Below are 72089 nucleotides of genomic sequence, written 5' to 3' on the forward strand. Positions count from 1 at the left end.
TGTCACTGTCCAGTTTTTCCAACATCATCTGCTGAAAAGACTGCCTTTTTCCCATTGGATACTCTTTACTGCTTTGTCAAATATTAGTTGGCCAGATATTCGTGGATCCATTCTGGGTTCTCTGTCCTACTCCATTGATCTGTGTGTGTGTGTGTGTGTGTGTGTGTGTGTGTGTGTGTGTATGCCAGTACCATACTGTCTTTGATGATTACAGCTTTGTAATACAGCTTAAAGTCTGGAATTGTGATGCCTCCAGCTTTGGTTTTCTTTTTTGACATTGTTTTGTCTACTTATGGTCTTTTGGGTTCCATACAAATTTTAGGACTGCTTTGATCACAGACTCTAAAGTCAGAATTACCAGATTTAAACTTTAAACCTCCATCTTTTTCTAGGTGACTCAATTTCTTAATCAATAAAATGGGCCTAACCATGACTTTCTCATAGAGCTCTTTTGGATCTCAGTGAGATACTGCACGTCTATTAATATTCTGATTCCATCTTTATTTATGTCTTTGTTTCCACCTAGACAATCTCAGGGCAGGAAAAGTTTCTGAAGTGTCATCCTCCATTTTCTCCTTAGTTACACCAACAACATGAAACCAGGAAACCACACATTGAGTGCTTCTGAATTCCTCCTCCTGGGCTTGTGTGAGCAGCAGGAACAGCAGCCTCTCGTCTTTGGCATTTTCCTGAGCATGTACCTGCTCACTGTGCTGGGGAACACTGTCATCATATTGGCCATTGTCTCTGATCCACACCTCCACACCCCCATGTACTTCTTCCTGGCCAACTTCTCCCTCACTGATCTGTGTTTAGCATCTACCACAGTCCCCAGGATGCTGGTGAACATCCAGGCCCATAGGAATACCATCACCTATGCTGGATGCCTATCTCAGATCTACTTCTTCCTATGGTTCATCGGTCTAGATGTTTTCCTCCTGGCAGTGATGGCATATGACCGGCTTGTGGCTATCTGTCATCCCCTTCGCTACACCTTGGTCATGACTCCCAGATATTGTACTGGTCTGTTGGTCATGTCCCTAACCCTCACTCAGTCATACTCTCTGACCCACACCAGTCTCCTGACTCAGTTATCCTTCTGCACTGACAACATCATTCCCCACTTCTTTTGTGAACTTCTCCCCCTGATGAAGCTCTCTTGTTCCAATACTTACGCCAACCAGTGTGTGCTGATGTACTGGGGAGGGGCATTGACCATCTTGATCCCCTTGCTAATTATCATCTCTTATGTCCGCATTGTGGCTGCTATTGTGAGAGTCCCATCAGCTAGTGGGAAGTGGAAGGCCTTCTCCACCTGTGGCTCTCACCTCTCAGCAGTTTGCTTGTTCTATGTGTCTGCTATTGGGGTGTACTTCATTCCCTCCTCTGCTGATTCAGCCAGCAAGGACAGGGTTGCAGCAGTGATGTATGCTGTGGTGACCCCCATGCTGAACCCATTCATCTATAGCCTGAGAAACAAAGACATGAAGAGTGCCTTGGGGAGACTCCTGAGCGGAAGGGCACTGCAATCTCCATGAGGCCAAGGATGTCATTCTGGGAATGCAGGGGAGATCAACTTAGAGAGTTATCCAAATCCTGCATCGGCCTCTTGCTAATTTTTCAACCTATGGCAAATTAAGTAACCTCAGTGAGCCACAGTTTGCCTGCTCATAAAAGGAGGTAATTAAATATTCTCTATCATGTTAACTACACTAAAATAAAAAATAATTTAAAATATATTCTCTATCATGCAGTGTTTCTGGAAGAATTAGGAGAAAAATATGTAAATTTTCTCATTCTGGGTCTTATGCTTAGATTTTTATTACTTTTAATAATATTCAACATATTCCCTTGAGGTAAATATTTGCATTTTACAGAAAAGAAAACAAAGGCTCAAAAACAGTGTGTGTGTGTGTGTGGGGGGGGGGGTTAAGTTAAATTACTTATCTGAAGTTACACAGCTAATATATGGCAGAGCCAGAATTTGAACCCAGATATCTGATTCCAAAATGCATACCTTAATGGTTACATGATGGCTAAATGGACATGAAATCCACATATTTCTCTCAATTACTAGTTTGCTTTCTTTTCTTGCTTCCCTCACATCATTCACATACACAGTTCCAATCAACAACTTCTCTCTATACTAGCAAATGACTTGAGGTTGGGGCAAGGCAAATCAGAAACTAGGATGGAAGAATGAACACTCTCAGAGATCCTGATACTTCGCCAAGGGAGCACACCCCCTGCTGGAGCATAAGTCTCTAGTTAGATATTCTGAAATAATCTATGAATAAAGCCACATGATCAGAGAGAAGGGTACTTGGACCACATTATGTGGGGCTGTCACCGAGTTTCTTTTATGGGGCCATTATTCTTCTGCACAGTGCCAACAATCTATGTTCAGATCTATTTTAAAATATATCAGTTTTATTATTGTATCTCCCTTAGGGATGCTGCTAAGGATTTATCCTCACAAGGGGATAAAGATTTTTCAATAATCCACAGGATAAATTTTGGAAACTTCAATACATTCAATCCATTTCTTCCATGCATAATTGGAACTCTGAGATCCCACTGACAAACTCAGATTTTTAAAATAATTTTTAAGTGAAAATAAGACTTACACTAGAATCAGAAATACCTGGTTTATGTATCAGTTCCACTATTCACTGCTTGTATGTCTTCTAGATAGTTACCAACGCCCCTCTGTCTCAGTTTCCAAACATAAACAAGTGAGTAGTAATAGTAACTATAGTAACTATCATCTAAGGCTGTTGTGAGAAATCAAAAAGATAACACATGTAAACTGCTTAGCACAGTGCTTGACACATATGCTACAATCTTCAAGTTCTGCTTAAAACACAGCTCAAATGCAATTTTCTCTTCTCCCTCTGGATAGGTGAATCTAGAGGACTTCACTGAGGACGTAACATTTGTGATGGGTCTTAAAGTATGGGTATGTCATTGCAAAATAGAAAAGAGAAGTTTTTCAAGGCAGGAGGAACAGAATACAGAAAGGTATAAATTTATGTAAAGAAAGGAAAATGAGAAGCTATAGCTCTGTAGGTGAGTTGAGATGGGGATGTAATGTTCCCAATCTTGGGATGTCCAATCATTTCCTGATGTAGTCAACTTTACAATGTATGCAGACTGGGTACTGCCACCTAAAATGGTCTCTGGCCATTAGTTCATTGGTCCGTGTATGCTTATGATTCAACTGATCTTCAAACACTAGAAGGCAAGAAGGATGGTGACATCAATATCTGGCTAGACTTCAGGTAGCAGGAAAAGTCAGGGATTTGCTGCTGGTATTGTAACCCTAGTTGGCATCACTAGAATGCATGGGTAGTAGCAGAGAATTGCAGGAGCATACCTCATTTAAGGAGAAGGTGGTCCAGAGCCATGAGATAGCCTTATTACTGAGACATATCTCCAATATCTTTTTAAAGCTGGAGGCTATTTTTCCTGTACCAGAAATTCACTCACTACGACTAGCTGCCAATCTCCTGAAGTTGCCTCACCCAGTTGATGGGTTGCTGACTACAGACACATTAGTGAGCCTACCCAAAACCACTAAAAGTATTAGCCAGCTGAGCCAAATCTGAAGTGTTAACCCAAAGAAATGTAAACAAAGTAAATGGTTGTTGCTCTAAACACTAAGTCTGGGGAGCCTTTGTTACGTAGCACTTGGTAATTGATAAAGCTCTGCTTGAGGAAGATGATATACAAGATGGAAGTTGCTTTCTTTAGAATGTCTGCCTCCCTCATTTTCTCTAGACTAATAACTTGGAACAGATTTCAGCACAGCCCCAACATGAAATAACAGTCCCGGTTACAGGAACATTTACTTGATTCATCAAAAGGGGAGTAGGATTTAGCAACACATACCACTCATAAGTGGAGGGATACAAATCGCTGGACAAGAAAGTTATGAAACATTTTCCTGGGAGGGGTCAAAGTGCACAATGCATGAGCACTCTCCTATGACCCAAAAGACAGGAACACCTCGAACAAGTTCTCACAGGCTGTTGGGATCATTGATAGGCTTGGACATGATGGCACTTACAGCAAATGGAATGTAGATGCTAGTACACCTTGTTAAAGTACTGAAGGAGAGGTCCGAATCTCAAAGATATGGCCATGTTAGAATGTATTTATAAGACCAGAGAACACACCAGGCAACTATGTGCCCAAGACAGGACAGGAGATACTCCTTTCACTAAAGCAAGAAAGAACACACTAGTGAGGAGGACAACAGAATCACTGAGAAGTTGATTGGGGGCTCTTTCTCTTGGGACAGAATGAATAGAAAATGCTAACATGGAGCTTGGCTCCCTGGTATCAACAGGTCCAGGTGGCAGCACTTAACCATAAGAAGTAATATGAATGAAAATACCAAATATCAAAATCCATGGAAGGCCAGATCTCCTATAGGGATTTGTTGAAGTAGCTAATAAATGGCTCTGTTTTTAGGGCTGAAGTAGAGGGGAAGCCAAAGAGGGTATTGCTTAAATTATAAATAAATAAATAAATAAATAAATAAATAAATAAATAAATAAATAAATAAAATAAAACTATGTAGACACTGATGGTAGCTTTTACAATAAAGAATCATAGTCCCTCACCCAGTTATAAGACTTAAGACAGGGTGCAAGGGAGGGTCCAGCAGCAAGCCATCACACACGGGAAATGCTCTATTTGGGATTAGGGGCAAGCAGGTCCAGAAAGCACAAGCAAACAGGGATGGTCAGCACAGATCCCCATGTTCTCCACCTTTTTTTCAGTTTCTTTTCACTCCACACACATCATTAGTCACTGGGGTGGAAAACACTTGAACCTGGTTCATGGACAAAATCATAATACATTGTAATGAGCTGAAAATGGATGGATGTATACTGCCTGGAATGTACACTGTCACAGACAACCCCACCCAGGAGTGACTCTAAGGAAGGGAGGCAAGGAAAAATCCAGTGGGCACAGCATCCACTTGCTTATCATTTTTGCACAAGAATAGAAGCCAAAGATAAGAATATAAACAGCCTCTTTGGAAGTGATGAATCCCTTACTCTGATAATATTGTTAGTATAATTTAAAATCACGTGTCAAAGTAAACTAAACATTATTCAGAGATAGAACTATACATAGTACGTAGCAGGTCCAGAAGGACTTTTATGGAAAGGTAGCAAATTACAGCAAAGAATAAAAAAAATGAATAAGGTATACAAGGATTCAACCAGGGATAAGTATTCAGGAACTTCTTGCTGCTGTCAATATGCTCGATACCCCAATGATTTTTACCTTGATAGGGTAAATAATGAACTAAGTATTTTTATACCTTATTTTATCTGTCCTTTTGCTGCCATGAAGGATGTTCCACAATGGTATTCGCAAATTCGGTTGCACTAGGATCACCTGTTTTGTTTTGTTTTGTGTCGTGTTGTTTTGTTTTTACAAAAAATATGAGGGTCCCTTCTCTAGAGAGTTCTAAAGCTCCAGGAAATACTAATTTGCAGCTAGAATTCAAAAGCACTGACAATGACAGAAAGCTACAAAGAGTAGAAGTGAGCAAGAGATGTTATGGAAACAGAACTGGGAAAGAAAAGTCAAGACCCATATTTAGAGAGACCACTACGAAACATTACCAAGGTTGGGCTGGCTTGGTTCCAACAACTTGCATGACCTCTATTCTAAATAGCCTATCCCTGTAGAATCTTCACTTTTCTTTCTCCACCAGTTCAAGTGAGCTCACACATTAAGGCTCAATAAAATGTCATATGATGGGTAAAACTACCTGACCACCATTGTGCAGATTATTTTTCTTCCTTCTGTGGTCCAACATTTGTCATGGCAGCTATCACCATCTTATTTGATTAACGCTAACTTGAACACATGACTCTACCATGTATAGACAATATGGACAATATCTTATTTATTTTTACATTTTACCAATAGTGCATAGCACAGTACCTGGCACATGGTAGGTATCAACATATACATTCTAGCTTAATGTGACCATGTTTCTTGCCACAACCATTAGCATTGAAATCAGGATACGAAAGCATGCAACAGTTTGGACTCCAGAGTCAGACTAGAAATAAATTTCAATCCTTCTTTCCCCACTTACTAGCTATAGTCTCAATCTGTAAAAGGTGATAATTATAGTATTTAACCCAAGATCTTTACAATTGGAGAACTAAATGGCATAATACATTTAGAGAGTTAAGAACATGGAATAAAATAGATATTAAGCTTTATGGAGAAATCATGATGACTGGACCTGTGTTACAGTTAATTGCATATATGTGCAACTACATACCATATGGAATTCTCTAAGATGAATTCCATAAAGGCATGGAATCAGTACCTCCTCTCCCTCACACAGTATCTGGCAAATGGGAGATTAATGAATTTGGTTGAATTGTAGGTTAAAAAAAGATTCACACCTTAGAATGACAGCAAACAAAAGAAGTTCTAATTGACCTTGCCCCTGTGTGGCTTAGCATCACCCTACACAAACACCAGGGAAATATTCACATTTATAGGACAGGACAACTTCTTTATGAAATACACCAACCACATACATTGTTAGATCTAAAGCTTAAGAGAATGATTCTGGGTCATTTTTTTAAAACCTAAGCAAATATGATAAGGGATGATATTTCTTCATAAACACATGGGTTCTCCAGGGCGTAACTTCAAAATATGAATATAGGATCAAATTCTCTGAGAAGAGAATGTATGAATTCCAAAAATCTTACTGAGTGCAGTCTTCATATCATTGTTCCTGAGGCTGTATATGAAGGGGTTCAACATAGGAGTCACAACAGTGTAAAATACAGCTGCAATCCTGTCCTTAACCCCAGAGTGTGATGAAGGGGGAAACAGATAGACACCAATAGCTGTGCCGTAAAACAAGAAGACAATGGTGAGATGGGAGCCACAAGTGGAGAAGGCCTTCTGCCTGCCAGGGGCAGATGAGACTCCAAGGATGGTGGAGATGATGTATGCATATGACAAAATGATCAGGGAGAGAGGACCAGTGAGTATCATGGAGCCCACAGTGAACAGGGCTACCTGGTTGGTGCTGGTGTCTGAGCATGACAGCTGCAGCAGAGGGACCACATCACAGAAGAAGTGATGGATGCTGTTGCCTGCACAGAAAGAAAGTCTAGCCATAAGCAAGGTATGTAGGAGGGCAGCAAGGTTGGTGAGGACCCAGCATGCTGCCAGAAGGACCACACAGACAAGAGGACTCATGAGCTTGGAGTAGTGAAGAGGCCTGCAGATGGCCACATAGCGGTCATAGGCCATCACCCCCAAGAGGAAGTCATCCAGTGCTCCAAACGTCATGAAGAAATGCATCTGGGCCAAACACCCTTCATACGGTATGGTGTGACTATGTGTCTGGATGTTCACCAACATCTTGGGGACTGTAGTGGAAGAAAAGCAGGCATCAGCAAAAGAGAGGTTGGCCAGGAAGAAATACATGGGGGTGTGGAGGTGTGAGTCAAAGCCAATGGCCAGGATGATGAGCAGGTTTCCCACGACAGTGACCAGGTACATGCCCATGAAGATGCCAAATAGGAGAGGCTGCTGCTCTGGCCTCTTGGAAAGACCCAACAGAAGAAACTCAGTGACACTGGACTGGTTGATTCTGTCCATGCCACTACTCTTCCTGGAGGAAGAGAAAAGATAAGTCAAAAAGTGTTAAAAAAAAAAAAAGTTGGTGCTTCTATCCTTCTCTAAAAGAAACACCCTCACCCAATTCACATATGTCTTTACTCCAAGTTCCTGGACCTTCCCTCCAAGGTCTGCACATCATTCCTTACTCCTCAATCCACCCAAGAAAGGAGGGCAAGCAGGCAGAGAGATTAAAATGCAAAAGAAAGGTGGAAGATGAGTTTCAGGATACTTCCATCAATGCTACATGTTCACTAAGATCCAAATACCCTGGCTTCCATGGCCTAAGCCCATCTAATTTGCAAGCAGTAAGAGCTGACACTTTGAACTGTAAGCACTACACAATGTGGCATCTAATTGAAAACCCATACATTTTATTACATATACTTCACAAATGAGTTTTTGAAATTCAGTGAAATTAACTCACTTGCATAATATCACAAAGAAGGTAGTAAATACAGCATGGGGGGCCTGAAGCCATTTCTGGTGCCCTTAAACACCCTGAATCAAGGCTACCTTTACTTAAACTCTTCCTCTGCAGGAGGCAGACATAGGGGACTCTCTCTAAGGGAGAAGTTTCTACTGCCCATCTCAGGACTGGCAGAAACAGGAGGCAGGGGCTCCACCTGGGATCTTTTGTGTATCTCAGAGGGAAAAACATAACTGCCTTTTTTTTGGAGCACTCACCTCATTTATCTAGCTCAGACAGAATTCACCATCAGAGACAAAACTCCCTGCACCTGTGTTCTCCCTTTTGGTGTCACAGGACCTTGATTTAGGCATGCAGGCTCTTCTTAGCCATAGCAAATGATAAATCCGAGGCCCCAGGGCTGTTGGGTATGTTGGGCCAGCCAGAGAGCAGCAACCTAGACTACAGCAGTGGAGGTGGGATGAGCCTTGTGCACGCTGTCACAGAAGTATTTCTAGGTTCTGGGTCCCAGGAGTAGGATTTTCCAGGCTGATCCCCAGGGACAAATATGAAGTAATTGCTCTACCTTCATGCTTCATCTCCCTAGGCCAACACTCACCAAGGAGTGTGGGCAAAGGGAATGCACAGCACATAGATGGTTTTGCATGTGATAAGTTTTGTCCCCAGGGATATGTGTGGATCCCTATTCTTCATGCACATATACCCACAGAAAATAACAATGACAAATCCCAGAAAAAGAGGAAATTTTAATTTCCAGAGTTACCATACCACAATATTCAAAATATCCGGTTTTTAGCAAAAAGGTTCAGGCATGCAAAGAAACAAAGATGTATTGCTGATTCAAGGGAAGACAGAAATGAACAGAAACTGTCCCTCAGTTAAGTGCAGACTTTGGAGTTTCTAGACAAAGATTTTAAATCAACTGCCTTTAAAGAAATATACTCAAAGAGCTAAAGGGATGCAGGAAGCAATATCTCAACAAATAGAGAATGTCTAAAGAATGATGAAAGTTTAAAAAGAAACCAAACAGAAATGATAAAGCTGGAAAGCACAGGAATCAAAGTGATCAATTTATGAGAGGGGTTCAAGATCAGAGTAAAGCAAGCAGAAGAAAGAATCAGCAAACTTGAAGATAGATCACATGAAATCATCCAGTCTGAGGATCAGAAAGAGAAAAGAGTGAAAAATAAATAAGCAGACCCTAAAAGACCTATAAGACACCAGCAAGCATGCTGACATATGAATATTGGGAGTTCAAGGACAGAAGACAGAGAAAAAGGAATAAAGAATATTTCAAGAAATAAAGTTCAAAAACATCCCAGACATGATAAAAGTCATAAATCTACACATCTAAGAAGTTCAATAATCTTCAGTTGGATAAACTCAGAGAAAGCCACATTGAGACACATTATAATCAAACTGTTGAAATACAAAGACAAAGAGAAAATCTTAAAAGTGGAAAGAGAGAAGCTAACCAGTATGTAAAATCAATCCTTGATAAAATTAACAGTTGATTTCTCATCAGAAACCATGGAGACCAGAAAGCACTGAGATAATACATCTAAAGTGCTGAAAGAAAAAATTATCAACGAAGACTTCTATATCTGGCAAAAAAAAGTGAAGGAGAAAATTAAATATTTTCAAATAAAAAAAATAAGGAATTTGTTCAGATAGAACTTCCCTATATGAAATGCTAAAAGGAGTCCTCCAGGCTGAAATAAAATGATCAAGAAAAACATCATATGATTTCACTCATATATGGAACTTAAGACACAAAACAAATGATCATAGGGGGGAAAGGTGGGGAAGGGATGGTTTAAATAGGTGACAAGTACTGGATTTTGTATGGAAGTGTTGAATCACTAAATTGTACAACTGAAGCTAATATTACATTATATGTTTACTATTTGGAATTTAAATAAAAACAAAATGAAAATAAAAATTTAAATGACTCAAAAAATAAAATAAAATAAAATAATACCAAAAAAATAAAGAGTAATTAGAAAAGAAAGATAGAAAGATAGAATGAATGGATGAACAAATGAAAGAAAGAAAGAAAGAAAGAAAGAAAGAAAGAAAGAAAGAAAAAAAGAAAGAAAGAAAAAGAAAGAGGAAGGAAGGAAGGAAAAAAGAAAGGAAGAGATATTTTCCAAAGAAAACATCCAAATGGCCAATTAACACAGGAAAAGATGCTCATTAGTCATTAGGAAAAGGCAGATCAGAAGGAAGGAAGGAGAGGAGAAAGGGAGGAAGGGGGAAGAAGAAAGGAAAAAAGAAAGATCCTAGATGGTAACTCACCACCATATAAAGACATAAAGGCCACTGGTAAACGCAACTACATAGGTAAATATAAAAGCAAGTATTCTTGAACTTTTTTGCAACTCTTCTTTTAGTTTGCTATATGGTTGAAAAACAGATTCATACAACAATAACTATAAATCTATGTCAATGGGCACATGATGTATAAAGATGTCATTTGTGAAGATAACAATATAAAGGGGGAGGGATAAAGATATATAAGACCAGAATTTTTGTATGCTATTGATACCAATTCAAACTAGATTGAGTTTAAGATGATAATTGTAATCTTCAAGGTAACTACTGAGAAAATGATTGATATATACAGAAAAAAGAAATTAAAGGAAAATCAAAAAGATAACACTAAAAAAATTAAACACAAAGAAAGGCAGTAATGGAAATTTTAGGAATAAAAAACTATATAAAGCATATACAAACCAAACTGTAAAATGGTAGAAGTGAGTTCTTCCTTACCAGTAACTATTATAAGTGTAAATGGATTACAATCTTGAATTAAAAGGTAGAGGCTGGCAATTTAGACTTAAAATAAAGCATGATCCATCTGTATACTGTCTATGAAACTAACTTTAAATCCAATGACACAAGGGAAAATAAAAGAATGGAAATAGATATTCCATACAAACAGTAGCCAAGCAAAATTTGACAGAACTACAAGACAAACTACCCCAATTAAAAAATGGCCAAAAGACTTGAATAGATATTTTGCAAAGAAGACATTCAAATGGCCAATTAACACATGAAAAGATGCTCAACATCATTAGTGTTTAGAAAAACGCAGATCAGAAACCACTATGAAAATACAAATCAAAATCATCATTTCATAACCACTAAGATGGCCATAATTTTTTTTTTAATGGAAGGTGACAAGTGTTGAAAGGGACGTGGAGAAACTGGGACCCTTGTATATTGCTGGTGGGATGCAACTGGAGTGGTCACTGCGGAAAATAGTTTGGTTCTTCCTCAATGACTTAAACAGAGAATTACCATATGATCTATCAGTTCCACTTCTAGGTATATATCCAAAATAATTTAAAACAGATAATAGAACAAATATTTGTACAAAAATGTAGCAACTCCATTCACAGTGGTCATACTGTGGAAATAATTTCAATGTCCACCAACAGATAAATAGATAAACAAAATGTAGTATATATGTACAGTGGAATATTATATGGCCACATAAGGGAATGAAGTACTGATTCATGCTATACAACATAGATGAACCTTGAAAATATCATGCCTGGTGAAAGAAGGCAGACACAGAAGGCCACATATCGTATGATTCTGCTTATATTAAATATCCTGAATAAGCAAATCTATGGTGATGGAAGAAGATTAATGGTTGTCATAGACTGTGGAGAGGAGGGAATGGGGAATGACTTCTTAATGAGCACATGGTTTCTGTTTGGGGGGGTGAAAAAGTTCTGGGACCAGACAGTCATGATGGCTGCACAACATAATGAATGTACATAACATCACTAAATGGTATACTTTAAAATAATAAAAATGGTAACCATTTTATGTGTATATTTCAGCTATAAGTAAAATAAAACGAAGAGGAAATACTAAAATGTACATAGATATCTGCTCATTTGAACATAAAGAACTACAAGAATAATAAATCAGAAATAAATGAGTTTGAAATTGACTTCCCACCCCATTCTTTTCAGTAGGTTCCCTAATCTCTTGACTCAATGATGACTGAGGAACCTCTCCTAACCTTCCTACTCTTTCCTTGTCCATCAGGCTTTTAGTTACAAATCAGAGAAGCTGATTCTAGCAGATGTGGGCATTTCTTCAAATATAGAAAGTATCTAAAGATGATGGGTCTAAACCTCTGGGACACAGCAAAGGCAGTCATAAGAGGGAAGCATATAGCAATCCAGGCCTTCCTAAAGAAGGAAGAAAGGTCTCAGATACACAACATAACATTATACCTCAAAGAGCTGGAAAAAGAACAGCAAATAAAATCCCAAACCAGCAGAAGACAGAAAATAATAACAATTAGAGCATAAATCAATGCTATCAAAACCAAACCAAACCAAACAAAACAAAAAAACAGAATAGGTCAACGAAACTAGGAGCTGGTTTTTAAAAAAATTAACAAAATTGATAAACACCTACCCAGTTTGATCAACAAGAAAAAGGAAAGGACCCAAAGAAATAAAATCAAGAATGAAAGAGGAGAGATCACAACCAACACTGCAGAAATACAAACAATAATAAGAGAATATTATGAGCAGTTATATGCCAATAAAATGGGCAATATGGATGAAATGGACAAATTCCTAGAAACATATACACTACCAAAACTGAAACAGGAAGAAATAGAAAATTTGAACAGACCCATAACCAGTAAAGAAATCAAATTAGTAATCAGAAATCTCCCAAAAAAACAGAAGTCCAGGGGCAGATAACTTTACAAGGGAATTCTACTACACATTTAAAGGAAGAGTTAACACCTATTCTTTTGAAGCTGTTCCAAAATATAGATATGGAAGGAAAACTTCCAAACTCTTTCTATGAAGCCAATGTTATCTTGATTCCAAAACAAGACAAAGACCCCACTTAAAAGGAAAACTATAAACCAATTTCCCTGATGAACATGTATGCAAAAATCCTCAACAAGATACTAGCCAACCAGATCCAACAATACATTAAAAAAATTATTCACCACGACCAAGTGGGATTTATATCTAGGATGCAGGGCTGGTTCAATATCCACAAAACAATCCATGTGATTTCATCACATCAGTAAAAGAAAGGACAAGAACCACATGATCCTCTCAATAGACGCAGAGAAAGCATTTGACAAAATACAGCATCTTTCTTGATAGAACCCTCAAGAAGGTAGGGATAGAAGGATCATATCTCAAGATCATAAAAGCATATATGAAAGACCCACTGCTAATATCATTCTCAATGGGGAAAAACTGAGAGCTTTACCCCTAAGGTCAGGAACATGACAGGGATGTCCACTCTCACCACTGCTACTCAACATAGTATCGGAAGTCCTCAGCAATCAGACAACACAAATAAAAGGCATCCAAATCAGCCAGGAGGAAGTCAAACTTTCACTCTTCACAGATGACATGATACTCTATACGGAAAACCCAAAAGATTCCAGCAAAAAACTGTTAGAACTGATACATGAATATGACAAATATCATATGACTTCACTTATATGAAGAAATCAAGATACAAAACAGATGAACATAAGGGAAGCAAAAATAATATAAAAACAGGGAGGGGGACAAGACATAAAAGACTCTTAAATATAGAGAAAAAACAGCGTTTCTGGAGGGGTTGTGGGAGGGGGATGGTCTACAAGGGGCATTAAGGAATCTACTCCTGAAATCATTGTTGTACCATATCTAACTAACTTGGATGTAAATTAAACAAATAAATTTCAAAAAAAAAGATGATGCATCTAAATTCAATGTGCTATCCTGAATTGGATCCTAGAACAAAAAAAGGGCATTAATGGAAAAACTGGTAAATTTATCAATGTTAATGTCTTAGTTGTGCTGATGTACCATGGATGTGTAAGACATTAACAACAGGAGAAACTGGGAAAAGCACATAGGAAGTCTCTGTACTACTTCTGTAACTTTTCTGGTATCTAAGATTATTCTGCAATAAAATGTTTACTAAAAATAACAAATTAATGAGTTTGGTTAGCTACAATGGGTGGGTGGGAATGAGGTGGGAAAGTTGAGAAGATGAGCACACCTATTTGTATAGTTTTTACTGTGTTATCTTTCAATTTCTCAAATAAATAAGCAGGAATGAACAAAGCAAAGCGGAGTGAAAATAAAACAATCTAACATTTCAAATGACATGATCAGACAGAAAGGGAAAATCAAATAACTCAGGTAATTCTAGATACAAGCCCATTGGGTGGTTGCTCATGAATGAGCCATCATTTTTAAAGACAGGGAGGGAGGGAGGGAGGGAGGGAGGGAGGGAGAGAGAGAGAGAGAGAGAGAGAGAGAGAGAGAGAGAGAGAGAGAGAGAGAGAGAGAAACAACAGCCATTGTATGGTGTATGAGGTCTGCATTCCCAAGAACAGTCAGGATATCTCACCAGATCCTTATATACCACTGCCACTGCTGCTTTCCATGCCTCGGTGGCAACAACGTGTCCTGTGGCACAAATAATTACAAAAAGTGGTCCTGAAGGCTTCTTACCTATGCCCAGATCTCGTTTCTCAAAATACATGCCAGGTCATTATTGAAATGGCAATGGACGCCTAACGTAAGGATGCATGCAACAAGTCTCTCTGGAATTATTTTATCTCCAAATGATGCCAATACAGTAGCATCTTTTCTGAATCATTGAGTCCCTCATCTTTCAACTATATTTATACATTTCTGTGAATCCCTAACCAACAAGGTTTTATGCCTTGAAGTTCTAACATCAGCCCAAGATTATTGTAAACCCAGTGATATCCATGACCTCACCCTCAACCAACACCATGACAGCCTGAAGGACCATCAGGTGACATCAGACCCACAACTTGACTCATTCCTGATGATGGCATCAGACATACAGCTGGGCTTACCTGTGATGGTGACCTTGATCTACCCACTAGACTCATCCAGTTCTCATGTCCCTTATAAATCTCCTATCCAATGTTCCCTTCACCTTCTAAACACTCTCCTGCTTTTCATATCCTTTCTTTCCCAGTTCAACCCCAACCATCACAAGCTACTCCCTTCCCCTTCCATCCTTGCATTTTCTGCTCCTTCCTCAGATGTCTGCACTTCTAGCCCCCATCTCTGATACACAACCAGCACTGAAGGATGCGTTATAAAATAATTGTTATGTAAACCTTACTGAGCAAATAGCCATGTTTTAAAGGATATGAATTGTTGGGTATGCCATAAGGCACCCTCTCAACTGCCTGGCCATGTTGTAGCCTATCAAAATGATCTTAAAGAAACCTTCACAATAACACAACCCAGCCCCTATATATCTGATGGTCCACATCTCTGAACCTAAACCTTGTTTTTCTCCTGGTCTTTCCTTTAAAATACTAACTCCAACTATCCAGAATAGCCCCATATTATGTCTTGATTAAAATGCTTACTGGAAATTTAGTAGTTCTTCATTGCCCATGCCAAATTCTCAGTCTAAGCTTCTAGTCCATGAGAGATATTCTCTTCTTCTCCACTATCCCTTACTCCTGCACTAATTTATTCCTCTCTAACCCTGGCTTCTCTTCATAATTTGACTTGTACTGTCTGCATTTTGGACTCATACTCCAAAACAAAACCCACCAATTTTATTCTCACCACCAAGTATGTTATATTCTTGTCAACTGCCCTCATTCTGCTGACCACAATGGAGGTCACTGGTGCTGCCTTGGAGGCCACCATATTACGCAACATAATGAAAGAATTATGCCAGTCAGGAAATGTCTAAAATAATATCCATATATATGATTCAAACTGCCACAGCCCTGGGAGCCCTGAATGAAAGACAATGATCCCTGGCAACAATGGTTGCTAATAATTGCCTAGCCTTAGATTATCTGATGACCAGCCAAGGGGACATTTTTTCCCATAAGGGCACTTATTGTTGCATGCTGACAAATAATACAGGCAAAATTTCTCAGATAGCACAATACATAGTCTGTTTCTCCAGCAGAAACTTTTCTCCACTCCCACCCCTTTACCAGTACAAATTCCCAAACCCATTCTCTCTGCTTTGTCTAAGCCAACTTGTAGCTTGTACCCACCCAGATTCCTCAAGAATCCTTTGTGCCTCATTCTTTCTTTTAAATTCTCTTCCTACGTGAAGTGTCATCAGCCTTGACTTCTGAACCAAAGCATGTGCCTCCTGATAATATGCACTGTCGTAGGCTTATGAAAGATCTATAGTTAGAATCTTCAATACACACACACATACACACACATGCACACACGTATATGCATACACAAACATGGTGAAATGTTAGCTTTTGTAAAAGAGTATGGGTCAAGGGCATAAGAGAATTTATTCTATCATCTTTACAACTTTTTTCTAAGCATGAAGTCATTTTTAAAAATAAATTTTAAAAAGTTGAATCCCAGCTGGAACCAAGCCCCAAAAATATTTGAGCTTGGAACTGTGCCCAAGAAGAAACAAGTCCAAGACATCCCTGGCATTGGAGACACTGTCCCTTGTGACTCCAGTCCCCTCTGGCTCCTGGACACGATGTTCTCCATATGGCAGGAAGAAATTGGCCAGTTAACCCACAGTGGCTCCTCCTTTACTATGAAGAGAAGCTGAGAATTTGGCAACAGTCTGGAAGAAGTGTCTGAACTCACGGATGACGAACACAGGTCAGAAGGAGCTGGAAATCTGCATGTGGCAATGGATCTGCCTATATACTTGTGGGTTTGTGTATGAGCATCTCTGTGTTCATGAGTGTGTGTGTGTGTGTGTGTGTGTGTGTGTCTGCATGCATTGTATATGCTTGTATACCTGTTGTTTGGTAGTTGGCTGTGTGTGTACTACGTAACTGATTCACAGCCTGATTCTTTTTTTCAGTTAGTTAGACCCAATCTGGGCTGTGTTTTAGTGCATAAGTTATCAGCCTCCAACATGTGATTAGGGACTTCTGATTCATATCTGTGATCTTCAATATTTGCCTCTATTGTTATGACAGTGGCATTCTCCCAATGGGGTGATGGGCATCACAGCTGAGTGATGAGAACTCAGCATTAGGAGTAAGACTGTTGTCTCCACTGCTGGGGAAAGGATATCCAACCTCTTCAAGGAACCAAGGTTAGAAGGGGCCCAAATCTGTCCTCAGCAGCATGTGCTAGTGTGCATGCAAGATGTTTGTGAGTGACAACTTGTATGTAAGAGCAGGAATGTGTATTGTTTCCTTTTGTCTGTGTGTCTGTTACCATGTGTATGTTGCCATGTTTATGGGTTGTTGTTGGCGGTTTAATGATGGTGCCTGTCACTGAATAGACTTAATTTCCCCACGATGACTGACTGCCTTCACTGGGAAGGGGCCATCACTTCAGTGATGGGCGTGGGCATGCTGCTGGTAGAGAGTGACTAAGTGTGCATGTGTTGTTGGTGCATGTTTCTCGTGAGATTTTGAAATTGTGTATGGCCTTGTGTGTTTTTGGTGATGTGTATGTATAGTGATGAGTTATGCATATGTGAGTTGTGTATTTTACCAGGTATGACATGTTTGTATGTTAATGGTGCATTGTGAATGTATTTGTGGGTGATACATAATTGCATATTATGTACATCCTGCCTTGTGTGTTATTCATGACTTGTATGTATATTAGTATTTATGAAATAAACCACATACTGGCTATCTTTCTCTTACAATGGGGCTCAGACACAGGTGACTGAAATCTTCAAATCAGCAGTGTGTGTGTGTCTGTGTATCTGTGTGTGTGTGTGTGTGGTGTTTGTATGTGTGTTTGGAGACTTCTGATTTGCACTCATGACTTCAATTAGTTCCTTAAGTGACCTCCTTCTCATGGACGTAACCACTGCTCTAAGTGACTATTTCCTAAAAAGGGTCTGTTATCATTTTCATATACCTGTGTGAGTCAGTGGCTCAGAGGTTTGTAACCCTTGCACATTCACTTAATGTCCCAGGCAAAGGAATGTTAGGCGTGTTGCTGAGTGAAGTTAGAGCACAGAGTCTCACCAAATGGCGGCAAGACCTTGGGAGAGTCACTCAACTATTTGGCCTCGCTTTACATATCTAGAAAATGGAGGCTTACAGGCCTTCTGTAAGTATTTATGGCTTGAATAGAAGTTAATGTATGTGAGAGTCTTTTGTCAACTGGAAAATATATAAATATAAATGACAGACAGGCACCAAGAAAATTTTGGACAACTTCAGTCTCCTTGCAACCCTAAAATAACATACTGTCTCTGGCACTCACAACCAGTGAAAAGAGAGATTTCCATGTTAAAAGCATAAGTGATGATCACACAATATTAAGTTGAACTATATGAGGTAACCAATATTTGATCTATAGAAAATGGCAATTATAGAAGTAGGACAATAGTTCAATATATATATTTATTTATAGGGATATATATATGTACTGTATTCATATATATCCATACATATGGTGTGTATACATATATATATATACATATATAAACACACACACACACATATATATATATGTATGTATACATACACACACACACACATACAGTTGACCTTTAAACAACATGGGTTTGAACTGCACAAGTTCATTTACACATGGATTTTTTTGATAAATACAGTACAATACTATAAATGTGCTTTCTCTTCCTTATGATTTTCTTAATAACATTTTCTTTTCTCTAGCTTACTTTATTGTAAGAATACAGTATATAATACACATACAAAGTATGTGTTAATCAACTATTTGTTATTGGTAAGGCTTCTGGTCAACAGTAGGCTATCTATTAGTAATTAAGTTTGGGGGGAGTCAAAAGTTATATGACTGTGCATGGGAGTCAGCACCCCAACCCCCATGTTATTTAAGGGTTGACTGTATATCTCATATATATGTGTATGTGTGTGTATGTGTGTGTGTGTGTGTGTGTGTGTGTATATATATATATATATATATATATATATATATTCCCATATGTATGTCTACATATATTCCATCTGAGTATATGTATATGCATAGATGGAATGTAGAGATAGATGGAATATATATGTATACAAACACTCCCATCTGTGTGTATGTGTGTATGTATCCCCTTAGGTATATATGGACATACATGTATCCTATTTCTAACAGCAACTTGTTGCCTATGGAACAATTTCTTAATGGCTTAAATGAGAAAATTACCCTAATTTTTAGTGAAACAGCAAAGATTTTATCTGATAATGGAAGGCTGATGTGTGTATTTAATTAGGAAACATAAGTAAAGCCTTTAAGCATAGTGCCTGGCACACAGTATAACCCCCCAAATGTTCACCATTATTATGGAAGATTGTTTGAGAGGTATTCTGGTTTAGGAGTTGTTCTGGCATTCAGGTGGGGTTTGAATGACCCCCCATTTCTAGAGTGCTGGTGAGCTTACAGCTGTAGATGAGTGTGATCCAGCCAGGTTCACAGGAGGAATGTGACAACACTCCAACAAGGCCACCTCAGTGATGGCATCGCATGTCACTTTAAGGCAGAAACAACTGATACTAGTTTGCCAAGGACCATCTACTACTTCTGCCACAGTGAACTGTTTTCGTCTGGCTCTGTCTTGGTGTCATAAATTATCCCAGTATATGGGACCTTGCTTTTCTTGTCCACCACTACATTCTCAGTACTTAGCAGAGGGCCAGGTTCAATCTCAACATTCAGTAAATAATGGTCAAATGAAACAGTGAATGCTCTCTTGTTTCTGTGCAATGAGGTCTTGTTGGCTGCTTTTGGTTATAATGTTTTCCTAGAGCCAGACTGGGACAGAGTGAAGATGCATGCATCCACAGGTGTGAGAAATTAATAGGAATGTAATTTAAAATGCATTGTTTTCTCAGAATATTACAGTATGGAATGTGTCCCTATCATTCTTCCTGATATTTCCAATCCTCCTTTATCCCCAGCATGTAAAAGCACAGCATGAGGCCTGAGAACCAGAGCAGTGAGTTCCTCCTCCTGGGGCTCCCCATCCAGCCAGAGCAGCAGGGAATGTTCTTCACCCTGTTCCTGGGCATGTACCTGACCACAGTGCTGGGGAACCTGCTCATCATCCTGCTCATCAGGCTGGACTCTCGCCTTCACACCCCCATGTACTTCTTCCTCAGCCACTTGGCCTTCTCTGACATTTCCCTTTCATCTGTCACAGTTCCAAAGATGCTCATGAACATGCAGACTCAGCAACAATCCATCCCCTATATGGGGTGTATTTCACAGGTGTATTTCTTTATATTTTTTGGTTGCCTTGACAACTTTCTTCTCACAGTGATGGCATATGACAGGTATGTGGCCATCTGTCACCCTCTCCACTACACCACCACCATGAGGGAGGAGCTGTGTATCATCCTAGTGGCTGGATCCTGGTTCTTCTCTTGCATCCAAGCTCTTTTGCACACCCTCCTCGTGGACCAGTTGTCCTTCTGTGCAGGGACTGTCATCCCACACTTCTTTTGTGATCTTGCTGCTGTGCTCAAGTCTTCTTGCTCAGACACCTCTTTCAATGAGCTGCTTATCCTCACTGAAGGAGCATTGGTACTCATTCTACCATTGAGTGGTATCTTGGGCTCATATATTCATATGGCAGGCATCGTTCTGAAGGTCCCCTCCTTCAAAAGAATCTCCAAAGCCTTGTCTACATGTGGCTCCCATCTCTTTGTGGTGTGTTTATACTATGGGACAATTGCAGGTGTTTACTTTTTCTCTTCATCAGGCAACTCCAAAGACAAGGACATAATTGCTTCTGTAATGTACATGGTGGTCACCCCTATGCTGAACCCCTGCATCTACAGCCTGAGGAATAAGGACATGAAACATGCTCTTCAGAAAATTTTTAGAGTCAAGGACCCTCTTTGGTATGGTTAATTTAACCCCGTTGTCATGAACACTCATTGGGCTATAAACATGTCTCCTTTAAAAGTTGTGACATGGGGGGCGCCTGGGTGGCTCAGTCGGTTAAGCGGCCGACTTCGGCTCAGGTCATGATCTCGCGGTCCGTGAGTTCGAGCCCCGCATCGGGCTCTGTGCTGACAGCTCAGAGCCTGGAGCCTGTTTCAGATTCTGTGTCTCCCTCTCTCTGACCCTCCCCCATTCATGCTCTGTCTCTCTCTGTCTCAAAAATAAATAAACGTTAAAAAAAAATTAAAAAAAATAATAAAAGTTGTGACTTGGACAGCTCTTACTGCTGACACCATTCTTCATCTGATCTCATTTTATGTTTCCTCTCATCTTTTTCTTCACCTGATTTTTCCCCTACCTGTTCTCTGAATTCTGTGTATTAATGTTTCTATAGGGAAATCCCAAGTCCTCCTATGATGTTTACTGCAAGGTTGTGAGACTTTTGAGCCCACTTCACTGGGCTTCAAGAGCTTTTCTTATCTCCCATCTTTTTCTTCAATAACTCTCTTTATCTCGTGCTGATATTAACATATATTTATGTGAATTTTCTTAATACCACCAAACTTCATTTATTTCATGTGTGAAGAATTCAGAAGTTACCAAACTGTTTTGCCTATTGAATGGTGTCCATCACAGCTGGCATTAATTAAGCATTTAAATGTATATTTTATTTAATCCTCAGTACAAGCCTCTTATGAGGGTACTAATATTTTATGTAGAGAGCAAACCAAAACCCAGAGAGATCAAGTAAATTGCTGCCCTAAGACCTAATCTCAGACATGCATGACTTTAAAACCATGTCTTTAACCAGATTACTTTATTGCCATTATCTCGGTCTGTACCACTGACCAGTTTGGACATTTTTGATCCTTATATAGAGCATACAATAAGTACTGTTTTGTATTCCACTTTTTATTCAGTATAGTTATGGTTAAATCATTCTCAAGACTTTATAATTTTCAAATGTGTCTACACAACTTAATATATTCATCCATTCTAGTTTTGACTGACATTTGGGCTGTTTCCGGTTTGGGACCTCTATATACTAGAGAATGGGATTTGGGGGCCACAATGTATGTGTATTTTCAGCATTAATAGATAATACCAGAAAGTTAGATAAAGTGCTTACACCAGTTACACTCATTTCTGTAACATATGGAAAAATGTGGTCCACTTCCTCACCAACACTTATACTATCCATCTTTTCCGCCATACACATTTTTATGGGTTTATAGAAACAGTGTGCTGTGGCTTTAATTTGCACTTGTCTGATAACTCGTGTAGTTTATCCCTTTTGCCTATACTTACTGATCATTCTGATAGTTTCTCTTGTAAAGGACCTGTTCCCAATCCTTTGCTGCTGTTTTATTGGGTAGTCTGCTTTTTAACATTAATTTGTAAAAATTCTTTGTATATTCTACATTTTAGTCCTTTGCCAAATATACATATTGAGGATTTTTTTCATTATGTGGCTTCCTTTTTCAATATATTAATGGTCTATTTTGAGTTAATTTTGTGTGACTAATGCACAAAAAGGCTTCAATGTCATTCTTCTGCATGTAGATATCCAGTTTTCCCAGAGTCATTTATTTAAAAGATATTTCTTTCCCCCATTGATTTGTCTTGGCACCTTATAAAAATTCAGCTGGATACAAATTTGAGGGATTACTTCTGGACTTTCGGCTCTGTTCTATTGGCCTATATCTATCTTCATGACTATATCACACTAGCTTGATTACTGTAGTTTTGTAGTAAGATTTGAAATCAGGACATATGGATCCTGAAACTTTGTTCTATTCCTTTGAGATTGCTTTTGTTAGTTGGGATCCCTTGAATTTATGTAGGTAGTTTAAAATCAGCTTGTTAATTTCTGCAAAGAAAACAGCTTGGATTTTGGTAGTAATTATGCTGAATATATAAATCAATTTGGAAAGTACTGTTATCTTAACAGTATGAAGTATCTCAAGCCATGAACATGGGACGTATTTCCATTCATTTACATCTGTAATTTCTTTCAACAATATTTTGTTATTTCAGACTATGAATTTTCCACTTATTTAGATGAATTTATTCTTATGTATGCTATTCTTCTTGATGTTATTGTAAGTAGAATTGTTCATTTCATTTTCAGATTGTTCCTTCCTAGTGGGTAGAAATGCCATTGATTTTTGTGTATTGACCTTGTACTTTGCCATCTTTGAACCCATTTGTTCATTCTAGTAGTTTATTTTTTTATTCCTTAGTATCTTTTACAGTGGATCCTTGAACAATGCAGATGTTAGGGGGCACTGACCCCCCACACACATGCAGTTGAAAATCCATGTATAACTTTTGATTCCCCCAAAACTTAACATACTAATAGCCTATTGTCAGGCTTAGGTTATTGTTACTGTTACCAATGACATAAACAGTTGATTAAAACATATTTTGGGGGCATCTGGGTAGCTCAGTGGGTTAAGCGTCTGACTTTGGCTCAGGTCATGATCTCGCAGTTCATGAGTTCGAGCCTGGCTCCAGGCTCTGTCACTGACAGCTCGTGAGTCCGGAGCCTGCTTTGGATTCTGTGTCTGCCTCTCTCTCTACCCCCCTTCTGCTTGCTCTCTTGCTCTCTGTCTCTCTGTCTCTCTGTCTCTCTCTCTCAAAAATAATAAACATTAAAAAAAATTTAAACGTATTTTGTATGTTATATGTATTATATATTGTATTCTTACAATAATGTAAGCTAGAGAGAAAAAATGTTAAGAAAATCATAAGGAAGAGAAAATACATTTATAGTACCATGTTGTACTTACAAAAAAAAAAAATCCACATACAAGTGGACCCATGCAGCTCAAACTTGTGTTGTTCAAGGGTTAACTGTATATACAAAATCATCAGAAAATAAATACAGTTTTGCTCCTTCCTTTCCAATCTAGATGCCTATTATTTTATTTTCTTTCTTGACTGCCCTGACTAGAACCTTCAGTAAACCTTGAAGAGAAGTGATATTGTTCCTGAACAATCTATCTAGGTAAAGCCTAGATAGAGATGATGGTTGCACAACGCTGTAAATGTACTTAATGCCACTAAATTGTGCACTTTAAAATGGTTACCCAATAGACACAGGAGTGCTGATTCATAGGGACACAGTACCCCAATGTTTATAGCAGTGCTTTCAACAATAGCCAAATTATGGAAAGAGCCTAAATGTCCACCAACTGACGAATGGATAAAGATGTGGTTTGTATATACAATGGAATACTACTTGGCAATGAGAAAGAATAAAATCATGCCATTTGCAGCAGCATTGATGGAACTGGAAGGTATTATGCTGAGTGAAGTAAGTCAGTCAGAGAAGGACAGATGTCATATGTTTTCACTCATATGTGGATCTTGAGAAACTTAACAGAGATCATGGGGGAAGGGAAGGGGAAAAAATAGTTACAAACACAGAGAGAGGGAGGCAAGCCATAAGAGACTCTTAAATACAGAGAACAAACTGAGGGTGGATGTGGGGGTGGGGGAGAGGGGAAGATGGGCATTGAGGAGGGCACTTGTTGGGATGAGCACTGGGTGTTGTGTATAAGCGATGAACCATGGGAATCTACCCCAAAAACCTAGAGCACACTTTACACACTGTATGTTAGCCAATTTGACAATAAATTATATTTAAACAAACAAATAAATAACATTTTAAAAATAAAATGATTAAAATGGTAAATTTTATGTTATGTGTATTTTAGCACAATAAGAAGTAATCAAATAATGTAATTTATCCCCTAAGCAAAATAAAAGAAGGATTAATGAAAAAAAGAAAGAGCCAAACCATACAACAGACTCTTGACTATACAGAACAAACTGAGGGTTGCTGGAAGGGAGGTGAGTGGGGAATTGGTTAAATGGCTAATGGGCATTAAGAGGGGCACTTGTAATGAACCCTGGGTGTTTTATGTAAGTGATGAAACACTAAATTCTACTCCTGAAATTAATATTATGCTGTATGTTAACTAACTGGAATTTAAATAAAAACTTGAAACTACTATATACGTAATATGAATTCATAATATAATATAATAAATATTCATATTCATTAATTCAATATTCATAATACTTTTTAAATTTTTCACAATTTTGAATGCTTTCTATGTATAGAATGTATGCTAGGCAACTTAAGATCTTCATGCATCTGTTTCATTAATTATATATAACATATATATAATACATATTATATAATTCATATTATGTATGAGTCCCAGAAGAATAAGAAACAAAATTGAGAAGAAATATTTAGAAAAATAATGGAGACAAATTATTCAAATATAAATGACTTCATATTTCAAAACTCTATAGAGTAATAAAAAGGAGAGAAAATAAAAGGCTTACACCTCCATAAATTTAATAAATTTCAAAATCAAACAGAAAATTCTGACAGAAAGGGAAGTTTGCCTACACAAAAACAGTAATCCTACTCACATCAGACTTCTTAATAGCTATCCTGGATGTAAACAGACAATGAAATATTTTTAATGCATAGAAGGAATATGGTTTTAAAATCAATATTTTATATCAAGCAAAGGTACCACTCAAATGTAGAGATATATTACAAATATTCATAGATATATAAAGCCTCAGAAGGTTTGCCACACAGAGCTTTGTGGAGGAAACATTCAAATTAAAAAATAAACATTTTTAGGAAATGTTGCAAGATGTTTGGAAATTAAGGATGATTAAATATCTTGATAAAATTTGGGTTTTTTAAAGGTTTAAACTAAAGGAAAAATGAGAAAGTATATCCATTATAAATCAGAATTAAAATTCCTACAAATCATTATCAAAAGACAATAAACCCAATAAAAATGGTCAGATTCTTCATAAAAAGATCTAAGACTTGTCAATAAGTACATGAAAATGTGCTCAACATTATTAAGAATTGGGGAAATGCAAATTGAAATCATAATGAGTTATCACTTCAAATGGTAAAAATGTTAACACTAAGATTTTTATTGTGAGAGAGTGTTTTGTTTTCTGACTTATTTACCTTAGAAAATCAAAGTCCAGAGAGAATAACTGCACTTCACAAAGTCACAGAGAAGTTCATTTCAAGTTTGAGGACTGGGCAACAGACCAAATTTTTTCCCACAATGAATACTTCAGAGACTGGTGTTCCCAGGTGTCTCAGCAACTTCCAATAGGGAGCTCTAGGGATTATTTTAGAAACTGCAGGTGGGTAGCTTCTTTTTTTTCTGGGTTTCTAGTCAGTTTGGCTGACTTAGGATCAAGGATGGCCTGCTCTCATTTCTCCATCCTTGGAGTAGATGAGGGGTCCATGTCCCAGGAGCCACTTATGCCTTAAACATAGGGGAAGATGTCTTTTCTTCTGCCATCAAATATGGCTTCTCCACTCTTGATAAGTAAGATCCCAGATCAGAAGAGACAAATCTTGACCTTAACATGAAAAAATGAGGAGCTCTTCTGGGCCCAACTCAAGACTGAGAGTAAGTCATTGACCATACCTCCCCTTTTCTAGTCAGTCAAGGGAAGCAGATTAGTCCTTTGGAAATTGTTTGAGGAACCCTGTTTCTGGTATCAGTTGTAGTGCTGAACACCTGACCTATCACCAGGTAGAGAGGAGGGGGAGGCATCCAAGAAGGTGAAATGGCTAAATAGCAAAGGCATGCAGGCAGGACATGTGAGTTGTTTGAGGGCTGTGGGCAGTTTCATAGGTGAGCCTGGGGTGGCATAGCATGACAGGGAAGTGTCACTGGACAGACAGATGGAGACAGACTCAGAAAGGGCTAATTATGTCATGATAAGAAAAAGCCTGGATGTTGTCCTGATGGTAATAAGGAGACTCACAACGGCCTATGACATAATTCAGTTATCCTTCTTCACAGAGGGAGAAACTAAAGTCCAAGAGGTTAAATGAACTACTCAAAGCTTCATTATTGGGTTTGATACAGAAGGTGAGTCAAAATTTCCTTTGTACCAACGAAATGTTTCTTTTCGTTTACACTATGCAGCCTAAATACTTTCCCTGGAGACAAATAAATGAGTCTACTGTAGCAGTTTTAAGTGCATAGATATAGTAGGGATTCCATTTTCAGAAGTACAGGAAATGCCCCCACATGGGTATGACACTCTCCTACAGCCTGGACCACTAGCCAGGGTGTTAGACCATCTGTCAGAATAAAGTCAAAACCAGAGGATGTATCTTTTCCCCAAAAGTCAATTGTTTTAAGTTCTATTAGTTTATTCGCCCAGAATATCAGAAGAAGTCTGAAAATATTCATTTATTTTTGTTTTTAATTTGGAATCAATGGAGCTGTTTATGATGGGCTGTATGCTCCTAAAGGTTGATTACCTTTGCAAGTGAAAAATTGGAATAAATATTCATTTTTCTAATTCTGACTAGAAAGGTGATATGACTAAATGAATACAACAAATTATATCACTGTACTTCCTTCTATTTGCTAAGCTCTTGAATCAACTTGGTTGCAGTTGGTGGTAAAAGACAGAGATACCAGAAAGAAAAGAATTTGAGCTTCTCAGAGTGATAATCATGGTCTGAGGTCATTAGCTTTGCATGTATAGAAACTGAATCATATCCAAGCATTGGGTTAAATTAAAATGGACTAATGGACTGACTCACACCAGTCACACTCACAAGAGACTGATGCACAAGCCAAAAATATCAATATCTTCATTTGTCATGAAAACTGTAGCTACCAAATTGAATGGATATTTACATTCTCTAAGGTGATAGATATGTGAATTAACTTGATTGTAGTAATCATTTTACAATGTGTATGTGTGTATGTATATATATATATATATATATATATATATATATATATATATAAACATCACACTGTACACCTTACATATATACAGTTTTCATCTGCCAACTTTATCTTGATAAAGTGAAATGAATAAATGAAGGAGTTTATTTGTTAAGTCCCTAATGGTGCATTTTCTCATGAAAATATGCAGGAAGCTGAACAAGAGTCAGAAAGTGATTTAGTAAACCCTGAAAAGCAGCATAGCAGAACTAAGAACTTAGACTTTTGACTCAGATAAACTTTACATCACACCCTAAATGTGTAGCTTTGGCAATTTTCTTCATCCTCCTGACCTCAGTTTCTACATCTTTAAAATAAAGATAAGCATAGCGTCACTGAACAGGGTTACCACAAGAAAATCCAGTGGCTGGCACATGGCTAGTGCTCAGCCAGTGTTAGCTATTGTTAGACTGACTTTTTCATTGAGTTAGAGACAGGAGTATGGATTGGATAAATTCAAAACCCATAATTATCTAGTAATGAGATTCCTCGTGTAGCCTCACTGTGGCTGCTGTGGAACAGAAAGATATTCAAGTCTCAAATCAAGATACTCTCTTCACAGAACTCTGCGAGAAACAAACTGAGGTGTAGTTTGGGGTGGGGTGCAAACTAAGGATTTGACTCTTTCCAATTAGGTTTGCCATATATGAATCCAAAAAAAAAAAACAAAACAAATATAAGAGGCCTACTTACAGCAAAAAAAAAAATCGGTAAGTGAGGGACATCAAGGTTTCAGAGGAAAGGGACAAATAGTTCCTGGACATGCTGGGGGGAATTGGAACAGAATGCACTTCTACAGCCTCTTCTGTAAAAAAAAAAGCTGGGAACTTTAGGTGTGCCTGGGTGATTCAGTCAGTTAAGCATCCAGCTTCGGTTCAGGTCATGATCTCATGGTTTGTGAGCCTGAGCCCTGTGTCGGGCTCTGTGCTGACAGCTCAGAGCCTGGAGCCTGCTTCAGATTCTGTGTCTCCCTCTCTTTCTGTCCCTCCCTCACTCATGCTCTCTCTCTCTCTGTCTCTCTGTCTCTCAAAATTGAATAAACATTAAAAAAAATGTTTTTAAAGCTGGGAACTTTAAAAAGGGCCTGAATTGAATAAACTAAAACATAAGACATTTATGTTTTAATTTTAACTAAGATAGAATTATAAATATACATGCTGTTCTGAAATTTTACCTTTAAAAAATATTAAATTAATTATATACTTATTTATAATTATAATTATTATATATAATATTAATTGATTTCATTTCATTTTAATTAACTTTTAAATGTAAGTAAAACATTATTTACTTAATTATATTATATTATTCTTCAATGAGAAAAATAGTATATGCTGATGGGATCTGTGTAATCAGAGCACACTTTTTTTTTCACATTGTACAACCATGTTTCATGGAGACTGCCGGAATAGTTTGAAGGGTGCCCTGGATAGCTGGTCAAGTGCTCTCACCAATCTGTAAATTTACAAATAGTTTGATCCAAACTATCTTTTTAACATGCATAATTATAAATTCGAGCTTTGCCAAAACAGAATTGTCTAAACCACATGATTTTTCTAATAGGAATATGAAATACTTTCTACAGCATTATTTTACTTTTTTGCTATTTATAATAAAATTTGTTTCATACAGAATTCCAGACATGAATAGAAGAAACCATACCAACATCTATGAATTTCTTCTCGTGGGCCTCTCTGAGTGGCCACAGCAGCAGCCTCTCCTATTTGGACTCTTCCTGGGCATGTACCTGGTCACCATGGTGGGGAATCTGCTCATCATCCTGGCCATTGCCTCAGACCTCCACCTCCACACCCCCATGTACCTCTTTCTAGCCAACCTGTCCTTTTCTGACATTGGTTTCATCTCTACAGTAATTCCCAAGATGCTAGATAATATTGGCTCAGGAAGTAAAAGGATTTCTTATGGCGGGTGTCTGACACAGCTTTATTTCTTTGGCCTATTTGCAGATCTGGACAACTTTCTCCTGGCTGTGATGGCACTTGACCGCTATGTGGCCATCAGCCACCCCCTCCATTATGCCATGATCATGAACTACCAACGCTGTGTCCTATTAGTGGCTGGGTCATGGGTGGTCACTACCTTCCACGCCCTAGTGCATACCTTCCTGGTAACTAGGCTTTCTTTCTGTGGCCCCAATATCATCCCCCATTTCTTCTGTGATCTTGTCCCACTCCTGAATCTGGCCTGCTCCAGTACTTATGTCAATGACCTGGTGCTCATCCTTGTGGCAGGTACATTGCTAATTGGACCCTTCATCTGCATCCTTACATCTTACTTTTATATTGCATTGGCTATCCTAAGAATCAGTTCCCCAAAGGGTAAGCAAAGGGCCTTCTCCAACTGCACCTCCCACCTCTCTGTGGTCTCTCTGTTTTATAGCACAGCTATTGGTGTCTATTTATGTCCTCCATCATCCCCCTCAGGTGGAAAGAATAGAGTCTTCTCAATAATGTACACAGTGGTGACCCCCATGCTGAACCCCTTCATCTACAGCCTAAGAAACAGGGATATGAAGGGGGCGCTAGGAAAACTACTCAGAAGAAAAACACTCTAACATTCTTTCTCAGGATCTCAGGGTCCTGAATCCAAGACTCAGAACTGGGAGTTGAAATTGGCCGCCTGAGAATCTAACCACTGTAGCTTCCCTGAACTTGAAACTTCTTTGTTTCTTATGTTTATATTTCAAAGTACTGATTAACACTGAGGACAGGGAGGGACCAGTGATATCAGTAACCTTAGATCATCTTTGTGAAGTTCCCAGTCTCTGAGAAGCTTATTATCCACTATCAAAATGGCTCTTGTTATTTTTACTGGTGGCTAAGAGAAGCCTGTGGGTGGAGGGACTTGCACACTTATAAAATGAGACTGAAAGCCCAAAATTTTGTTTAGTTCAACTTAGAACTATGGAAGACCCCTTTAGCTCAAGAATATAGGATTCATTATTTCTGGTAACAAGAAATACAAAGGAAATAATCTGGTACTTTATATTTAAACAGACAGTGTTCTATAGAAATGCCATAATGGGGCGTTAGTTTAAGTCCTGGGTTCCAGGGATGGCTTTGCCATAAATGAACTGTGTGACAGCTGGATAATCGCTTGATGTCTCTGATAAAATAAAGTGATTGAATTGTGTTGGTCTAAGACTCTACAGGCATATACTCCACCTCCAATAATATTTAATGTTATTGTGACAAGAACTAAAGATTTGAAGTCAGAAGTTTCTAGTCAGGACCAAAAGTCCTCCACTTTCACACTCTGTAATTTGGGGAACATTCTTCCTCTTTGAGTTCTGGTTTTCTTATCTTTAAAGCTGGTAAAACACCTATATCATAAGAGTAACAAATAATAAATAATACATAAGCTTACTTGGATCACAGTAAATACTCAATAAATGTTTATGGAATCTAAATCTTCAGTTCTGTTATTTACCTTGATCAATCTTAGGACCTCCCTCTGTCTGTTAGGACAACCTTCAATCATTCACACTCTGGAAGCTCTGTTTCCAATCTTCATGTCATTTATGAAGGATCTTCTAGATAACTGCTTTCTCGGGTAAATATTTGGGAGGTCTTTGAAGATGGAGGTGGAAAATGAATTAAGGAGAATTCTTCCAGTAATTATGTAATTCCTATTTGCTTCACTAGGATTACCAAAGGTTGACTTAATATACACGGAACGGTGCACTAGTGTTGGGAGGAATATTTCTTCACCTGGCTTGACCTGTACCTCCATGTGGATGAGATTCAATTTGCACAACAACTGCCCAGTTTCTTCCTTTATTCATCCTTCCCCAGAACATAAATTTGGGCACACTCAGTTCAGACCATCCCTGTTTCTTATTGAGAACCAGCCCTGTTTACAGGGACCATGCGCTCTGCTATGTATCTCTAAGAGCAAAGCAGCCACTTATACACATGGGAATTCTCCCTAATCCAGCAATACCTGCTTCTGGAGTTGGCCAGAAAAGCATGCAGATTCTCACCTCAAGTCATGTCTTCAACCTAGACATCATCTGTAGTAAAGTGGTGATTTGGCTCCTGTCTATTCTTTGTCCTTGTCTTATTCATTAATTGATTTAGAACCCAACTGGGAAAGTAGTAGCCCATTTACTGGGCTCCCCCAAACACCTCCAACAATCTGAAAATCATAGCCCCAGTACGTAGGAGCTGGGTGAGTCTACAGTAAGTTATTTAACACCTCTGGATCTCCTTGTTTGAAATAATGAGGTGATAATATGAGTTTTTATAATTTTGAAAAATAGCAAATAAATGAAAAAATGTAATTAAAGTGCTTAGCATGATATCTAACAGACAGAAGGGACTCAAAAAATAGCTGTTGCCCCTGTTGTCACACAGCTGCTGCTGTTTTCATAGCTGCTTTTGGCATTGTTGTAGGTCTTGTCAGCTTGACCCCTCCCCTGCTGATTAATCAGTCAGCCAATTGAATCATATACTTTATAATAGTTGTTGCTCTGGGGGGAGGAGCCAAGATGGCAGAACAGCATAAAAGTTTTTGTTTTTGTTTTTTTTTTTGCATCTCGCATTCATGAAATACAGCCAGAGCAACACTAAACCATCCTGCACAGCTAGAAAACTGATTTGAGGATTAACACAACAATCTGCACAACCTGAACCACAGAACTCAGCAGGTATGTGGCACAGAGAGGTGAATGGGGGGAGAGAGAAGCCACAGAGGGCAGGGAGCTGTTTTTGCTTGTGGAGAGAGGACTGAGATGGGGGGAGAATATGGGAAAAGCTACCCCCCAAAAGCAGCTGGAGAGAAAGTGGAAAAGTGGAAACAGCCACAGGGACTGAACTAAAAAGGAGGAAGGAGAAATGAGAGGGCTTAAATTCCATTAAGACTCTACAAACAGGGGGAGTGCAGAGTCTGAAACTCTGCAGCTCCATACCTGGCAGTGCTCTGGTGAGAAGGGCAAATCCCCAGGAGCTGAGTGAGATGTGGGGGTCCTTGGGCCACACAGGAAGAGGCTGTTCCCCTGCTGGGAGGACATTTGGTAGAGGCATGTGTTCCCCCCCAACACACAGGCAAAGGTGCCAGCAGACCCTGGAGAACAACCACATTTGCTGGTGCTGGAACAAGGTCATTAAGGGTGAAGACTGGTGCCAGATGTGTGTTGTGATTTTCCATAATCCCTGAAACACTGCTGCTACACGATCATGTGAACTTTTTCTGGGGCGGGCTGGCACCCAGTTGTAGCCTCTGGGCATCAGCAGCAGTACAGTCCCACAAATGTTCCTGGGTGTGGCTGGCACCCAGCCATTGCTTGGTGAGACTCTCCCCCAGAAGATCTGAGCAGATCAAAGCCACAATCCCTCAGAAGTGAGGGGTTGGGAAACACAGCTGCATCTGAGATAAAACTCAGGAGGGAGGTGCCACCTGGCAACCTGACAACTTGGTCATGGACAGTGTAAAAGCGGGGAGTGGATGGAAGCCAGAGACAAAGGACAGGTGCACGACTGCTGATCAGGGAGAACAGAGTTCTGATACTAGAGACTGGGTAGCTGGGTGATGCCATTTTCACCCCTCCCGTGCATGCGCATACACACCTACAAGTGCCACGGCAATCCACCCCAGTAAGCTACGCAGTGCCATCTAGTGGAGAATGGAGACTTTACACTAAGCCCCGCCCAATTGGGCCAACCTTGCTCTTCAGGAACACCATAAGTCTCTCTGCCTACTTAGTTTATGGACTATAAAGTGCTTCATAATTTGACTTATAGGGGAAAACAATGCAATTTCCATTGTATTTCACTCTGTTCGCTAGTCCATCTATACAATTTTCTTTTTTTTTCTCTTTTTCATTTCTTTTTTTTACTTCCATCATTTCGTTTTATTCTATTTCATTGTATTCATTTTTAAAAATTTTCAAACTTTCCTTTTTTCCTTTTTCTTGTTTTTCTCATTTTTTCTTTTTCCCCCCTTTTTTCACTAATCTATCAAGCTCCTTTCAAAAACCAGACCAAAACACACCTAGGATCTAGCATCATTTATTTGATTTTTATATGGGGGGATGTTGTTTTTAATTTCTTAATTTTAATTATTTTTTACCTTATTAATTCCTTTTCTTCCTTCAAAATGATGAAACAAGGAATTCATCCCAAAAGAAGGAGCAGGAAGAAATGACAGCCAGGGACTTAGTCAACACAGATACAAGCAAGATGTCTGCACCAGAATTTAGAATCACCTTAATAAGAATACTAACTGGGGTTGAAAATAGATTCAAATCCCTTTCTGCAGAGTTAAAAGAAGTAAAAGCTACTCAGGATGAAATAAAAAATGGCATCCATCTTCAATGGATGCCACAGCAGAAAGGATAGATGAGGCAGACCAGTGAATCAGTGATATATTGGACAAACTTATGGAGAATAATGAAGCAGAAAAACGAGGGAGACTACGGCAAAAGAGCACGATTTAAGAATTAGTGAAATCAGTGACTCATTAAAAAGGAACAACATCAGAATCACAGGGGTTCCAGAAGAGGAAGAGAGAGAAAAGTGGGTAAAAGAGTTATGTGAGCAAATCATAATGGGAAACGTTCCTAACCTGGGGAAAGACACAGACATCAAATTCCAAGAAGCACAGAGGACCCCCATTAGATTCAACAAAAACTGACCATCAACAAGGCATATTATAGTCAAATTCACAAAATACTCAGGCAAAGAGAGAATCATGAAAGCAGCAAGGGAAAAACAGTCCTTAACCTACAAGGGAAGACAGATGAGGTTTGCAGCAGACCTATCCACAGAAACTTGGCAGGCCAGAAAGGAGTGGCAGGATATATTCAATGTGTTGAATTGGAAAAATATGCAGCCAAGAATTCTTTACCCAGCAAGGCTGTCATTCAAAATAGAAGGAGAGATAAAAAGTTTCCCAGAAAAACAAAAAATTAAAGGAGTATGTGACCACTAAACCAGCCCTGCAAATTTTAAGGGGGACTCTCTGAAGGGAGAAAAGACAGGAAAAAAAAAAGACCAAAAGCAATAAAGACTAGAAAGGACCAGAGAACACCACCAGAAACTCCAACTCTAGAAGAAACATAATGGCAATAAATTCATATTTGTCAGTACTCACTCTAAACATCAATAGACTAAATGCTCCAATAAAAAGACATAGGGTTGGGGTGCCTGGGTGGCTCAGTCAGTTAAGCATCCAACTTCAGCCCAGGTCATGATCCCACACTTCGTGGGTTCAAGCCCTGCATCAGGCTCTGTGCTAACAGCTCATAGCCTGGAGCCTGCTTCAGATTCTGTTTGTGTGTGTGTGTCTGTGCATGTGTGTGTGTGTGTGCCCCTCCCCTGCTTGCATTAGCTCTCTCTGTCTCCCCAAAATAAATAAATATTTAAAAAAAGACATAGGGTAACAGACTGGATAATAAAACAAGATCCATCTATATGCTGTTTACAAGAGACCCATTTTAGACCTAAAGACACCTTCAGATTGAAAGTAAGGGGATGGAGAACCATCTATCATGCTAAAGGTCGACAAAAGAAAGCTGGAGTAGCCATACTTATATCATACAATCTAGACTTTAAAATGAAGACTGTAACAAGAGATGAAGAAGGGCATTATATCATATTTAAAGGGTCTATCCACCAAGAAGACTGAACAATTGTAAACATTTATGTGCCAAATGTGGTAGTACCCAAATATATAAATCAATTAATCACAAACATAAAGAAACTCATTGACAATAATACCATAATAGTAGGAGACTTCAACACCCCACTTACAACAATGGACAGATCATCTAAACAGAAAATCAACAAGGAAACAATGGCTTTGAATGACACACTGGACCAGATGAACTTAACAGATACATTCAGAACATTTCATCCTAAAGCAACAAAATATGCATTCTTCTCCAGTACACATGGAACATTTTCTAGAATAGGTCACATACTGGGACACAAATCATCCCTCAACAAGTACAAAAAGATTGAGATCATACCATGCATATTTTCAGACCACAATGCTATGAAACTCGCAATCAACCACAAGAAAAAATTTGGAAAGGTAACAAATACTTGGAGACTAAAGAATATCCTACTAAAGAATGAATGGGCCAACCAAGAAGTTAAAGAGGAAATTAAAAAGCACATGGAAGCCAATAAAAATGATAACACCACAGCCCAAAACCTCTGGGATGCAGCAAAGGCGGTCATAAGAGGGAAGTATATAGCAATCCAGGCCTTCTTAAAGAAGGAAGAAAGGTCTCAGATACACAACCTAACCTTATGCCTTAAGGAGCTGGAAAAATAACAGCAAATAAAATCCCAAACCAGCAGAAGACAGAAAATAATAACAATTAGAGCATAAATCAATGCTATCAAAACTAAAAAAAAAAAAAAAAAGTAGAACAGATCAATGAAACCAGAAGCTGGTTCTCCAAAGAATTAACAAAATTGATAAACACCTAGCCAGTTTGATCAAAAAGAAAAAGGAAAGTACCCAAATAAAAAAAATCAAGAATGAAAGAGGAGAGATCACAACCAAGACAGCAGAAATAAAAACAATAACAAGAGAATATTATGAGCAATTATATGCCAATAAAATGGGCAATCTGGAAGAAATGTAAAAATTCCTACAAACATATATACTACCAAAACTGAAACAGGAAAAAATAGAAAATTTGAACAGACCCATAACCAGTAAGGAAATCAAATTAGTAATCAAAAATCTGCCAAAAAACAAGAGTCCAGGGTCAGATGACTTTCCAGGGGAATTCTACCAAACATTTAAGGAAGAACTAATACCTGTTTTCTTGAAGCTGTTCGAAAAATAGAAATGGAAGGAAACCTTCCAAACTCGTTCTATGAAGCCAGCATTACCTTGATTCCAAAACCAGTCAAAGACCCCACTAAAAAGGAGAACTACACACCAATTTCCCTGATGAACATGGATGCAAAAATCCTCAACAAGATACTAGCCAACCAGATCCAATAACACATTACAATAATTATTCACCATGATCAAATGGGATTTATACCTGGGATGAAGGGCTGATTCAATATCTACAAATCAATGTGATACATCACATCAATAAAAGAAAGGACAAGAACCACATGATTCTCTCAATAGATGCAGAGAAAGCATTTGACAAAATACAGCATCCTTTCTTGATAAAAACCCTCAAGAAAGTAGAAGGATCATACCTCGAGATCATAAAAGCCATATATGAAAGTCCCACGGCTAACATCATCCTCAGTGGGGAAAAACTGAGAGCTCCCCCTAAGGTCAAGAACATGACAGGGATGTCCACTCTCGCCACTGCTATTCAACATAGTATTGGAAGTCTTAGCCTCTGCAATCAGAGAACACAAAGAAATAAAAGGCATCCAAATCGGCAAGGAGGAAGTCAAATTTTCATTCTTTGCAGACGACATGATACTCCATATGAAAAACCCAAAACATTCCATCAAAAAACTGCTAGAACTGATCCCCATTTCTCTTTCAATGCACTTATCTCAATAGTATTTCAATAAGTAATTTCCTCAGAAATTACTTACTTATTCCTCCACCCATTCTACAAATATATACTAAGTTCCTATGAGGTGTCTGACACTCCATTTGACACTGGGACTGGGTGAAGAACAAAGCACATCTTGCCCCTGACTTCATGGCGCTTGTAGTCTAGTATATAACATCTTCTACACTTTTAAGTTCTATGAAAGGAGGAGCTCTGTCTTATTCCATTCCTGCATCCCATAGGATTTAGCTAAATAAAAGAGTGAAGAAATAAATATAGAAATTAATGAATAAGTGAGTGAGTTCTATTTGGAATGTTTATTTAAACTTTTTTGAAATTTTTAAAAATTTATTTTAATTTCTAATTTTTGTTTTTACACTTTGATGATTTCTCACAAGGCAAACCATAGGTATCTACCACCTGTTCAGGAAATAGATCATTGCCAGCTTTCCAGAAATTGCCTTTGTGCCTCTTTCAAAGTGCTATTCTCTCTCTCCTATGAAAATACCACTATTCTTACTTTTTATGTTAATTACTTCCTTGATTTCCCTTTTAATTTGACCACATACACATCTGTGCCCAAACACTATAATTTAATTGTTCCCATTAAAAGCTTTTTTATTGTTTATTTTTTCCAGACTCACTGAGATATAATTGACCTACAACTCTGTGTAAGTTTAAGGTGTAGAATTTGATAACTTGGTATACATATATATTGTGAAATGATTACCACAGTAAGGTTTATATATCCACTATTTCATATAGTTGCCTTTTGTGTGTGTGGGGGGGGGAGGGATACTTAAAATCTGCACTTTTAGCAACTTTAAAATACACAACAACTCTTGTATACTGTTGTATATTTTAAACAATACAATGACAATAACAATACAGTATTGTTAGCTATAGTCACCATGCTGAACATTATATCCCTAGAACTTACTCATCTTAATAACTGGAAATGTATACATTTTGACCAACTTCTCCCCATTTCTCTCCACCACCCTTGCCACAGCACCTGGAAACCACCAATCTACTCTTGGTTTCTATGAGTTTGGCTTTTTTAGATTCTGTATATAAGCAAGATCACATAGTAGTAGTATTCTCTGTCTTTTTTTCACTCAGCGTAATACCCTCAAGCTTAATCCATGTTGTCACAAATGGAAGGATTTCCTTCTTTTGTATGGCTCAGTAATATTCCATTGGGTGTATAGATACCATATGTTTTTTTTTTTTTTACCCTTTCATCTGGTGACAACACTTAGGTTGTTTCCATATCTTGGCTATGGTGAATAATGCCACAATGAACATCGAGGTAACTCATATGGCCCTTGAGAGGATTAACTGACACAAAAGCATCTGAGTACTTTATTTTTTGTTTGTTTTTTTGTTTTGTTTTGGTTTGGTTTGATTTGGTTTTCCATTCTATAAACCTTTTTTTTTTTAATTTAAATCCCAATTAGTTAACATATACAGTAATAATGATTTCAGGAATAGAATTTAGTGATTCATCACTTGCATCTGAGCACTTTAAATGCCTGACACATAGTATATACTCAACATATGTTACCTATTATGATTGCCAACTATGTGCATTCAATGATGTCTGTGTCCATGTGAATTTCAGATGTTTGAGAACAGGCTGACATGAGAGCTGATAAGAATGTCCCATTTCTGTTTCTAGGGAAATGAATGACTTGTGTTGTTCCCAGAATGGAGAGAGCATACATAAAAGGGAAAATATCTATCCAAGCTGCACACTAAGAACAGTTAGAGAGTTATGAGTTAGATCAAGAAGGAAAACATAACAATATTTAAGCACACTATAATCCCTACAAATTCATAATAAACTCAGAGCAACCACAGAGAAAAAAATGGGCAAGGATATAGTTGGAAAACTCAAAGAAGAGAAACCCTAAAACTGTCAAAAACAATACAAAAAAAGTTCCCTCAGAAATTAGAAAAATAAAAAGTAAAGCTACAATAAAGTATTGTTTCTTTTTCCATCATCAGACTGGGAGACAGTAAAGAGTTTGCATACAGTGTGTTAGGCTGTGTGGAAAAGGACACTTTCATATGCTCTTGGAGGCTGTATAAATTGGCTGCAACTTTTTGAAGGACAATCTTATAGTACCAACTGAAATTAAAAATTCACATATACTTTCATCGAGCACTTCCATTTCTAGAAAAATATATGTACACAAAGATATCTGTAAAGGAATGTCCATGTGGCATTTCTTTTTTAATAGTGCCCCCAAAAATGAGATACATGGCATGAGTAAAGACTACAATAATTTGTGGTCCATCTAATAATGTATTAAATATTTTTTTAAAATAACGAGGTAATGGGGTACCTGGGTGGCTCAATCAGTAAGTGTCCAACTTTGGTTTAGGTCATGATCTTGCAATCCGTGGGTTTGAGCCCCATGTGCTGTCAGCACAGAGCCTGAAGCCTGCTTCTGCTTCTGTGTCTCCCTCTCTCTCTGCCCCTCCCCTGCTCACACTCTGCCTGTCTCTCTCTCTCAAAAGTAAACATTTAAAAAGTCTTTTAAATAACAACAACAAGGTAGGTCCGATGGTGACATAGAACATCTAGGATATATTGATGAGAGAAACAAAGAAAGTTCAAGAACAAATGATCTCATTTTTGTAAAAACAAAATTGTACATATATGCATAGGAAAGTGTTTGGATGGGTACATGTCAAAACATTAATAGCAATTACTCCTAGACTCTCATTTTTCACCTGATACTTCATTCACTGCTAAATATTTTTGAATAAGAGTGTACCATTTAAATGAAATATAAAACAAGAGGCTACATTTTTAAGTATTCAGGGTAGTGAGACACCCCATCCACGCCTTGACCATATCTAAGTTTTTGTGGGCTTTCTTCTCAGAGTCCAATTTTGGAGCCCTTGTCAGAGAACCTCATGTCCAGGCTGATCTCTCAGGTCCTGGCCACTCTCCCAGGATCATATGCCAAACCACAGGCAGTCACTGACGCTAATATTGGAAGAACTGCCTTGTTAGCCCCATTCCCCAGAGATGGCAGCAAATTTGGACGATGACACACTTGGGGCTCTGTGCCAGTGAGAACCATGGAATCATGTAGGAGCATGGATAAAACCTTCCAGTCCCTTTCCCAGACATGCCTTCCTGCCCCTGACCAGCAGAAGAACCCCCACAAGGCTGGCTGCTCTTCCTCTTCAACTCCTTCCTGATGCCTTCCTCTCTTCTAGGTTGGGCAACTTCCTCTCTCCTCCCGGAGTGGATAGCTCTGTGCCACTGTCAGAACAAGACATCATGACATATGCTGCCTGAGGGAGGAAGGAAGTGCCAAGCCCAACCGACTCCAGTCCAGTCAGAGGCTCCCAATAAGGTGAGTCTCTGCACTCGGGACTGCATACCCAACAGCAGTTTCTGAGCAGTTCAGGCAATTCCTCTCTAGGCTCTCTGCAATTTATGGAGGGATGAGCACCTTTCCCAAACTGGATCCTTTGCAGCAGTGTGCACATCGTGAGGTTTGTCTTTGACTCTCTTTCTTCTCTTTTTCTCTTTCTTTCCTTTCATAGTGCCTCTTCCTTATGCCACCCTCACACATGCTATGTCTTCATGGACTCTCCCTTCCCTTATGAAAACCTAGCCACTAACAAACAAACACAAAGAGCCCAAATGATTTACACAGTCAAGAGTATTTCCTTTCAGGGAAATTTTCCTGAGTCAAAGAGAAAATATGTGATGGAATGCCAGAAAGTTTCAATCACTTGGGGAGGTATTCATGGGTAGTCAGGATTGGATGATCCTACAGTGAACCCCTGGACATGGTCATCATCTTTGTCTTCTCTTAAAAATGGACCAAGACTTTTCTTTCCACTTCTAGGAACTAATGATCAAACTGAGAAACTCAGAAAATAGAGTAAGTCCTGTTATCCAGGTGCTTCTTCTATTTATAAAGGTCACTTTGGAAAGAGGCAACTCTTATTATCAGGAAAGTTTGTGATCTGTCAGGAGTTGTGGGGACCTCTTCTGTGATAGAATTCCTACAGGAGTTTAAAAGAAACAACTCTGCACTGTTTCATAGGACTTGTTAACAGGGCTTCTATGTCCATGGTCCCTTCTGCTGGTGGTTGTTGTTGTTGTTGTTGTTGTTGTTGTTGTTGTTGTTGTTGTTTTACAAAGGCTCTGTATTGAAAGCAGGTATTACTTTTTCCATTTCCCAGATGAAGAAACTGGGGAACCCAAAATGAAGTGATTTTCCTAAGGTCTCCAGAAAAATTTTCATGGCCAATTTGGGACCAAAGCCAAAATCTTTTGGTTCCTGGATTAAGACCATTCTCACACACTACACTACTTTTTCTCCATCCACATCCTTTTAAAAAGCAAGAGTCATGGGGTGCCCAAGTGGCTCCATTCATTAAGCTTCCAACTCTTGATTTTTGTTCAGGTCATGATCTCATGGTTTGTGAGATCTAACCCATCAGGCTCCGTGCTGACAGCAGAGAGCCTGCTTGGGATTCTCTCCCTTTCTCTTTGCCCCTCCCTCTTGTTCATTCTCTCTCTCTCTCTCTCTCTCTCTCTCTCTCTCTCTCTCTCTCTCAAAATAAATAAATAAACTAAAAAAAAGCAAGTTTCTTCTCTAGTAGTTCCGCATTCCTGGCTTCCCACCCCCTTCCACACCACATTATTCTCCTCTGCCCATAGGGAGCCGATATGTTGCACTATTCGTCACGCAGGATAATCTCCAGGAGCTATAAGGAAAATGAGGAGGACTCCAAGGTTCAGGGCAGCCCACCTTCCAACTGCTTCTGGGGCTTTCTCCATTCTTATGAGCAGCTTTGCCACAGGAGCTTTATGGGCATTACCCCAGGTAGCAGCCATAGCCTGCTAACTGTCCAGTAGAGACCATTCCCTTCTTACAGCCTCCCTGAGAGGAACTGAGAGGAAACATCTCACATTTCCTAAACCATAAACTCAGGGCCACCTGCTCCTATTTGGAGGGTCCAGTTACAGTGACAGACTAGTTAGGTGATGGAAGTGCAGGATGAGAATAAAACATAGATCCTAAATGGGTGAGCTGGGACAGAAAGAGCATTACTTCTGAGTTAGCTCTGTGATCCAACCCTATGTTTAGTGGCCCTGGGGACATTAATCCATCCTTCTGGTTCTTAATTTAATGATCTGAAAATGAGAATAATATCTATTCTCCAATTCTAAAATGGGAGTTAAACTAGAAAAGAAACGTGGTAGACACCCATCACTGGCCAAAGTCACAAGATAGCACAGTGGGAAAGGAAGAAACAAAGAGAAACATAGAAACTGGAATAGTTAGGGAATGTTTAAGAGATAGCATAGCCCAGTGGTTAAGAGCATGGACATTGAGGATAGATGGAACTGAATTCAAATTCCAGTTCTACCATTTATTAACTCTGTGACTTCGAGGATGTCACAGAACCCCTTTGAGCTTCAATGTTTTCATCTATAAAATGGAAATAATAATACCTACATCACATAATTTCTGTGGTCACCAAATGAAAAGCACATAGGTAAAGCTCTTAGAACAATACCTGGTTTGTAGAAAGGGCTCAATACATGAGTGGCTACAACTTTTAGATCTCATGCATCATCATTCCATAATGAAACCAATTCAGAATAAGTCTATAGCATATTATCAATTTCCACATTTTTATAATTGAAAAGTCTTATGTTCACTCTCTTGAGTAGTATCATGGTGACATCCTTTAGTTAGAAATATAAAAGCAGATAGGCCAGCAGAGGTGAATAAATCCATTTCTAAGGGGCAAGAAGCTAAGTAAACCAAGTGGGCAGTGTGATGTAGTTGGACATTTGGAGAACTCAAGGTATCCAGACATAAGGTGACCACTTAACACTGAGTTATGCTCAGCAAGTCACTTCCCTAAGCTTTGGTTCCTCATCTGTGAGATGCGAAGAGTGACTGTTGCAGCTGAAGTGTCTCAGAATAGCTCTAATGATTATATGAGATAATATATGTACAAGTGCCTTACAGAGAGGCTGTTCTTCATTAGTTCATACTTTTTCTCCCAATAGTCTAATTGTGAAGTTTAAGATTTCTTGGGTTTAGGCATGGACACAGCTCATTTGTGCACTTCCAACTCTGATTTCCTCCCCAAAAGCTATGATTTATGACCAGCCCAGATCATTATGACAACCCTGTGAGGAAAGGCCAGACACACAGCACTTTGCTTAGTTCTGGGAACCAAATTTTAATGACAGTGACAGTGTGGAGTAGGTTTGCTGTAGAGAGACCTGGATGACAGAAACACTCACTCCCAGAAAAACCTGGAGACCAGTAGAACAGGACTGAAAAATTGATAGGCTTAATTGCCAGCATTTACTGAGCACTTACCAAGAACCAGGAACTCTCACCTCATCCTCATAAACACAACTTCATGAGTGATGTGCTGTTAACACCCCCATTTTAGAGATGAGGAAACTGAGGCTCAAAGAGGATAAGTGACTTTCTCAAGATCATAAGGCTGTTAAATGAAAGAGCCGGGATCCCAGGCCAGTGTCTGGGCTTTTCACCACTGCACCGTCTGCCTTTTTTGACTGATGTTTAGTTTCTTAAGGGCTTTCATGTTGAAGAATAAACTTGTTCTGTGAGATTCCAAAGGGCCAAACACTGTCCAAGTAATAGGACTGAAACTAGTGTTGCATATTATCAAAAATTATTTTTAATGGTGTGCTGACAATTAGATTAAGTCTCCTTCAGTTTTTTGAGAGCAAAAGATTGGAAATCCCTTATCTAAAAAAAAAAAGGATTTGCTATTGGTTATTAAAGTCATTCATTTTATTCATATTCTGATTGTTCCTTCATTTGACTTCTTTGAGGTTTTCTATCTTGAGTCAGTGCATCTAGTAAGATTTGGGATGAATGAAAATATGTCTTTCATTTGTTAGGCAAAAGACAGAATAATGCATAAGGTTCAAGTAATCCTGATGACAAAATGATTTCAGAAAAGAGAAACATAGAAGCTGAGAATCTGGAAACTGTTTCTCCTAAAGCGTGTCTGTATATTCTCTGAGAAGTCTTTGGGTACCACCAGGGATACGCATTCCTCAAAATAGAAACTGTTGGACCAAATAACTTATGAAACCCTTTTAGTAGGTGGATTTCTCAGTTATGTAGCCCATCAAGAGGTCTTATTACCATGTATAAGGTGCCTTGGTTTTAATTTGAGGAGTCATGTTATATGGTATCACTAGCATAGTCTTTGGGGCCCAATAAACATGACTTTAAATTCAGATTTTTCCCTTTATGGGCAAAACAAAACAAAACAAACAAACAAAAAAGCTTAAACTTTCCATGCCTTAGTTTTCTAATTTTTAAAACTGGTGAATCTGTACAATTTGTAGTAGTGGTGATGTTGATGATAATGAAAAATCCACACCTCGTTATTTTGGAAAAGAATTAAGTCCTTGATCTGTCTATCAACACCGTGTGTAGTTTATATTGGAGCACAAAAGTGATAGTAACTAAGCGGGCTTCTCAAATGTTCAAATCTATAAAAATAATCCTTTTTTAGAAAACAGTACAGAGCTTCCTAAAAAAATAAGATTATAACTACCATATGGTCCAGCAATTCCACTTCTGGGTATTTATTCACAGAAAACAAAAATACTAAATTCAAAAAAATGTATGTACACTTAGGTTCACTGCAGCATTATTTACAATAGCCATGACATGAAAACAGCCTAAATGTCCATGGATGAATGAATGGCTTAAGATGTGGCATGTATACACACACACACACACACACACACACACACACACACACGAATGCTATCCAGCCATAAAAAAAGGAATGAAAACTTGTCATTTGCAATGACATGAATGGACCTTAAGGGCATTATTCTAAGTGAAATAAATCAGATAGAGAAAAACAAATACATATGATCTCACTTATATGAGGAATATAAAGAAGAAAAAAAAAACCTCATAGATGCAGAGAACAGAGTGGTGGCTGCCAGAGGCAGAGGGCAGGAAGTGGGTGAAATGGGTGAATGGAGTTCAAAGGTACAGACTTCCAGTTAAAAAATGAATAAGTCATGAAAATGTAATGTACAGCATTTTTAGCATAGTTCATAATATTGTACTGCATTATTTGAAAGTTGCTAAGAGAGTATATCTTAAAAGTCTTCATCACAAGAAAAAGAACTTGTAATTATGTGTGGGGATGGGCATTAACTAGAATTATTGTGGCAACCATTTTGCAATTTATACAAATATTGAATCATTATGGTGTATACCTGAAACTAATATAATATTATATGCCAATTATATACCTCAATAAAAAAATAATAATCCTGTTTGTTCTTATGGCAACAGATGGTCAATAACAGCTGGACCAGTGTATCCCATTTTGTTCTCTTGGGCATATCTACCCACCTGGAAGAGCAGATCCCACTCTTTCTTCTTTTTCTACTGATGTATACAATCAACATTTTTGGGAACTTTGCCATCATCACATTGATTATCTCTACTCCACGTCTCCACACCCCCATGTACATCTTCCTCAGTAATTTGGCTTTGGCAGACATCTGTTTCACCTCCACCACGGTCCCCAAGATGCTACAGAACATTTTCTCGCCTACAAAGGCCATTTCCTACATGGGCTGCTTAGCCCAGACCTATTTCTTCATTTGCTTTGCAGCCATGGAAAACTTCCTTCTGGCTGTGATGGCCTATGATAGATACATCGCTATCTGCTACCCTTTCCGCTACCCTATGATCCTGACCAGAATGCTGTGTTCACAGATGGTGGCTCTGTGCCATATCCTCTCCCATGTTCATGCCCTGCTGCACACCTTTCTTATGGGCCGATTAATCTTCTGTGCAGATAACAAGATCCCCCATTTCTTCTGTGACCTCTACCCTCTGATGAAGATTTCCTGCTCCAGCCCCTACCTCAACACCCTGATGATTCACACGGAGGGTGTTATTGTCATCAATGGAGCTCTGGCTTTCATCATTGCCTCCTATGCCCGCATCATCTCAGTGGTCCTCCAGATCCCCTCGGCCAAGAGCAAATGGAGAGCTTTTTCTACCTGTGGCTCCCACCTCACTGTGGTGTCTATCTTCTATGGCACACTCACATGGGTCTACTTCCGGCCCCTTACCAGCTATTCAGTGACTGAGGGTCGCATTCTGACAGTCATGTACACAGTGGTGACCCCCATGCTGAACCCCTTCATTTACAGCCTGAGGAATGGGGATGTCAAGGGAGCCTTCAGAAAATGGGTGAGCAGAATGTGGACTTCTTCCTTTAGATAAAAACCCAAAACACAGTTCCCAGTTTTATCTATGATTCTGGGGAAACAGTTTTGCCCTTCGCATATCTGTTTCCTTTAGAACTTCTCAGAAATATCTAAATTAGGAACATATTATGGATTTTCCCATTGAATATTATCCTGAGCTGTCCCTTAATTCCAAAGCACGTGAAACTATGTATTTAGTGTAAGCCACTTGTGTAACCTTAATTATAATTGAGAATGTTTTCTGGGTCTGCCATTAAACAACAAGGTTGTAACATTCTTAGATGCAGGCAACAGAAACCAATTCTGGTTGATTCATGGAGGAAATGAGTTTATTAAAAGAGTATGTGAAACTCATGAATTTCCAAGAAGGCTAAGCAACCGGGCTCAATAAAATAAACAAGACTAAGAAAGATCATATGGTCATAACCACAATCAAAATCATATCCTAGAATTGGTCTGATGAGGTCACTGCTGTAGACTCTTTTCACTGTCGCGTGTATCATCAACAACACTATCAGTACTAGCCATTTGCATAGCCCCTGGAGGCCTGACAACCAGATGTGACAACCTCCAGAAAGAACTGCCCACTTCTTGTTCTTTGTAACAACACATCTAGATTCAAAATAAGGTGGTCCATGTGGCTGGCCAAGACTTGGTCATGGCGTCCATGCTCTAGTTCTCAAGGAAACTGGGCAAGCAATATTGCTGCTTTCATTATCTGTAAGTGGGTGAGAGGTTCTACCTCCCACCAAAACAAATGAAATGGTGGAACTACTCCAGTATGGGAAGAGAGACATAATGACAAATGTCTACTATTTAGGGTCAGGAATTAAGCACTGTCACAGCTCTCCAACTTGCATTTTCTTAACCTTTATTAGCTGCACCATTCAGGGATAAATTAAACTCTTTTTGTCTCAGCATGCTCCTAATCTTCTCTGTAGCTGATTTGTGGAACTTGCCTATATTACTGGGCATTTGCCAACTAATCAGTGCTAGAAATGAGAAATGGGTCCGAGAGCTAAGATGTCTATTAAAATGTCAATTCTTTGGTTTCATGGGTGTTTCCGGTTTCTTTCTGAAAGGAAAAGGTGAGAAGGACCTCCCAGGACATGGGGCAGAAATTACAAGGGCAGGCTGATTTATAGGCCATCAGACTGTAGAAAGTTTTATTGTAGGATATGAGCAGTTATAGCACTGAATTGAGAAGGAGCTAACATTGTGGTAATTTTGTGTAATGGGATAGAAGAATGGTTTCTTGGAACCTATATGTAAGTATTGGTCACCAATGAAACTGGTTTGAGGAGCTAAACTCCTTGAGTCTTTGACTGCATCAGGATAATAAATTCTTCCAAGGTAAAGAGGGCCCTGACACTTATAAAATGATAATAACAGAGAAATGAAACCAACTTTTGATTACTTAACTCTGGTTCTTCACACTTTCCAGGAAGTACCTAACATATCCAATATTTTTCTTCTGGATTATACTGTTTTCTTTTACTTTGTCTTTCCTGCCTCCTTGGCCTACCTTCCTCCTTTCTGTGTCTTTAGGTGGCAGTTCCATGGCTGATCTCCTTTATGCTTTACCAAATGATTTGCATCACCTGTTAGCACAGTAGCCTCTTCTAAGAAGCCCCAAATGTCCCTATGGAAAGAACTTTCTTCAGGTAAAGAAATGGACAAGAGAGTAAATTAATACATTAATAATTGAAGAACTGGGAAATGCTATGGAAAAATTTTGTATTTAAATAATACACTTCCACTTCTAGGAGTTTATATCACATAATGGATATATATAGTGAATAAATATATTTTATGTTCAATACACGTTTGTTTATGATAGTGAAAAATTAGAAATAATCTTCATGTATACTAATGGAATTCTGGTTCATTTTGTTTGGTAGTTAGATAGACAGTATTATCTGTTCACAATTCTTCCTTCCTTTTCTTTCTTTGTCATGGCTTTTCTGGGGCAGAATCTACATCTCCATCCCATTGACTTTGGGCTGGCTTTAGCTAGCAGTTTATGAATAGGCATAGCAAATGCTGCTTCCAATAAAAAGCTTTGAAAGGATTTAGATCATTTGGTTTGCCCTCTTGAGCTCTGGCATTCACCATGAGATAAAAAGCTCATCTCATGTAGCTAAAGCCCCTTAGCTTTAGTCTCAGAATGTGAAACACATAGAGCAGACCTGAACTTGACCCAGGACTGATGCACGGTTGCCTCTTCTAACCTGCAAATTTTTGACCAAGGAATAAATATCTATTGTTATAAGCCACTGAGGTTTGGGGAATGTCTCTTCTTCAGTACTTTGAAGGAAATTTCAACCAATACATTACACGCATACCATGAACTGCTGTGCAGTCAATAAAAAGAATAAGGCAGATTAATTCCTGGCCTTACTCTCAGATCATCAATAGCCTTTAGGTACATAGAGATATCCAAACCATTAACCACCAGCAGTTTGTTCTTTTCTCCCATTATTTTTTTCACTTGTATGCTATTGATGATGATGATGTTGATGATGATGATGGTGATGATGATATACACACATATGGTGCTCATGAGCTGGTCGTTATTATGAGTGCTTTACATATATTTTATTCATAAAATCCTTTCAACAACCCTAAATTATAGATACAATTTCTCTCTTCTTTACAGATGGGTAACTGAGGCAGAGGGTAGTTGAATCATTGTGAAAGATCATTCTAGTGTAAGCCCTATAGTTGGCTTTTCTTTCTGTAATGCAAGTGCCTGACTTAACTTTGATTTTGGAGGGATCCATTTTAAAGGCTATCTCAAATAAATACATTGCCAGCCACACTCCCTGCCACTTTCTATCCACCCACCCACACACACACACACACAGAATGCTCATTTGTTTTAGAGATCTTGATTGAGTTAAATTAACTGACTATTTGGGCTGTTTGTTTTTTTCTCATCCCACACTTTAAACTCCTGCTCTTATGTTTTAAATCTTCCCACAAAGTGAACTTGTGAAACCCTAGGCCCCTCATTTTACCTCAATAAAAACAGAACACCAAGCCCAAGCTCTCTCACGCTCCCTTTCTACCTGTGAACCTGCTGTGTGCCCCTAGGTATGCTGTATGCTTTCCAGGACCTGTGAGTAATAAACCTTTTTTTTTTTTTTTTTCAAAGTTTCCCGGTGCTTATTACTGAGGCCTCTTGCAATTTATAGTAAGAACCACAGGGGTAGGTCCAGCTACAACACTGGTTATCAACAGCCTGAGAAAATAATTACACAGCAAGTAATGACAAAAGTGGGATTCTAATTCATAGTATCTGGCTCCAGAATCCATCCCCTTAAACACTATCCTACACCATCTTCAAGAAAGCCCATTAGCATTTCTCTTGGGTTTCTGTACTCTGTTTCATGCTGACCTCTTCAAGGAGAATAATTTCTGGAAGATAATATGTTTGCACAAAAGAGCTACTTACTTCTATTGTTTCAGTGTAATTATAAATACTGTACTCTTTATCTCCCAAAGGTGTGTGTTTCTTTACACCAACACTTAACTATCTGAAAAGGAAATCAAGAAAACAATCCCGTTTGCAACAGCATCAAAAAGAATAAAATATTTAGGAATAAATTTAACCAAGGAGTTGAAAGATATGTACACTACAAATGGTAAAATGCTGATGAAATAAATTAAAGCAGACACAAATAAATAGAAAGATATACCACGTGCATGGATTGGAAGAATTAATATTGCTAAAATACCAATACTACCCAAGGGGATATTCAGATTCAACACAATCCCTATAAAAATTTCAAAGGCATTTTTCACAGAAAAACATTCTAAAATACTTATGGAACAAGAGAAGACCCCAAATAGCCAAAGCAATCTTGATAAAGAACAAAGCTGTAGACATCATATTTCCTAATTTTAAACTGTATTACAAAGCTACAGTAATCAAAAACAGTATGGTACTAGCATAAAAACAGACACATAGGCCAATGAAAAGAATAGAGAGCCCAGAAATAAGCCCAAGCACATACAGTCAACTACTCTTTGACAAAGGCGCCAAGAACACACAAAGGAAAAAGGATAGTCTTTTGTTTTGTTTTGTTTTTTTAATATATGAAATTTATTGTCAAATTGGTTTCCATACAACACCCAGTGCTCATCCCAAAAGGTGCCCTCCTCAATACCCATCACCCACCCTCCCCTCCCTCCCACCCCCCATCAACCCTCAGTTTGTTCTCAGAAAAGGATAGTCTTTTGAATGCATGATGTTGGATAACCTGGATATCCATATCCAAAAGAATGAAACCTGACCCCTAAATTACACCAGTCACAAAAATTAACTTGAAATAGATTAAAGATTTGAAATGTAAGACATGAAACCATAAAACTCCTAGAGGAAAACATAGAGAAAAACCTTCTTGACATTGATCTTGGTAATCTTTTTTTAAAAAAAAAATTTAATGTTTATTTATTTTTGAGAGAGAGAAAGAGAGACAGAGTATGAGTAGGGGAGAGACAGAGAGGAAGATACAGAATCTGAAGCAGACTCCAGGCTCTAAGCTGTCAGCACAGGGCCTGATGTGGGGCTCAAACTCACAAACCACGAGATCATGACCTGAGCCAAAGTTAGACACTTAACCAACTGAGCCACCCAGGTGCCCCTTGGAAACCTTTTTTTTTTCAATATGTCATTAAAAGAATGGGCAAAAAAATCAAAAGGTGACAAACAGGATTTCATGAACTAAAAAGTATCTGCACAGCAAAAGAAAGAACCAACAAAGTGAAAAGGCAATGTATGGAATGGAAGAAGACAATGGCAAACCATATATTTGATAAGGGGTTACTATCCAAAGTATATAAGGAACTCATACAATTCAATAGCAAAAACAAAGCAAATGAAACCATATATTCCTATTAAAATGAGCAAAGGACCACAATAGACATTTTCCCAAAGAAGACATACAAGTGACTAACAGGTATATGAAAAAGTGCTCAATATCACTAATCATCAGGGAAATGCAAATCAAACCACAATAAGGTATCACCTCACACCCACTGCAATGGCTATTATCAAAAAGACAAGAAATAATAAGTGTTGGCAAGGATGAGGAGAAACTGAAACTCTTCTACACTGTTGATGGGAATGTAAAATGATACAGCTGCTATGGAAAACACAGTATGAAAAGTTCCTCAAAAATTTAAAAATAGACCTACCACATGATCCAGCAATTCCATTTCCAGGTATACACACAAAGGAAAGAAACTAGTGCCCAGAAGAGATATCTGCACTCCCATGTTCATTGCAGCATCATTGACAATAGTCAAGATATGGAAACCAACTATGCGTCTGTCAACAGATGAATGGATAAAGAAATTTGGGTATGTATATACAACGGAATATTATTCGGGTTTAAAAGATTATATCTAGTCATTTGCAACAACATGGATGAACTTGGAGGACCTTATGCTAAGTGAAATAAGCCAGACATAGAAAGGGAACAAAACTGCATGATGTCTCCTGATATAAAAGAATCTAAAAGAATCAAATACTTAAGAAGCAGACACTAGAACAGAAGTTACCAGTGGCAGAGAGTTGGGGGAAATGGGGAGATACTGCTTAAAGATACAAAGTTGCAGTTGTGTAGGATAAGTATGAAGTCTAGAGATCTAATGTACAGCATGATCAACATAGTTAATAATATTGCACTGCCTATTGAAAATTTGCTAAGAGATTGGATTCCAGGTGCGCTTAGCACACACACACAAATGGTAACTATGTGAGGAGACGATATGTTAATTAGCTTGACTGAAGTAATCACATCACTATGTATGTCTGTACCAAACCATCATGTTGTACACCTTAAATATATAAAATTCTTATTTAAAAAATAAAATAAGTAAAATAAAAAATCTTTCTAGTGTTCCTTCCTCACTCCTTGATGACTTCAGCATCTGATTCTCTGTCTCCACCACTATTTAATTCTCACATTTGGAAATACCAATATCCATACAAATGGTTTATCTAGCAACTTGGATTCTCCATTCCTACCCTGTTTAGCTCCAGCAATCTTTTCCTTCACCTCATCTCAGCCACCCACTCATATGGTTATATCTTAGACTTTGCTATTACAAGCTCTTTCACCTGACTTAATTCAGATCTCCAACTCCATCCATTCTCTGACACTGCTGAGATTACCATTGCTTGAGATTGTTTTTCATTATCCATCACTTCATTCGTGCTCTTCTTTCCCACCTTAACAAGAATATATTTTATGGTCCAGAACTGTAACCATCTTCTTGCAAACACCCTTAGTTCTATTGTCTCATTTTGCTCTACCTGGCAAAATTCCAGCCCTAGGTAAACCCAACATTTTGTTTTGATGACCTGAATATAGTTGGAGAACATCACCCAATCATGCTGATTTAATATTAAGCTTCTGAACAAAACACCAATATTGGCAGAGTTGGGGCTTACCATAACATCTCCTAGAACTTCACTTTCCCAAACTCTAGCATATTCCACACACTTCTTTCTACAATTCTCTAAAACAACCCTGCTCCCACTACTCTCTATTGAAGTCTCTTCAAATACATGACATCTTCCTGCCATCAAATCCATCAGCCCACCTACATCTGAACCCATGTATGCTGACTTCCTTTTTGTTAGAGGGGGTAATGTGGCTCAGCCCCTTGATAAAATCATCCCCTATGATTTGATATGAATCCTCTTTTGAGGCCTTTATTCTTGCAATTAAATACTTTCTCTCTTGAATTATTAATTTTTAATTACATACTGGATCATTTCTATCAGCAAGCAAACAAGCTTAATATCTTTATCCTTTACAAAAATTAAGAAGAAATTCTTCCTTGACTCATGTCCTTCTCAAATTACACACCACTTTTTGTCTACCTTCTCAAAAAAACCAAACCAAAACAAAACAAAAAAACTATACTTCAGAAGTATCTATTATCACAGCCTCCACTCTCAGTTGCAATTTTATCATAAAAGGAATGTAATTAGAATTTTTCCCTTAACACTTCACTTAAGTACTCTGATTTTCAAAGTTTCCAGTAATCTATATCTTGCCAAATCTAATAATCAATTATGTTTTCTTTAATGACCTCTTAACTACATTTGAGTGAGTGAGACTCCTGTATTCTGGCTATACTCTTTCCTAGGATTACTACATACTAAATTACCTGCCTTCTTTCTACTAATGGCCACTTGTCAGTTTCCTTTCCTACCTCTACTCCCAGACCTTTAAATTTTTATGTTTTTATTTATTGAGAGAGAGAGAGAGGGAGAGAGAGAGAAAGAGACAGTGCAACCAGGGGAGGGACAGAGAGAGAGGGAAACACAGAATCTGAAGCAGGCTCCAGGCTCCAAGCCAGCTGTCAGCACAGAGCCTGACACAGGACTTGAACTCACGAACTGTGAGATCATGACCTGAGCCAAAGTTGGACGCTTAACCGACTGAGCCACCCAGGCGCCCCTGAGTTCCACTCCCAGGCCTTTAAATCTTTAGGTGTGCACCCATCACAGGGCTCTTCTCTTTTCTATATTCTCTTACTATGTGATTCTATCCAGTGCTATGGCTTGAAATACGATCTACATTTGGTTGTGACATTTCTATCTCAAGACAAGATGTCTCCATGAGCCTCAAGAATTATATATACAACTGCCTATGAAATATCTCCACTTGGGTAGAGATTACAAAATTAACATGGCCATACAGACTTAGTGATTTTGCCCCCCTCCCAACCGAATCTGCATTACTTTCACCTCCACAGAGACTGTCACATATATTAGAAATTAGCAAAATGATTCCATCCACTTCCACAGTCCATCCTTGATTCTTCTTTTTCCCCTGAAATATTACATCAAGTCTATCAGTGTGTTTAAACAGCTCCACTTACCTTTAGTCCCAAATCAGACCACCTACTTCTGGTGTTAGAGCCACTATGAAGACTCTCCCACCCAGTCTCTATTACCAGTGGCCTAGATTGTCTTTTATGAAGTGACATGAACACTCAGATGGAATAATTCAGTCAGTATAAATACTGAACTTCTTATTAGTACTGTGAGTTGAAAATAATGCGAGACTGTAAAATTATTACTGCTTTAAAAGAGGTTTAGCAGCACTTTCAACAGTATCCAAATTATGGAAAGAGCCTAAATGTCCATCAATGATGAATAGATAAAGAAGATGTGATTTATATATACAATGGAATACTACTTGGCAATGAGAAAGAATGAAATCTGGCCATTTGCAGCAATGTGGATGGAACTGGAGAGTGTTATGCTAAGTGAAATAAGTCATACAGAGAAAGACAGATACCATATGTTTTCACTCATATGTGGATCTTCAGAAACTTAACAGAAGACCATGGGGGAGGGGAAGGGGGGAAAAAGTTACAGAGAGGGAGGGAGGCAAACCATAAGAGACTCTTGAGGACTGAGAACAAACTAAGGGTAGATAGGGGGTTGAGGAGAGGGGAAAGTGGGTGATGGTCAGGGAGGAGGGCACTTGTTGGGATGAGCACTGGGTGTTGTATGGAAACCAATTTGACAATAAATTATATTTTAAAAATAAAAATAAATAAAAATAAAAGAGGTTTAGGCTACTCCATGGTCTACTCAAAACTCACTCTCCTGGGTGAAACACCTGTACTCTGAAAACTATAAAACACTGATGAAAGAAATTGAAGATTACACAAATAAATGGAAAGATATTCCATGCTCATGGACTGGGAGAACAAATATTGCTAAAATGTTCATGCTACTAAAAGCAATCTATAGATTTAATGCAATCCCTCTAAAAATATCAACAGCATTTTTCAAAGAACTAGAACAAATAATCCTAAAATTTGTATGAAACCACTGAAGACCCTGACTAGCCAAAGCAATCCTGAGAAAGAAGAACAAATGTGGAGACATCACAATCCCAGATTTCAAGATATAATACAAAGATGTAGTAATCAAAACAGTACTGGCACAAAAGTAGACATAGATCAATGGAACAGAATAAAGAGCCCAGAAATAAATCCAATATTATATGGTTAACTAACCTTTGACAAAGGAGGCAGAATATGCAATGGGAAAAAGTCTCTTCAAGAAACGGTGTTGGGAAACTGGATAGTAGCATGCAAAAGAATGAAACTGGACCACTTTCTTGCACCATACATAAAAATAAACTCAAAATGGATTAAAGACCTAAATGTGAGACCTGAAACCACAAAGATCCTAGATGAGAATGCAGGCAGTAATTTCTCTGACATTGGCCATAGCAACATTTTTCTACATATGGCTCCGAAGGCAAGGGATACAAAAGCAAAAATTAACTATTGAAACTACGTTACAATAGAAAGCTTTTGCACAGCAAAGAAAACAAGCAATAACACAAAAATACAACCTACTGAATGGGAGAAGATATTTGCTAATGATATATCTTATAAGGGGTTAATATCCTAAATATATAAAGAACTTATGCAACTCAACACCAAAAAACCCCACCAATAATCCAATTAAAAAGGGGCAGAAGACATGAATAGACACACCAAAGAAGACATACAGATGGCCAAGAGACACATGAAAAGATGCTCAACATCACTTATCATTAGGAAAATGCAAATCAAATCCACAATGAGATATCACCTCACACTTGTCAAAATGGCTAAAATAAAAAACACGAGAAATAACAGGTGTTGGTGAGGATATGGAGAAAAAGAACGCTTGTGCTGTTGGTGGGAATTCAAACTGGTGTAGCCACTGTGAAAAACACTATGTACGTTCCTCAAACAATTAAACAGAGAATTACCATATGATCAAGTAAGTCCACTACTTAGTATTTACCCAAAGAAAACAAAATCATGAATTCAAATATATATATATATATATATATATATATATATACACACACACACACACACACACACACACACACACACACACATATGCACCCCTACGTTTATTGCAGCATTATTTATAATAGCCAAGATATGGTAGCAACCCAAGTGCCCATTAGTAGATGAATGGATAAAGAATATGTGATACACACACACACCTACACACACACACACACACCATGGAATATTACTCAGCCATAAAAAAGAATGAAACCTTGCCATGTTCAACAATGTGGATGGATCTAGAGGGTATAATGCTAAGTGAAATAAGTCAGAGAAAGACAAAACCATATGATTTCACTCATAAGAAACAAAACAAATGAACAAAGGAAAAAGAGACAAACAAAACAAGACCCTTAAATATAAAGAACAAGCTGGTGGTTACCAGAGGGGAGATGGGAGGGAGGATGGGTAAAATTGGTGAAGGGGATTAAGAGTACACTTACCATGACAAGCACTGAGTAATGTGTAAAATTGTTGAATCACTATATTGTGCACCTAAAACTAATACAACACTGTAAATTAATTATACTGGAATTATAGATAGATGATAGATAGATAGATAGATAGATAGATACAAAAACACTCTCCTGTATAATGGTATTGTAACTCACTTTGACTTTTCTCTGGAAAACAGTACATGCCACAACATCACTAAAATGATCAAAATTCTGCAAGCCTTACTATGTGTAATAATCTGGTTTAGTAATCCCCTATGCCCTATATTAGATCTGAAAGATGAGAGATTCAGATGTTGAGATCTAAAAACATCTGTTCAGTTCCAATATGATGAGATTCTAGGTCAGTCAATGGGGACCAGAACTATTTATTCACGAACTCACTTCTTTCTACCAGATCCAAACAAGAGGGAGCCAACAAGGAAGATTATTCCACAGGAATGTGAACCATACCAGTTATTAGGAATGTAATCCATATATTTGAGGTATTTTCAAGTTAAATCTTAACTCTGTGCTCAGGAGATGTTCTGCCGTCCCCCATTTACCTGGGAACCAGGTTGGAAGTTTCTTGAGATGCAGCGTTTCCTGAAAAGCCTTCGCAGAGCTCCCTTAACCTCCTGGTTCCTCAGGCTGTAGATCAGTGGGTTTAGCATAGGAGTAACTACTGTGTAAAACATGGCGACTTGGTGATCCTGGTCCAAGTCATAGCTGGAGGATGGCCGGAGATACATGTGGATCACAGAGCCATACAGGAGCAGCACAACCAGAATGTGGGAGCTACATGTGGACAGGGCTTTGCGCAGGGCAGCAACTGAATGCGTGCGAGCTATGGCAACAGCAATGCGGGCATAGGAACCTAAAATGAAGAAGAAGGGGCTGACCACCACAGCTACGCCCTCAGTAAATATTAGCATTTCATTGACCACTGGTCGGGTGCAGGAGAGTTTTAACAAGGGTGTGATGTCACAGAAGAAATGGGTGACCTGGTTGCCACAAAAGGTTAAGCGGGTGACCAACACACTATAAAGCAGGCTGTTGAGGCTGACAACCACCCACGAGGTCAAGGTTATACGCAGACAGAGGCCACGGCTGATGATGGCAGAGTATCTTAATGGGTCACAGATGGCAACATAGCGGTCATAGGCCATGGCAGCCAGCAAGTGGCCTTCCATGCTGCCCACAGCCATAAAACAGAAGAGCTGGATCATGCAGCAATTAAAGGAGATGATTCTATTCACAGACAGTGTGTGCACCAGCATCTGGGGAACAGTGATGGTTGTCAGAAACATGTCGATAAAGGAAAGCTGACTGAGCAGGAAATACATTGGAGTCTGAAGCTTGGGGTCTGAGAGGGCAACAATTACTAATAGGGCATTGCCCATAAGTGCCACCAGGTACATGGCAAGGACAATCCCAAAAACAACTGGCTGCATCTCTGCCCAGCTGGACAGGCCCAATAAGAAAAATTCAGTTACTTCTGTCCTGTTTCTAGTGGCCATAACACATGATCTATAACACCTGCAAAGAGCAAGTGTTAGTATCAAATAATGCTGAAATCTACTCTGAGATAGCTTTTAGGAAACTTCTTGCATGCATGCCCCTAGTTTCCAAAAGAGTTTTTTCCTTCATTTCTTTCCCTTGTCATTATCTTTCTATCTATCCACTGGAGTACCCACCCACTCTTTAGTTTATTCCAGGTCCATTTACTATTTTATAATCTCTCAATGTGATATATATTAATGGCATCAGGATAAATCACACATGGTTCCTGCATTTTCAAAATTCCCTGTATAACAAACAAGGGATCACTAAACACAAAATTTCTTTGGCGTTCGCTCTGTGCTAAACAGCATACTAAATATCATACGTTTAATTGTCACAACAATCCCGTATGGTACAAACTACTTTTATATTACAGACAAGAAAACTAAAGCAAAGAAACTACTTTGTTGAAGGTCTTATAGGAGCTGGGAATCAAAACCTTGACTCAACCCTGTATAGTTTTATTAGACACAAGCACCACATTTCGCTGATTGTCAGAGTTGGAAAGAAAACGAAACTTATGTCAAGGCTCCAGGCAAATGTCTGAGTCTCTACATCTCTGATGGGGCACTGGAGTGAAGATCTGGTCCTAACTTTGTATGTCCAGAAGCTATTGTTCTTTTGTAGGGGAGTTCTTCTTCCATTAAGTCAATTAACTTACCTGGGATGAGAGTAGAAATGGTTAATAACATCGTTGCTTTTATTAATGATTAATTTTCAATAAATAATGTAAACTGCCAGTGGATGGGAGTGTTTCTTTCCAGTTCAGGTTTTCCCTATAGGCAGATGTACATGGTACACCAAAGAGCTAACATTTTGGGACTACTATATGGATAAGGATATTTTGATGAAATACTATATTTCTTCATGAATGTGAGAAAAATTGTTTTAAAATCGTAAGGTATAAAAGAACATACAATAAAAAGCATCAGTCTCTGACCCTAACTTTGCTCCATGTTAGGTTTTATCACATCTGGTGGTTCGTACATTTACACCTTTAAATAAAATACTACTTGTTTACGCATCTATGTACCAGTTTTATCAATTTATCTTTTGGCTTTCTACTATGCAAGATGGTTTATCTTGTTTCCATTATCCCCATTCTTCTCTCCTCCCTTCCCCAATTTTTTGATGATTATTTTAGTTCTTAAATTTGTTGCTTTTCTGCTTTCAAGCAGTATACTTAAAATCTATATTTTTTATTCCATCAACTGCTGACTCCACTTCTCTTCCTCATCCCTGACCCTCCCAACATTTAGAAAGCTATATCTTGATCTATATATTGTCAAAATTGAAAACATATAAATTATGAGTTGGAACCACAATTATTTATTCCAGGTAAAAACTATAAATTAGTAGACAACATTTACATTAGTATAACTACATAAATAATTTTCATTGCAGAGCCAAATGATGAGCTATAGTTGCATTTATTCTTTGACGAGTCCAGTGTCCCACCTCACTAAGGGAGAGTATTCCCAATATTCAGAGAAAGAATCAAAACACTTCTCTTAGTGATTTTCTTCACTCTAAAGATTATGGAGGGGCACTTAGGTGGCTCAATTGGCTGAGCGTCCAACTCCAGCTCAGGTCATGATCTCATGGTTTCTGAGTTCAAGCCCACATCGGACTCACTGCTGTCAGCCTGTCAGTGCAGAAACCACTTTGGATCCTCTCTCCCCCTCTCTTTGCCCCTCCCCAGCTTGTGCTCTCTTGAAAATAAATAAATATTTTTTAAAAAAAGATCATGGAACAGGAGCTTAAATGATAACAAGGACTTACATTTTCCAGTGTCTGATAGTCTTTATATCTTCCTGTATCTTTCTCTATGTCTGTGGATATAGATCAAGCTACACCCTCCTGTGATCCTATTACCCATTCAAGGCAGTGGTGACACAGAGACATTAACATGAAGATATAGATGAAGGTGAACAAGAAGAGATGGGAAGGAAGAGAGATGGGATAAGTTCCTTCATGGGGAAAGGATGAAAGAAAATGAACTTCAAGAAGGAAAAAGTGCCAAAGATATAGATTTATCCATTATGAAGAGAATGTAATAACATAGAGTCCATTTTCTTCCAAGAAAAGCAAAACAGTATTTTTAAACTAATTATATGCAAAAAGAGTAATAAGCAGTGGTAGTACTCTTGGCTGACTTCTTCAAGACTCATTTCTGTATATTTCCTATTTCCCCAAATGTCAACATTAGTCTTGTCAGAGCTCTGTAGGTCCTATTTAGACAATTTTGAGGGATTAAGGACGCTGATGGTTTGGAGTAGTCCATTTAGGTAAGGAAGTTATGGACACATATTCATATACAGATTTGAACACCTCAAGACAGTAAACTAAACTGAAATCAGAGAGAGAAAAAAAGGAAGAATCCCCAGCATGAAACAGAAAAGCATCTCAGGTTCCCACCTGGTGCTTCGGGGATATCTAAAGTCATGGAGAAGGAACAGAGCTAGAGTGTCAGGCCTTAATCATGCTTATTCTTGTCTTTCTTCTTTGATGAAAGAACCAAGAGATATTAGATAATTCACTGTTTTATACATATCTAAATATTAGGAATCTGCTCTATTAAATGCCTTCTTGGTCTAAATTCTATTTCTAGTCTGTTCCCCTGTGTTGATGAATCACAAAGTTTGAATCTGAGATGTATAAATTGGAATTTCCTTTTCTCTGTCTCAAAAATGCATCTTCCAAATTATCATAAAATAAATTAGATGCTCTGTCACATATTTCGTGTACCTGGGAACTGTGGAATGTCTTTCCATACCCTCCCTGACTGCATGACTATATTCTCCATTTAAGCCTTCATAATTACACTCAAAATCCTATTTTTTTCATGTTATAATTGACAATTCTCCCATCCCATGACTTCCTCATTCTATTCTTTGATATTCTTAGTACCAATACCACACTATTTTCTAAAAGAGGGTTATGATTTATTATTTCTTCTTTCCTTTTGATTTACCGTTAGGACAGAATATAGCCTTATTCTCACCTTTTCTCTGTATCTGCCACCATACACTCAAGATAGAAAGTTTAGGTAGAGTTGTGCTCCCTCTTCACCACAATCTTACAGAAATAAGGATTCTCTTGCCATCATTTTCCATAAAAGCCTTTCTATGTAGTAGCTCGTTCCAGTGAAGTGTCACTTATACACACTCACCCTGGACTCTACCAACCCCAGGCACCTCTGTGTTCAGATGAAATATTAATTATAATGAGCTGAGCCCATCTACCTTCCATTATCAGCTGGGGCTGGAGAGTGTGCTTCTTCTGCTTCCTTACACCTGGATCTCACCATAAAACTTCTGAAAACAATTGGGTCTATAGGGAAGGTCTACTCCCTGGGGGACACCACAGGTTTTCTTGCATAATGTCAACAGTTGAGCAAGAAAAAACCCCAAGAGGAAAATGGCTCCCATTTCATCATTTCAAGAATACAGCTCTCCTAACCTATCCTTTCTGTTATTGAGTGTTATTAAATCAAACATCTTAACTCAGCTGAATTAGCTACAAGGCATAAGGCTTTATGAGATACCAGTGGGATGACTCTGACCCCTGCTGTTTCCATTCTGCTCTCCAGTGACTTTTGCATTTCCTGCCCTCACTCAACTGCATTCTTTGCTGAAAGTCATCTGCCCATTTTGCTTATTTATTTTAGAACTATCATCTTCAAAATACCTGATTTGAACAAGTCTTTGAATATAAAAGAAGCAGTAAGAAGTGGAGCACCACACTGAAAAATCTGAGAGTATATGCAAATTAGAGATATTCTTGGTCTCGCTATAAAATAATGACATATAGCTTATTGACACAGATTATACATTGTGGAAATGACTGTAAATTGGATGCAAACAGGTACTTTCCATGATTAACCTGCAAAAGTAGCTCAGTCACAAGCTAGAAAACCAAATTATTAACTGATGAATATGATCAAAATTCAGTGGAAACAAAGAGATTTTAACAATCAAAATATTATCAATTTCCTCAAAAAATGTAATACATTTATTTTTGTTTGCAGTGGATCTATTTGACTTTCTAATGGCCCTTCTTACTTTGGGGAAGTGATTTCTTCCCGCAATGGATACAGGCTGATGGCATTGTCAATCGGCTGTGTTTCATTTCTACTAATCTCACTCTGAGCAGACAGTCCTGGATTTTAGACTGTTCTTTCCTCCCAATACCTGATTTCTTACCCCATCCATACACGTACACCTCTGTTTTAATTACTGCTCTAATAAATAGATCTAGACATTGAATAGCAACAGCTGCTAATCTCACCAAAAAAGTGACATAAGCAGACATTCCATCTCCCATACAACCTAGGAAGTAGTCTCACCTTGCCAAAAGCCAAACATGAATCTGATAAACCTTCTACATCCAGCTTCCAACTTATGGAAAATATAAAGTGCAGAGGAACACGTTAAACTACAATACATTGATTAACTCACACAAAACCAGACTGTAGGGAATTCCACAGGAAAATTACATGATGTTTTCCACAAATAAATTGCTAGAGATAGAGGAGAGGAGAGAAGAGGAAGAAAAAAAGGAGGTGAAGGGGGAGAGAGAAGAAAGAGACTGAAAAGACAAAATAACCAATTACAGTATGTAAACCTTACTTGGATCTTAATTTTAAAAACTATAGAAGTGTTTTATTATACTTATAAAAACAATGAGAAATTTCAATACTGGTCAGGAATTTCTGAATATTAAAAGAATTATTTGCATTTCAGATATGATAATAACATTGAGATTTTTGTTTAAGTCCTTATCCTGGGGCACCTGGGTGACTCAATCGGTTAAGCAACCAACTCTTGATTTCAGCTCAAGTAATGATCTCACAGTTTGTGAGTTCGAGCCCCACATTGAGCTCTGTGCTGACATCACGGAGCCTGCTTGGGATTCTGTCTCCCTCACTCTCTGCCCATCCCCCACTGGCTCTCTCTCTCTCTTAAAAGAAATAAAAATAAACTTTAAAAAAGTCCTTATCTTTTAGAGATTAGTATTGAAATATATATGGATGAAATGATATGACATCTGGGATTTATTTCAAAGCTAATGAGGAGCAGGTAGAAGCAGAAAAGATACAACATCAGCAATGACTTGACAATAAAGTTGGGTAATTATAATATTCTGTTATGGTTATTTGTGTCAGTTAGAAATATTTCATTAAAAATACCAGGATATTTTTTAGAACAGTTTGAGAAAAATAGATATTAACTCTTCTTTAAATGTTTGGTAGAATTTCCCCGGGAAGCCAGCTGGCCCTGGACTTCTGTTTTTTGGGAAATTTTTGATTGCTGATTCAATTTTTTTGTTGGCTATTGGTCTGTTCAAATTTTCTGTTTCTTCCTGTTTCAGTTTTGTTGGTTTATATGTTTCTAGGAATTTATCCATTTCCAGATTACCCAATTTGTTGGTATATAATTTTTCATAATATTCTTTTATAATTGTTTGTATTTCTGTGGTGTGGCTGTGACCTCTCTCATTTGTGATTTTATTTATTTGGGTCCTTTTGATAAGTCTGACTAGGGGATTATCAATTTTATTAATTCTTTCAAAGAACCACTCCTAGTTTCATTTATCTCTTCTACTGAGTTTGTTTGTTTTTAAATGTTTGCTTTATTCATTTTGAGAGGGGGAGAATGGGGCAGAAAGAAAGAATCCCAAGCGGGCTCCATGCTGAGCATGAGAGCTCAACCTCATGATGGTGAGATCATGACTTGAGCTGAAATTGAGAGCTGGATGCTTAACCAAATGAGCCACTCAGATGCCTTTCTACTGTTTTTTGTTGCTGTTGTTTCTATGTAATTTGTTTCCATATCATTGATTTCAGCTCTAATCTTCATTTTTTTCCTTCTTCTGCTGGCTTTAGGCTTCATTTATTGTTCTTTTTCTAGCTTCTTTAGGTATAAGGGTAGGTTGTGTATTTGAGATTTTTCATGCTTTTTGATGTAGACCTGTATTGCTAACGACTTCCCTCTTACGACTACTTTTGCTGCATCCCAAAGGTTTTGGACTCTCATGTCTTCATTTTCATTGGTTTCCACTATATGGCCAACAAACCTTTGACAAACCACGAAAAAATATCCAACGGAAAAACGACAGTCTCTTCAACAAATGGTGTTCGGAAAACTCAGCAGCAACATACAGAAAAATTACACTGGACCACTGTTTTACACCATACAAAAAAATAAATTGAAAATGGATGAAAGACCTAAATGTGAGACAGGAAGCCATCAAAATCCTAGAGGAGAACACAGGCAGAAATCTCTTTGACATCAGCCATAGCAAATTCCTACTATACATGTCTCTGGAAGCAAGGAAAACAAAAGCAAACATGAATTACTAGGAATTTATCAAGATAAAATGCTTTCACACAATGAACAATCAAGAAAACTAAAAGGCAATCTTTGGGATAGGAGAAGATATTTGTGAATGACATATCTAATGAAGGGTAGTATCTAAAATATATAACAAACTTATAAAACTCAACACCCAAAAAACAAATAATCCAGTTAAGAAATGGGCAGCAGGATTAATAGGGGCACATGTTCCCCAATGTTTATAGCAAACTGTCAACAATAGTCAAATTATGGAAAAAGCCCAAATGTCCATCAACTGATGAATGGATAAAGAAGATGTGGTATGTGTGTGTGTGTGTGTGTGTGTGTGTGTGTGTGTGTATGTGTGTGTGTATCACACACATACACACACACACACACACACACACACACACACAATGCAATACTACTCAGCAATGAAAAAGAATTAAATCTTGCCATTTGCCACAACATGGATGGAACTGGAACTGGAGGGTATTATTCTATGCGAAATAAGCCAGTCAGAAAAAGACAGATATATGTTTTCATTCATATGTGGAATTTGAGAAAATTAACAGAAAACCATAGGGTAAAGGAAGGAAAAATAAGTTACAAACAGAGAAGGAGGCAAACCATAAGAGACTTATATAGAGAACAAACTGAGAGGAGGTGGGGGGTGGGGGAATGGGATAAATGGGTGATGGGCATTAAGAAGGGCACTTGTTGTGATAAACATTATATGTTAGTGAAATAAATCAGTAAGAGACAAATACCATATTAAATCACTCATGTGGAATTTAAGAAACACAACAGATGAACATAGGGGAAGGGAAGGAAAAACAAGACAAAAACAGAGAGGGAGGCAAACCATAAGACACTCTTAAATATAGAGAACAAACTGAGATCTATTGGAGGGGGTGTGATAGGGGGAGTGGGCTAGATGGGTGATGGGCATTAGGAGGGCACTTGTTGGGATGAGCACTGGGTGTTTTATGTAAATGATGAATCACTGGGTTCTACTCCTGAAACCAATATTACACTGTATGTTAACTAACTTGAATTTAAATAAATGGATTTTTAAAAAGAATACTCAGTGGGAAAAGAATAATCTCCACCACAAATGGTGTTGGAGAAACTATATGTGGATAACCACATATACAGAAATGAAATTGAACCCCCATCTTACACCATACACAAAAATTAGCTTGAAATGGACTAAAGACAGAAACATAAGGCCTGACAATGTAAAACTTATAGAAGAAAACAGGGAAGAATTTCCTTCACATTGGTCTAGGCAATGATATCCGGATATGATACCAAAAGTACAAACAACAAAAGCATAATCAAGTGGGACTACATCAAACTAAAAAGCTTCTGCACAGTAAAAGAGACAAAGAAAAGACAACCTAGGGAACAGGAAAGAATATTTGCAAACCATATATCTGATAAGGGGTTCATATCCAAAATATATAAGGAACTCATATAACTCAACAGCAAAAATAAAACCCACAAATAACTCAACTAAGAAAGTGGCAAGGGATTTGAATAGTCATTTCTTCAAAAAGGACAACCAAATAGTACAAAAAGACAATCAAATAGTGAAAAAGTACTCTGCTTCATTAATCAGCAGTGAGATGCAAATCAAATCTATGATGAAATATCCCCTGACCTCTGTGACAATAGCTGTCACCAAAAAGGCAAGTTGTGAAGAAAAGGGAACCCTTGGGCACTGATGCTGAAAATGTAGATGGGTGCAACCACTACAGAAAACAGCATGGAGTTTCCTCAAAAAATTAAAAATATAACCACCATATGAACCAGGAATATGACTTCTGGGTATACATGCAAAGGAAATGAAAGACGGATATCAAAAAGATATGTTTATTGCAGCATTATTCACAATAGAAAAGATCATGGAAACAACTTAGGTGCCTTCCAGACAAGTTTTTATTAAATTCCAGGTGGTTAACATATAGTGTAATATTAGTTTCAACTGTAGAATTTAGTGATTCATCACTTACATACAATACCCAGTGCTCGTCACAAGTGACACATCACCTATTTAACCCTTCCCCCTGTCCACCTCCCCTCCATTTGTTTGTATTGTTAAGTCTGTTTTCTGGCTTGCCTCTCTTTTGCCCCCTATGTTCATCTGTTTTGTTTCTTAAATTCCACATATGAGTGAAATCTAACTGACTTACTTCTCTTAGCATAATACCTTCTAGCTCCATCCACGTCGTTGCAAATGGCAAGATTTCTTTTTTTTTTTAATTTTAATGTTAATTTATTTTTGAGAGAAACAGAGACAGGATGCGAGTGGGTTAGGGGAAGAGAGAGAGGGAGACACAGAATCTGAAGCAGGCTCCAGGCTCTGAGCTGTCAGCACAGAGCCCCACGCAGGGCTCAAACTCACAAGCTGTGAGATCATGACCTGAGCCAAAGTCGGAGGCTCAAACGACTGAGCCACCCAAGTGCCCCTAGATTTCATTCTTTTTTATGGCTGAGTAATATTCCATTTATCATTCAACCATAAGAAAGAAGGAAATTCTATTTGTGACCACATGAATGGATCTTGATGGTATTATGCTGAGATAAGTCAGACAGAGAAAGAGAAATACTGTATGATCTCACTTTATATGTAGAACCTAAAATAACTGAACTCATAAAAACAGTAAAATGGTAGCCCAGAGACTGAGGAGTGGGGCGAGTTGGGGGGGGATGTTGTTTAAGGATACAAACTCACAACTAGTAGATAAATAAGTCCTGGAGATGTAATGCACAGCACTGTGATTTTTTTTTTTTTTTTTTTTTTTTTTTTTTTGCACAGCATTGTGATTATAGGCAACAATACTGTATTTACAAACTTCAAAGTTTCTAGGAGACTAGATCTTCATTTTTCGTACCACAAGAAGAAATAATTACACGACATGATAGATGTGGTAGCTAACACTTGGCTGGTGCCACAGTCCCTCCCCCCCCCCCCCCCACCCTTATCTGTGGTTTCATTTTCTGCAGTTTCGGTTAATTACAGTCAACCGTAGTCCAGAAGGAGATGATCCTCCTTGTGACATATTGTCAGAAGGTCAGTAGCTGCCTAATGCTATTTCACATTGCCTGTGTCATTGATCTCACTTCATCTCATCACATAAACATTTTATCATCTCACACCACTGCAAGAAGGGTGAGCACCATATAATAAGATACTCTGAGAGAGAACACATTCACGTAACTTCTGTTACAGCATATTGTTATAATTGTTCCATTTTATTACCGATGTGGTTGATCTCTTACTCTGCCTAATTTGTAAATTAAACTTTATCATAGTTATGTATATATAGGAAAAAACATAGCATATAGAGAGTTCAGTACTCTCTGCTGTTTTATGCATCCACTGGGGGTTTTGGAACATATCCCCTTCAGGGTAAGGGGAGGACTACTGTAATAATATTACCATACAAAAATGTATCAAATCAACATATTATACACCTTAAACTTACAGCGTTATATTTCAATTATATTTAAAAAGTAGTCCATGGTACTGTAACAGCATTGTATGGTGACAGATGGGATCTACACTTTCGGTGAGCACAGCATGACATATGGAGTTATCAAAGTACTATTGTTGTACACCTGAAACTAATGTACCATTGTGTGTCAACTATACTTCAATAAAAAAAGGGTTCAAAATATTGTTAATTATTATTCTAAATCTCATAGGAGCCAATAAAATAGAAGTCAAGTCCACCTCCCAACAGGCTAAGCACAGCCATTTTGTTTTCTTCACTGTTGAAACAGTTTGCTGTTCTTTGTTTTATTCAGAAAACTATTAAACTTTACGTTTTCTCTCTATATCTTACTTGAAAATGTAAATAAAATTAATTCAAAATATAAAAAATAGAAATCATACACATCAGGATAAGATGATCACACTACGGCAGGCTCATGGAAACTGAGACTAAGATATGGAATGGTAGAATCATGGCCCCCATTTCACACTCACTTCTGGGCATATATGTGCTCACTGAATGGAACAGATGTAAAATTGCCATCCCTATTTGCCTAAATTGTTCCCTTTCCCTAACTTTCTGATACACACACTTCCCACAAGCAAGCACACCAAGTTAAACATGGTCATAATTAACTTCACTGTCTCTGATTTAGTTAAGATTTCATAGTATATTCTCATATTTCTTCAAAACTGTGGGATTACATATTCTAGCCCTAGTGACTCATTTATATCTACTTTGATAACTGAAGATAAATGGTCTGAGGAAGGGGTTCCTGAGGCATGCTGATGAGGAAGCCCTGAGCACATGTGGAATGAATGTGGAATGTTCACAGCTCTGTCAGAGCACCACATTAACAAGAGCTGAATCTGGGGTTCCATAAGTTGTCCAGGCCATCCGTCCCTCATCTTTCCAAAACTGGCCATGCTTAAATCTTCCCACTTCTTTCCTCAGCTAACCAAAATGGCTCTTAGGCAGGCTAATCACTTTTCCCCATCCAAGAAGCCGGTGAAGTGCACTCTTGACATCCTTGTTGCGGAGGCTGTACACAAAAGGGTTGGCCAAAGGTGTAATGGCAGTGTACATCACAGAAGCCACCAGGTCTTGTTCCTGAGAGTTCTGGGAAGAAGGCTGGAAGTAGACCCAAATAATGGTGCCATAGAGGAAGCCAACCATGGTGAGGTGGGATCCACAAGTAGAGACTGCACGGTGGCGACCAGCAGCTGAAGGCAAACGCAGGATGGTGGCCCCAATGCGAACATAGGACAGTACAATAAGGGCACAGGGACCTAGCATGAGGAAGCCACCCTCCAAAAATATGGCCAGCTCATTGGAATGTATGTCAGAGCAAGAGGCTCGCAGAAGTGGTCGGTGGTCACAAAAGAAGTGGGGAAGGTTAACGCTGCCCTTGGCATCCCCAGCCCAGTATAGAGGCAAGAGAAGTCCTACATGCAGCATGGTGTGCACTATGGACACCATCCAGCTCAAGGCCAGTAAGCGGGCACAGAGTCGACGATTCATCACTGAATGGTAGTGCAGGGGGTCACAGATGGCCACATAGCGATCCAGAGCCATGACAGAAATAACAAGCGTATCCGTAACTCCAAATGCATAGAAGAAAAAGAACTGGGCCAAGCAGCGGGCAGCAGGAATGGCTGGGTAATTAGACACCAGATGGGCCAGCAACTGGGGCAGGGTGACTGTGGACAGCCCCATGTCAGTCACAGAGAGACCACGGAGCAGATAATACATAGGTGAGTGGAGCCTGGAGTCCCGGGAGATTAGCAGCACTAGAGTCACGTTCCCCATTATGGTGGCCAGGTAAATAGCCAGGAACAGGAGAAAAAGGAGATTTGGGGAGATTCTAGCTCTTGAGAACCCAAGGAGCAAGAAGACTGGAGAGTGTGAAGCATTAGGGGTGCAGCCCATGATAAATGACAATGAGCCTGCCTGAAAGAGAGTTTGTATCAAAAATCAAGTCATAGGTAGTAGGCTGAGGGTCATAACAGTTCTAATTGATTTATGTACGTTATTCAAGCTCCTTAAAGACTTAAATTCAACTGACCGCCATGGCCCTTCTACTAGGTCTATGACTTCACTTCCTTAATTTATTACAGCATTTTCTCCATTATTGCTTCCTTTTCATCCACTCTAGTGGCTCCTTTTCTGTAAACCAGCAACCCTGATAAAGTCCCTCAAACAGTTATAAAACCTTCACTCAATATGGTCTTTTCATTCTACTATTACTCCTCTCCTTCCAATGGCAAACTTGGTGACAAGATTCCTATACTCACAGGCACTAGCTCCTCATCTTCAGTTTACACCTCATTCCACTGCAGCCCTCATGATCTCTTCTCTCTGACCCTGTAAAGAACATAATGTATCATTTAATATGTGACATATAAAAATGGTTTACTATCAGTAGTTGGTTTTTATAGTGAAATCGCTTCAGGTTGTCCTGAAATAACTTATTTTTACTCTTTATTCAATTTTGTTGGTTGATGGCATCACCATTATCATCTATCTGGTTGCCCAAAACTGGGGTCAATCTCTCCCTCATCTCCTCATATTCAATCACTCCTTGACTTCTACATTTTTCCTTACATCCATCCTTTGCTCTCCTTTGAGTGTAATCCACTCACACTATTTAAGCTTCAGCAACTCTGACCAGTGCTAATTTCATAACCTCATGACAATTTTCTCCACTTATTTCCCTTGATAGATCTTCCATACTGATTTGAGAGGAAAACTTTCAACAAGTGATTCCCTATTTAAAGAGTCCGGGTCTTCAGAATAGAATCCAAATAGCTTGATCTGGCTTGTAAAGAACTTTGTCAATAGCTAAACTATCTTACCAAGTTCATGCTGAGTCACCTACCCAGTATTTTTTTTTATTCTCAAGTTAGTTAACATACAGTGTAGTCTTGGCTTTAGGAATAGAACCCAGTGATTCATCACTTACATATATCACCCAGTGTTCATCCCAACAGGTGCTTTCCTTAATGCCAATCACCCATTTACCCCATCCCCATCTATCAACAATAGCCAAATTATGGCAAGAGCCCAAATGTCCATTAACTGATGAATGGATTCAGAAGATGTGGTATATACACACAATGGAATACTGCTTGGTAATCAAAAAGAATGAAATATTGCCATTTGCAACAACATGGATAGAATTGGAGGGTATTATGCTAAGTGAAATAAGTCAGAGAAAGATAGGTATCATATGATTTCATTAATATGTGGAATTTGAGAAACCTACCCAGTATTTTTAAAACTAGACAGTTCTTTCTCAGTTTTATGAACATGGTAAGCTCTCAGATTTCTGTAGATCTTCATATTTTATTCTGAAAGCTTCAGTTTCCTGAAATATAAGGTACTAAGCACCTTCCCCACTCAACACAGGTACAAATTTTGAAAAAATACAATAATCACCTCTTTAAATTTATAACTGAACTTTCAAGAATGTAAAGGAAATATAAGGGTTGATAAACAAGTAGGGATATGAAAAACTAATATCTAAATTGTCCATGATGGTGTAGGTGGTGGTGGTAACAGGTAGGTGAGAGGGGCATAATATCAGTCTTGGTTGTCCAGAGGCTCAAGTAACAATCCCCATGTGGAACAGGAGGTGAGAGTATAGGCCTGTGTGAGCCAAAAGATATACAACATCACATTAATTTAGGACATTCAAAAAGTTAAGCTTTCGAAGAGAGAATATACACAAACAAGCAAA

General features: G+C 38.4%; 7 protein-coding genes across 8 annotated transcripts; 4 read left to right on the forward strand and 3 right to left on the reverse strand.

Moving 5' to 3' along the window:
• Nucleotides 1–593: 593 nt before the first annotated feature.
• On the forward strand, nucleotides 594–1538 carry LOC122204594 (olfactory receptor 1G1-like). The gene has a single exon (XM_042912110.1). The coding sequence runs from the start codon at nucleotides 594–596 to the stop codon at nucleotides 1536–1538; it is 945 nt and encodes a 314-aa protein (XP_042768044.1).
• A 1426-nt stretch (nucleotides 1539–2964) lies between these two features.
• Nucleotides 2965–7686, reverse strand: LOC122204595 (olfactory receptor 1N2-like). The gene is made up of 2 exons (XM_042912111.1): nucleotides 6752–7686; nucleotides 2965–3001 (listed from the first exon to the last, which is right to left on the reverse strand). The coding sequence occupies exons 1-2, from the start codon at nucleotides 7663–7665 to the stop codon at nucleotides 2965–2967; spliced, it is 951 nt and encodes a 316-aa protein (XP_042768045.1). The 5' UTR covers nucleotides 7666–7686.
• A 12318-nt stretch (nucleotides 7687–20004) lies between these two features.
• On the forward strand, nucleotides 20005–20961 carry LOC122204596 (olfactory receptor 1J4-like). Its single transcript, XM_042912112.1, has one exon. It carries the CDS (start codon nucleotides 20023–20025, stop codon nucleotides 20959–20961), a length of 939 nt encoding a protein of 312 aa, XP_042768046.1. The 5' UTR covers nucleotides 20005–20022.
• Nucleotides 20962–29454: 8493 nt separating this feature from the next.
• LOC122204800 (olfactory receptor 1361-like) lies at nucleotides 29455–30387 on the forward strand. Its single transcript, XM_042912497.1, has one exon. The coding sequence runs from the start codon at nucleotides 29455–29457 to the stop codon at nucleotides 30385–30387; it is 933 nt and encodes a 310-aa protein (XP_042768431.1).
• A 15299-nt stretch (nucleotides 30388–45686) lies between these two features.
• On the forward strand, nucleotides 45687–50194 carry LOC122204799 (olfactory receptor 1Q1-like). Of its 2 annotated transcripts, none has more exons than XM_042912495.1 (3): nucleotides 45687–46598; nucleotides 48164–48279; nucleotides 50123–50194. In XM_042912495.1, exons 1-2 carry the CDS (start codon nucleotides 45687–45689, stop codon nucleotides 48221–48223), a joined length of 972 nt encoding a protein of 323 aa, XP_042768429.1. In that variant the 3' UTR covers nucleotides 48224–48279; nucleotides 50123–50194. The 2 variants fall into 2 exon arrangements, with proteins under 2 accessions (XP_042768429.1, XP_042768430.1); XM_042912496.1 differs by lacking the exon at nucleotides 50123–50194 and adding an exon at nucleotides 49773–49920.
• A 7288-nt stretch (nucleotides 50195–57482) lies between these two features.
• Nucleotides 57483–58466, reverse strand: LOC122204597 (olfactory receptor 1361-like). Its single transcript, XM_042912113.1, has one exon. It carries the CDS (start codon nucleotides 58464–58466, stop codon nucleotides 57483–57485), a length of 984 nt encoding a protein of 327 aa, XP_042768047.1.
• Nucleotides 58467–69304: 10838 nt separating this feature from the next.
• On the reverse strand, nucleotides 69305–70279 carry LOC122204598 (olfactory receptor 1B1). The gene has a single exon (XM_042912114.1). The coding sequence runs from the start codon at nucleotides 70277–70279 to the stop codon at nucleotides 69305–69307; it is 975 nt and encodes a 324-aa protein (XP_042768048.1).
• Between the last annotated feature and the right edge of the window lie 1810 nt (nucleotides 70280–72089).

Source organism: Panthera leo, chromosome D4 (assembly GCF_018350215.1).
Source record: "Panthera leo isolate Ple1 chromosome D4, P.leo_Ple1_pat1.1, whole genome shotgun sequence".
Lineage (NCBI taxonomy): Eukaryota > Metazoa > Chordata > Mammalia > Carnivora > Felidae > Panthera > Panthera leo.

Excerpts from the sequence above, each read along its gene's own strand:
- LOC122204594 (XM_042912110.1), top strand. The coding sequence starts at position 594 with ATGAAACCAGGAAACCACACATTGAGTGCTTCTGAATTCCTCCTCCTG.
- LOC122204799 (XM_042912495.1), top strand. The coding sequence starts at position 45,687 with ATGGTCAATAACAGCTGGACCAGTGTATCCCATTTTGTTCTCTTGGGC. Across the intron at positions 46,599-48,163 it reads AGGGAGCCTTCAGAAAATGG|GTGGCAGTTCCATGGCTGAT; the intron begins GTGAGCAGAATG and ends CTGTGTCTTTAG.
- LOC122204598 (XM_042912114.1), bottom strand. The coding sequence starts at position 70,279 with ATGGGCTGCACCCCTAATGCTTCACACTCTCCAGTCTTCTTGCTCCTT.
- LOC122204800 (XM_042912497.1), top strand. The coding sequence starts at position 29,455 with ATGAATAGAAGAAACCATACCAACATCTATGAATTTCTTCTCGTGGGC.
- LOC122204596 (XM_042912112.1), top strand. The coding sequence starts at position 20,023 with ATGAGGCCTGAGAACCAGAGCAGTGAGTTCCTCCTCCTGGGGCTCCCC.
- LOC122204595 (XM_042912111.1), bottom strand. The coding sequence starts at position 7,665 with ATGGACAGAATCAACCAGTCCAGTGTCACTGAGTTTCTTCTGTTGGGT. Across the intron at positions 3,002-6,751 it reads ACTGCACTCAGTAAGATTTT|CTGCCTTGAAAAACTTCTCT; the intron begins TGGAATTCATAC and ends ATTCTGTTCCTC.
- LOC122204597 (XM_042912113.1), bottom strand. The coding sequence starts at position 58,466 with ATGGCCACTAGAAACAGGACAGAAGTAACTGAATTTTTCTTATTGGGC.